The sequence below is a fragment of the Somniosus microcephalus genome, chromosome 13 (genome assembly GCF_052327205.1).
Source record: "Somniosus microcephalus isolate GS21.2 chromosome 13, FLI_Smic_1.0, whole genome shotgun sequence".
NCBI classification, from domain to species: Eukaryota; Metazoa; Chordata; class Chondrichthyes; order Squaliformes; family Somniosidae; genus Somniosus; species Somniosus microcephalus.
This window is the reverse complement of record NC_140999.1, coordinates 194,845,696-194,917,202: the sequence shown is the minus strand read 5'-3', so window position 1 is coordinate 194,917,202 and position 71,507 is coordinate 194,845,696. Positions and strand designations below refer to the sequence as shown.

The following is a 71,507-nucleotide window of genomic DNA, read 5'->3' as shown; positions in this document are numbered from 1 at the left end:
GTTGAGGTGTAACCCGTCCGGCTTGTACAGGTCCCTGTATACCTGAAGGGGAAACATTTGCAGGGCTATGGGGAAAGAGCAGGGGGATTGGGATTAATTGGAGAGCTGGCACAGGGCGCGATGGGTCGAATGGCCTCCTCTGTGCTGTAAAATTCTAAGTAGGTTGGAAAACATAAAAATGATCTTCTGTATAAAACTCTATTTTACGTATTTCCCCCTCCTCCCACCTTCTAGCAGACTCCACCTCATGCTATACAATGGCTCCACTTGATATCCCTGCCTGCCATAACTTGATCCGTTGGTCATTCTTTGTGTCTGATCCCAAACATAGAAGAGCAGCAAACTATCTCACCACGGGAGGAGCATCGAAGCCAAGCTTCACACAATGGTGGCAGTTTCCACCAGGAGTCGCGAGATAGTGATCAGGAGCAGGACTCCTGGCTGCTTTTTCCACCATCTCTAAGCCAGGGGATGTTGGAGACCTTTAGAATTCCTCGACTGCCACACTGGCTGAGATCAGACAGTTTAAGAACCAAATACTCTAGCGTTTATGTAGCACCTTTTACAAGGTTCCAAAGTGCTTCATAACCAATGAGTTACTTTTGAAGTGTAGTCAATGTTGTAATGAAGCCAATTTGCGCACAGCAAGGTCCCACAAACAGCGCTGCGAAAACTGACCAGATAATCTGTTTTTTAGTGATGTTGGTTAAAGGATAAATATTAGTCCAGGATACCGGGGAGAACTCCCCTGTTCTTCCATTAATGCCGTGGAATCTTTTATATCTACCTGCGAGAGCAGACGGGGCCTCGGTTTAATGTTTCATCCAAAAGACGGTACCTTCGACAGTGCAGCGCTCCCTCAGGGCTGATCCTCCGACAGTGCAGAACTCCCTCAGTACTGTCCCTCCGACAGTGCAGCGCTCCCTTAGGACTGCCCTTCTGACCGTGTGGCGCTCCCTCAGGGCTGACCCTCCGACAGTGCAGCACTCCCTCAGTACTGCCCATCCAACAGTGCGGCACTCCCTCAGTACTGTCCCTCCGACAGTGCAGCACTTCCTCAGTACTGCCCCTCAAACAGTGCGGCGCTCCCTCAGTACAGTCCCTCCGACAGTGCAGCGCTCCCTCAGTACTGCCCCTCCGACAGTGCAGCGCTCCCTCAATACTGCCCCTCCGACAATGCGGCGCTCCCTCAGTACTGCCCCTCCGACAGTGTGGCGCTCCCTCAGTACTGCCCCTCCGACAGTGCGGCGCTCCCTCAGTACTGCCCCTCCGACAGTGTGGCGCTCCCTCAGTACTGCCCCTCCGACAGTGCAGCTCTCCTTCAGTACTGGCCCTTCGACAGTGCGGCGCTCCTTCAGTACTGCACTGGAGTGTCAGCCTGGATATTGTGCTCAAGTCCCTGGAGTGGGACTGTGAACCCACAACCTTCTGACTCAGAGGCGAGAGTGCTGCCCACTGAGCCACGGCTGACACGTACAGAAGGGCAATCAAAAGTGTGGGCAGGTATAGGGCATGAAGGTCGGGAGCCTGAGTACTGAGGGAGCGCTGCACTGTCGGAGGGTCAGTACTGAGGGAGCGCTGCACTGTCGGAGGGTCAGTACTGAGGGAGCGCTGCACTGTCGGAGGGGCAGTACTGAGGGAGCGCCGCACTGTCGGAGGGGCAGTACTGAGGGAGCACTGCACTGTCGGAGGGGCAGTACTGAGGGAGCGCCACACTGTCGGAGGGGCAGTACTGAGGGAGCGCTGCACTGTCAGAGGGGCAGTACTGAGGGAGCGCTGCACTGTCGGAGGGGCAGTACTGAGGGAGCGCCGCACTGTCGGAGGGGCAGTACTGAGGGAGCACTGCACTGTCGGAGGGGCAGTACTGAGGGAGCGCTGCACTGTCGGAGGGGCAGTACTGAGGGAGCGCTGCACTGTCGGAGGGGCAGTACTGAGGGAGCGCTGCACTGTCGGAGGGGCAGTACTGAGGGAGTGCTGCACTGTCGGAGGTGCCGTCTTTCAGATGAAACGTTAAACCGAGGCCCTGTCTGTTCTCTTAAGTGGACATAAAAGATCCCGTGGACACTTTTTCGAAGAAGAGCAGGGGAGTTCTCCCCGGTGTCCTGTGTTTGGCGGCGTGTGGCTGTTCTAAGTTCCGTTAGCGGGACTGTGCATTCGACGGTAGTTTGTGATATCGGTCGTGTGATGTCAGCGTGTTTCATAGTCGGGAATTTATCGTTCCAACCGATATTAACAAAGTTATGAAAACAGAAACAGTTAAAATCTATTCAGAAATGAAAAATAAACCTCTCTGCAGAAATGTTCACACTAGAAAGAGCATTTTCAACTGTTTGTTTGTGGTATGTCGATGATCTGAGAATTAGACGTGCTGTTTTGTTTAAGAAAAACACAGATAACATTTCTAGTGTTACCACAAAAAGAGACATGATTCTGGTTCAAGAAGTTTCAAAGTTCGCGTGGAATAAATATGAAAAGGTTTATTGTACACATTTCTTCAGAAAATACAATTGCTGCCTCATTTACTAAATAAACTATATTTAAGATAATTGGCGAACGATCCAGAGGGGAGATGAGCAAACATTATTTTACGCAGTGAGTTGTTGTGATCTGGAACGCGCTGCCTGAAAGGGCGGTGGAAGCAGATTCAATAGTAACTTTCAAAAGGGAATTGGATAAATACTTGAAGGGGAAAAATTTATAGTAACATAGGAACAGGAAGAGGCCATTGAGCCCCTCGAGACTGTTCCGCCATTCAATGAGATCATGGCTGATCTGTGACCTAACTCCATATACCTGCCTTTGGCCCATATCCCTTAATACCTTTGGTTAACAAAAATCTATCAATCTCCGATTTAAAATTAACAATTGATCGAGCGTCAATTGCTGTTTGCGGAAGAGAGTTCCAAACTTCTACCACCCTTTGTGTGTAGAAGTGTTTCCTAATTTCACTCCTGAAAGGTCTGGCTCTAATTTTTAGACTCTGCCCCCTAGTCCTAGAATCCCCAACCAGCGGAAATAGTTTCTTTCTACAGAAACATAGAACAATAGGAGCAGGAGTCGGCCATTCGGCCCGTCGAGCCTGTTCCGCCATTCAATGTGATCATGGCTGATCCTCTATCTCAATACCACATTCCCACTCTCTCCCCAGACCCCTTGATGCCTTTTGTGTCTAGAAATCTATCTCCTTCTTAAATATATTCAGTGACTTGGCCTCCACATCCATCTGTGGTAGAGAATTCCACAGGTTCACCACCCTATCAGTTCCCCTTAATATCCTGAAAACTTCGATCAAATCACCCCTTAACCTTCTAAATTCTAGGGAATACAACCCTAGTTTGTGTAATCTCTCCTCGTAACTTAACCCCTGAAGTCTGGGTATCATTCTGGTAAACCTACGCTGCACTCCCTCCAAGGCCAATATATCCTTCCTAAGGTGTGGTGCCCAGAACTGCTCCCAGTGCTCCAGGTGTGGTCTAACCAGGGTTTTGTACAGTTGCAGCGTAACTTCTACCCCCTTGTATTCTAGTCCTCTCGATATAAAGGCCAGCATCCCATTAGCCTTTTAAATTATTTTCTGTACCTGTTCGTGACATTTTAATGATCGATGTACCTGGACCCCCCAAGTCTCTTTGGACCTCCACTGTTTTTAACTTTTCACCATTTAGAAAGTCCCCTGTTCGATCCTTTTTAGGTCCAAAGTGGATGACCTCACATTTGCCTACGTTGAAATCCATTTGCCAGTTTTGCCCATTCACTTAATCTGTCGCTATCCCTGTGTAATTTTATGCTTCCATCTACACTGCCTACAATTCCGCCTATCTTTGTGTCATCGGCAAATTTGGATATATGGCTTTCTATGTCATCATCTAAGTCATTAATAAATATTGTGAATTGTTGAGGCCCAACACAGATCCCTGTGGGACACCACTAGTCACATCCTGTCAATTAGGTACCTGTCCATTATCCCTACTCTCTGTCTCCTGACGCTCGGCCACTTTCCTAGCCAGGTCAATAATTTGCCCTCAATTCCGTGGGCTTCTACCTTAGTTAACAGTCTCTTATGAGGGACTTTATCAAATGCCTTCTGGAAGTCCATATAAATAACATCCATAGACATTCCCCTGTCCACTACTTTAGTCACCGCCTCAAAAAATTCAATCAGGTTTGTCAGGCATGACCTGCCTTTCGCAAACCCATGCTGGCTCTTTCTGATCAACTGAAAATTTTCGAGGTGTTCAGTCACCCTATCCTTAATTATGGACTCTAGCAATTTCCCAACAACAGATGTTAGACTAACTGGTATAAAATTCCCAGGTTTCCCTCTCTCACCATTCTTAAATAGCGGAGCGACATGCACAATTTTCCAATCTAAAGGGACGGTTCCTGAATTTAGAGAACTTTGGAAGATTATAGTTAGGGCATCTGCAATGTGCTCACCCACGTCCTTTAAAACCCTGGGATGGAAACCATCTGGTCCTGGGGATTTGTCATTCTTTAGTGCCATTATTTCCTTCATTACTGTTATTTTACTTACATTAATTTTATTGAGTCCCTGATTCAATATGAGTTTCCTTGGGATTTCCGGCACGCTATCCTCTTCCTCTACTGTAAATACTGACGCAAAGTAATTATTCAACATGTCCGCCATTTCCCCATTGTCATTAACGATATCACCACTTTCAGTTTTTAAGGGGCCAATATTGCTTCTGACTACCTTCTTTTTCCTAATGCAATTGTAAACATTCTTCGTATTGATTTTGATATCCCTTGTAAGTTTCTTTTCATACTCCCTTTTTTGTAGCTCTTATTATCTGTTTTGTGACCCTTTGCTGTTCTCTGTATCTTTCCCATTCGGCAGGATCTGTGATATTTGCAGGGCTCTGGGGAAAGAGCCGGGGAGTGGGACTAATTGGAGGGCTCTTTCAAAGAGCCGGCACAGGCACGATGGGCCGAATGGCCTCCTTCTGTGCTGTTTCATTCTGTGATTCTAAATCTCTCTTCAGAACCTCGTCCCCAAGCTGATAGTTGCCCGTTGCACATTTCGCTGGTCACCAGCCCCTGTGGTCAGGGCAGAAAACTCGCGCTGTTTCCTCAAACCAGTGAGAAACCTCCATCACACAATGAAGGTCAGTCCAGGCTCAATGGCTTAGCAACTCCTTCCACTGAAAGAATCATCTTTTTACTAATCATTCATGGGCTTCGCTGGCAAGTCCAGCATTTATTACCCATCCCTAGTTGCCCTCGAGAAGCTGGTGGTGAGCCACCTTCTTGAACCGCTGCAGTCCGTGTGGTGAAGGTGCTCCCACAGTGCTGTTAGGGAGGGAGTTCCAGGATTTTGACCCAACGACGATGAAGGATCGGCCGATATATTTCCAAGTCAGGATGGTGTGTGACTTGGAGGGGAACTTGGAGGTGGTGGTGTTCCCATGCACCTGCTGCCCTTGTCCTTCTAGGGGGAAGAGGTCGTGGGTTTGGGAGGTGCTGCCGAAGAAGCCTTGGCGAGTTGCTGCAGTGCATCTTGTAGATGGTACACACTGCAGCCACAGTACGCCGGTGGTGGAGGAACTGAATGTTTAAGGTGGTGGATGGGGTGCGAATCAAACATTTGAAAGAGTCAGCTAGCAAAACTCTGTAAACGTCAATAACATTATTGATTCATTTGTGGAGGAAAGCACAATTATAAATTGAATTTCTTAAGATGAATGACACTGAAATTCAGAAAGTGCTTTCTTTATTCTATATTCTTTCCTGCAAGTTTTATGATGACTGATCGCTATCCTGCATAGATTTCAACCCCCTCCCGAGCTGGGGGCCCCAGTCCAGTTGTACCCCCTTTCCCTGCCATTGATGAGACCTGTGCAGCGAGATGCAGTCGGAGCCAAACCCATTTCAACAGGACCCCAAATAAACCCCAAGGATCCCACAATGAGGTGCAGGAGCTCCACCTCCTGGCAGCAGCAGCACATTACATGTCAGTTCTGTATTCAAGGAGAGAAGCAAAGAAAAGATTTTGCATTTACATAGCGCCTTTCACGGCCTCAGGACGTGCCAATGTGTAGTCACTGTTGTAATGTAGGAAACGCGGCAGCTAATTAGTGCACAGCAAGCTCCCACAAACAGCAATGTGATAATGACCAGATCATCTGTTTTTTTTAGAGATGTTCGTTGAAGGATAAACATTGGCCGACACTCCCCTGCTCTTCTTCGAAATAGTGGCCGCAGGATCTTTCACCGCCACCTGAGGGGGCAGAGGGTCCTTGGTTAAACGTCTCATCTGAAAGACGGCCCCTCCGACAGTGCAGTCCTCCCTCAGTACTGCCCCTCCGACAGTGTGGTGCTCCCTCAGTACTGCCCCTCCGACAGTGCAGCGCTCCCTCAGTACTGCCCCTCCGACAGTGCGGCACTCTCTCAGTACTGACCCTCCGACAGTGCGGTGCTCCCTCAGTACTGCCCCTCTGACAGTGCAGCACTCTCTCAGTACTGCCCCTCCGACAGTGCGGCACTCCCTCAGTACTGCCCCTCTGACAGTGCGGCGCTCCCTCAGTACTGCCCTTCCGACAGTGCGGCGCTCCCTCAGTACTGCCCTTCCGACAGTGTGGCGCTCCCTCAGTACTGCCCCTCCGACAGTGCGGCCTTCCCTCAGTACTGCCCCTCCGACAGTGTGGCGCTCCCTCAGTACTGCCCCTCCGACAGTGCGGCTCTCCCTCAGTACTGCCCCTCCGACAGTGCGGCGCTCCCTCAGTACTGCCCCTCCGACAGTGCGGCTCTCCCTCAGTACTGCCCCTCCGACAGTGCGGCGCTCCCTCAGTACTGCCCCTCCGACAGTGCGGCTCTCCCTCAGTACTGCCCCTCCGACAGTGCGGTGCTCCCTCAGTACTGCCCCTCCGACAGTGCGGTGCTCCCTCAGTACTGCCCCTCCGACAGTGCAGCGCTCCCTCAGTACTGCCCCTCCGACAGTGCGGCACTCTCTCAGTACTGACCCTCCGACAGTGCGGTGCTCCCTCAGTACTGCCCCTCCGACAGTGCAGCACTCTCTCAGTACTGCCCCTCCGACAGTGCGGCACTCCCTCAGTACTGCCCCTCCGACAGTGCGGCGCTCCCTCAGTACTGCCCTTCCGACAGTGCGGCGCTCCCTCAGTACTGCCCTTCCGACAGTGTGGCGCTCCCTCAGTACTGCCCCTCCGACAGTGCGGCCTTCCCTCAGTACTGCCCCTCCGACAGTGCGGCGCTCCCTCAGTACTGCCCCTCCGACAGTGCGGTTCTCCCTCAGTACTGCCCCTCCGACAGTGCGGTGCTCCCTAAGTACTGCCCCTCCGACAGTGCGGCGCTCCCTCAGTACTGCCCCTCTGACAGTGCGGCGCGCCCTCAGCACTGCCCCTCCGACAGTGCGGCGCTCCCTCAGCACTGCCCCTCCGACGCTGTCAGCCTGGATTTTGTGCTCGAGTCTCTGCAGTGGGGTTTGCAAACTTGCTGCCATCAGATATAAGAAGTCACACAACACCAGGTTATAGTCCAACAGCTTTATTTGAAATCACAAGCTTTCGGAGCGCTGCTCCTTCTTCAGGTGAAGTGGAGAAATCAGGTAACCTTTCCAACTGCCATTTATCACACCTCGGCAGAGAGATAATCACAACAGTCAAAGGTGTGAATGGTGTCCAAACAGGTCAGTCAGGGAAACATTACATCAAAGAACAATGAGGTGGGGTCACAAGGGGTCAAATATTGCAGATGCTGGGGTCTGTATCAAAAACAAAAAAAGACAAAAAACATTTTTTTTGGCTGGAAATCACAGCAGGTCCGGCCGCATCTGTGTAGAGAGAACAAGCCAATGTCGACTCGAGTCTGGATGACCCTGCATCAGGTGGGGTTACATGCAGCGTGACATGAACCCAAGATCTCGGTTGAGGCCGTCCTCATGGGTGCGGAACTTGGCTATCAGTTTCTGCTCGACGATTTTGCGTTGTCGTGTGTCTCGAAGGCCACCTTGGAGAATGCTTACCCAAAGATCGGAGGCTGAATGTCCTTGACTGCTGAAGTGTTCCCCGACTGGGAGGGAACACTCCTGCCTGGTGATTGTTGCGCGGTGTCCGTTCATCCGTTGTCGCAGTGTCTGCATGGTCTCGCCGATGTACCATGCTCCGGGGCATCCTTTCCTGCAATGTATGAGGTAGACAACGTTGGCCGAGTCACATGAGTATGTACCATGTACCTGGTGGGTGGTGTCCTCACGTGTGATGATGGTATCTGTGTTGATGATCTGGCATGTCTTGCAGAGGTTGCTGTGGCAGGGTTGTGTGGTGTCGTGGTCGCTGTTCTCCTGAAAGCTGGGTAATTTGCTGCGAACGATGGTCCGTTTGAGGTTAGGCGGCTGTTTGAAAGCGAGTAGTGGAGGCGTGGGGATGGCCTTAGCGAGGTGTTCGTCGTCATCGATGACATGTTGAAGGCTGCGAAGAACATGGCGTAGTTTCTCCGCTCCGGGGAAGTACTGGACGACGAAGGGTACTCTGTTGGTTGTGTCCCGTGTTTGTCTTCTGAGGAGGTCTATGCGATTTTTCGCTGTGGCCCGTCGGAACTGTCGATCGACGAGTCGAGCGTCATATCCCGTTCTTACAAGGGCGTCTTTCAGTGTCTGTAGGTGTCCATCGCGTTCCTCCTCGTCTGAGCAGATCCTGTGTATTCGCAGGGCTTGTCCATAGGGGATGGCTTCTTTAACGTGGTTAGGGTGGAAGCTGGAGAAGTGAAGCATCGTGAAGTTGTCCGTGGGCTTGCGGTAGAGTGAAGTGCTGAGGTGTCCGTCTTTGATGGAGATTCGTGTGTCCAGGAATGAGGCTGATTCTGAGGAGTAGTCCATGGTGAGTTTGATGGTGGGATGGAACTTGTTGATGTTATCGTGTAGTCTTTTCAGTGATTCTTCGCCGTGGGTCCATAGGAAGAAAATGTCGTCGATGTGTCTGGTGTATAGCGTTGGTTGGAGATCCTGTGCAGCGAAGAAGTCTTGCTCGAACTTGTGCATGAAGATGTTTGCGTATTGGGGTGCGAATTTGGTCCCCATGGCTGTTCCGTGTGTTTGGGTAAAGAACTGGTTGTCGAAGGTGAAGACATTGTGGTCAAGGATGAAGCGGATGAGTTGTAGGATGGCGTCTGGAGATTGGCTGTTGTTGGTGTTGAGTACTGAGGCTGTCGCAGCGATGCCGTCATCGTGGGGGATACTGGTGTAGAGTGCCGAGACGTCCATCGTGGCGAGGAGTGTTCCTGGTTCAACTGGTCCGTGGGTGCTGAGCTTCTGTAAGAAGTCTGTAGTGTCGCGACAGAAGCTGGGGGTTCCCTGTACGATGGGTTTCAGGATGCCCTCGACATATCCAGAGAGGTTCTCACACAGGGTTCCGTTGCCTGATGCGATAGGACATCCAGGTGTGTTAGCTTTGTGTATCTTTGGGAGGCAGTAGAAGTCTCCCACGTGGGGAGTACGTGGGATGAGAGCATGTAGGATGCTTTGAAGGTCTGGATCGAAGGTTTTGATCAGTCTGTTGAGTTGGCGGGTGTGTTCTTTGGTCGGATCTGCGGGTAACTGTCTGTAGTGTTCCTGGTTGTCCAGTTGTCGGTATACTTCTTTGCAATAGTCCGTTCTGTTCTGTATGACGATGGCACCTCCTTTGTCTGCTGGTTTGATGACGATGTTGCGGTTGGTCTTGAGAGCGTGGATGGCGTTGCGTTGTGCTCGGGTGACATTCTGGACTGTCTTGTGAGTGCGGCTGATGAATCTGGCGTTGATGCATCTCCTGACAGCTTGAGCATACATGTCAAGCTTAGGGCAGCGACCCTCCGGAGGGGTCCAATTTGACTCTTTCTTCTTCGGTCGCTGCACTGCGGATCCCTCTGTCTGCTGTTGCGGATCATTGATTGTCTCATTGGGTTCGCTGCTGACATCTTGGGATTTGTGGAAGAATTCCCGGAGCCTCATTCTCCTGATGAATTCCTCTGTGTCTGCCGCGAGACCGATAGGGTCCATTTTGGTGGTGGGGCAGAAATTGAGACCTCGGCTGAGAACTTCAATTTCGTCTGGTTGAAGGGTGTGGTCGGACAGGTTGACGATGGATTTCCCTGTGGTTTCAACCGTGGTACCGGGGGAGGCTTGGTTGCTGCTGCTGGTGATGCCAAGTTTCTCAAGCTTCCTGTTCTTGGTGTGCATGTAGGTAGCATAGTTCCGTTGCCTTGTTTGTTTGGCGGTGTCTCGTAGCTGGTCTGCTGCGTCCTGAGCACAGGCTGAGAACATGGACTCCATCTCGGTTTCGAGGTTGCGGCGTCTGCTGTAGAGCTGGTGTACGAGATGGTTGAGGAGTGTGCGAGAGGTACGACGGCAGAGTCTCTCAGCGTAGTCTGTGTTGTAGGTCGACTTGAGTGGGTTAGTGATCTGTAGTCCTTTCAGGATCTTGTCTGCTTTCTTGCATCTCTGTAGAAACTTGATGTCTGTGTCGATATGCGCGATCTTCTTGGAGATCCTCTCCACTTTGAGCCGGCAGTTTGTGGTATCGATAGTAGCCATGGTGTGGAGATGCCGGAGTTGGACTGGGGTGGACAAATGTAAGAAGTCACACAACACCAGGTTATAGTCCAACAGCTTTATTTGAAATCACAAGCTTTCGGAGCGCTGCTCCTTCTTCAGGTGAAGTGGAGAAATGCATAAAGACACAGCTTATATAGTCAGAGAATCATGTCAGATGTTTACAGGTAACCTTTCCAACTGCCATTTATCACAACTCGGCAGAGAGATAATCACAGCAGTCAAAGGTGTGAATGGTGTCCAAACAGGTCAGTCAGGGAAACATTACATCAAAGCACAATGAGGTGGGGTCACAAGGGGTCAAATATTGCAGATGCTGAGGTCTGTATCAAAAACAAAAAAAGACAAAAAACATTTTTTTTGGCTGGAAATCACAGCAGGTCCGGCCGCATCTGTGTAGAGAGAACAAGCCAATGTCGACTCGAGTCTGGATGACCCTACATCAGGTGGGGTTACATGTAGCGTGACATGAACCCAAGATCTCGGTTGAGGCCGTCCTCATGGTGCGGAACTTGGCTATCAGTTTCTGCTCGACGATTTTGCGTTGTCGTGTGTCTCGAAGGCCACCTTGGAGAAGTGTTGTGTGACTTCTTACATTTGTCCACCCCAGTCCAACTCCGGCATCTCCACACCATGGCCATCAGATATAACCTTGGATCAGAGTGATGCACAGGCCCCGTCAGTGAGGTCTTTATTTATGTATTTGAATTTGCCGCTAGCTATATTTAAATGATTTGATTCCAATACTTGTCTCTTTTTTGATCAGCCAGGTGTCTGAAACCGAGATAACCCCTCAGCTCGTTTCAGAGTCTCCAAACTAAACTACTGAGAAACCTTTTTATTCATTTATTGGATGTGGGCGTCACTGGCAAAGTCAGCAGTTATTGCCCATCCCTAGTTGCCCTCGAAAAGGTGATGGTGAGCCGCCTTCTTGAACCGCTGCAGTCCGTGTGGTGAAGGTGCTCCCACAGTGCTGGTAGGGAGGGAGTTCCAGGATTTTGATCCAGCGACGATGAAGGATCGGCCGATATATTTCCAAGTCAGGATGGTGTGTGACTTGGAGGGTAACTTGGAGCTGGTGGTGTTCCCATGCGCCTGCTGCCCTTGTCCTTCTAGGTGGAAGAAGTCGCGGGTTTGGGAGGTGCTGCCGAAGAAGCCTTGGCGAGTTGCTGCAGTGCATCTTGTAGATGATTCACACTGCAGCCACGGTATGCCGGTGGTGGAGGGAGTGAATGTTTAAGGTGGTGGATGGGGTGCCAATCAAGTGGGTTGCTTTGTCCTAGATGGTGTCGAGCTTCTTGAGTGTTGTTGGAGCTGCACTCATCCAGGCAAGTGGCGAGTATTCCATCACACTCCTGACATATACCTTGTGAGCATCTGTGTCTTTGTTACCTCCAGACTCGACTAGTCCAATACACTCCTAGCCGGCCTCCCATCTCCACCCTCCATAAACTGAAGGTCATCGAAAACTTTGCTGCCCGTGTCCTAACTCACACCGAGTCCTGTTCACCCATCACCCCCTGTGCTCACTGCCCCGTGTCCTAACTCGCACCCAGTCCCGTTCACCCATCACCCCGTGCTCACTGCCCCGTGTGCTAACTCGCACCCAGTCCCGTTCACCCATCACCCCCTGTGCTCACTGCCCCGTGTCCTAACTCACACCCAGTCCCGTTCACCCATCACCCCCTGTGCTCACTGCCCCGTGTCCTAACTCACGCCCAGTCCCGTTCACCCATCACCTCCTGTGCTCACTGCCCCGTGTCCTAACTCACGCCCAGTCCCGTTCACCCATCACCCCGTGCTCACTGCCCCGTGTCCTAACTCACACCCAGTCCCGTTCACCCATCACCCCCTGTGCTCACTGCCCCGTGTCCTAACTCACACCCAGTCCCGTTCACCCATCACCCCCTGTGCTCACTGCCCCGTGTCCTAACTCACACCCAGTCCCGTTCACCCATCACCACGTGCTCACTGCCCCGTGTCCTAACTCACACCCAGTCCCCTTCACCCATCACCCCCTGTGCTCACTGCCCCGTGTCCTAACTCACACCCAGTCCCCTTCACCCATCACCCCCTGTACTCACTGCCCCGTGTCCTAACTCACACCCAGTACCGTTCACCCATCACCCCTCTGCTCAGTGCCCCGTGTCCTAACTCACACCCAGTCCCGTTCACCCATCACCCCGTGCTCACTGCCCCGTGTCCTAACTCGCACCGAGCCCCGTTCACCCATCACCCCGTGCTCACTGCCCCGTGTCCTAACTCACACCCAGTCCCATTCACCCATCACCCCTCTGCTCAGTGCCCCGTGTCCTCACACCCAGTCCCATTCACCCATCACCCCGTGCTCACTGCCCCGTGTCCTAACTCGCACCGAGCCCCGTTCACCCATCACCCCCTGTGCTCACTGCCCCGTGTCCTAACTCACACCCAGTCCTGTTCACCCATCACCCCGTGCTCACTGCCCTGTGTCCTAACTCACACCCAGTCCCGTTCACCCATCACCCCCTGTGCTCACTGCCCCGTGTCCTAACTCGCACCGAGTCCCGTTCACCCATCGCCCCCTGTGCTCACTGCCCCGTGTCCTAACTCACACCCAGTTCCGTTCACCCATCACCCCCTGTGCTCACTGCCCCGTGTCCTAACTCACACCCAGTCCCGTTCACCCCTCACCCCCTGTGCTCACTGCCCCGTGTCCTAACTCACACCCAGTCCCGTTCACCCATCACCCCCTGTGCTCACTGCCCCGTGTCCTAACTCGCACCCAGTCCCGTTCACCCATCACCCCCTGTGCTCGCTGCCCCGTGTCCTAACTCACACCCAGTCCCGTTCACCCATCACCCCCTGTGCTCACTGCCCCGTGTCCTAACTCACACCCAGTCCCGTTCACCCATCACCCCCTGTGCTCACTGCCCCGTGTCCTAACTCGCACCCAGTCCCGTTCACCCATCACCCCCTGTGCTCGCTGACCCCGTGTCCTAACTCACACCCAGTCCCGTTCACCCATCACCCCCTCTGCTCGCTGACCTACATGGGCTCCCGGTCCACCAATGCCTCAATTTTAATCCTTGTTTTCAAATCCCTCCATGGCCTCACCCCTCCCTGTCTCTGTAACCTCCTCCAGCCCCACAACCCTCCGAGATCTCTGCGCTCCTCCAATTCTGGCCTCTTGCCCATTGGCGGCCGCGCCTTCAGCTGCCTGGGCCCTAAGCTCTGGAATTCCCTCCCTAAACCTCTCCGCCTCTCTCGCCTCCTTTGAGACTGTAAGAACAGTGGCTGTTATCCTGACAAACAGATGTCAAGGAACCAGACGATCTTTAATCTCCTTCATCTTAACCCCTCACTAAGGGAGTGTCTGGGGTTTACTGCTCGTCCTTGGTCTAGCCTAGCTTTCCCAACCATCTTACATCACCCAGTTTAGATTGAATTCGAGTGCCAATTGAGACACCCACACACTACTGTGAATGAATTAACCCTTCCTTGCCAAACCATCAAGGAAAAATGCAGACAACCAGATGATGGAATATTTATTAACTAGTCAAGAACTAACTATTTATTAACTACAAAATCACAATTATAATTGCTTAAATTCAGTGAGTATACAAGGAATTGACAGGTATAAATAGTTAGAGATAGGCTTACCTAGCAACTTGAATAACAAATAATTGAGAAACAGAGTTCCATCACAAATTGAATAACAAATTGTAGCTCAGTATATCACTGGAATTCAGAATTAACGGGATTGCTGATTAGCAATTTATAATGATCGGTGTCGGTGATTTCCCAAGGATGAAACTCCTTGGATAGCTGACAGCATTGGATCGCCCGCCTATTGAATGAATTAGAGTCTACGTGCTGGCGGTCAGCAGTGTTTCCAGAGCTTATACAACCTTGTCCTTACGAGCGGTGTGGTTTCGTTATGTTCTGGAATATTGAGTTGGGTCTCTTCGCAGTGAGGTAACCGGCTCCACTCAGACCCTCCAGTCTGGCTGAATCCACCTTACGTATGAGCAACGGTATTCGAGTCTCGGTGCCTTAACTCTCGCCTTTCTTCATCTCAGACACTTGTACAGTTAAGTGACACACTTACCCCTGCCTGCCACTGGCTGGTGTAGGCAGACTTTTATAACCTCTTACTTAAAGTGTTAGCTGGGGCTTAGTGCGCAGCACCCTCGCCTCTGAGTCAGAAGGTCGTGGGTTCAAGTCCCACTCCAGACACTTGAGCACAAAAATCTAGGCTGACACTCCAGTGCAGTACTGAGGGAGTGCTGCACTGTCGGAGGGGCAGTACTGAGGGAGTGCTGCACTGTCGGAGGGGCAGTACTGAGGGAGCCCTGCACTGTCGGAGGGGCAGTACTGAGGGAGTGCTGCACTGTCGGAGGGGCAGTACTGAGGGAGAGCTGCACTGTCGGAGGGGCGGCACTGAGGGAGCGCTGCACTATCGGAGGGGCAGTCTTTCGGATGCGATGTTAAACCCAGGCCCTGTCTGCCCTCTCAGGTGGATGTAAAAGATCCCATGGCACTATTTTGAAGAAGAGCAGGGGAGTTCTCCCCGGTGTCCTGGCCAATATTTATCCCTCAATCAACATCACATTGCTGTATGTGGGATCTTGCAGTGCGCAAATTGGATGCCATGTTTCCCACATTATAGCAGTGACCACATTTCAAAAGCACTTCATTGGCTGTGAAGCGCATTGGGACGTCAGGTGGTTGTGAAAGGTGCTATAGAAATGCAAGTCTTTCTTTCTCTGTCCTCTGATTAAGGGGTGATCTAATTGAGGTGTTTAATATGATTATGGGGTAGAGGGGGAGTTTAGAACAAGGGGGCAGAACCTTAAAATTAGAGCCAGGCCGTTCAGGGGTGATGTCAGGAAGCACTTCTTCACACAAAGGGTGGTGGAAATCTGGAACTCTCCCCCCCAAAAAGCTGTTCAGGCTGGGGGTCAATTGAAAATTTCAAAACGAATATATTTTTATTGGGTAAGGGTATTAAGGGTAACGGAACCAAGGCGGGGCGATGGAGTTCAGATACAGATCAGCTGTGAGCTGATTGAATGGATTGGGCTGGAGGGGCTGAATGGCCGCCTCCTGTTCCTGTGTCCTTGGAAAGGTTCCTTTCTACGTCTGCTCGGTAAAGATTACTACAGAAGACAACAAGAATCTTCATCTCACTACAAAGAGAAACTACATTTAACAATGATAAAGAGAATCAGCTGAGAGTCATTGCCACTAAACTGATCGATATTGGTGATGTGGCAGATGTGGTCAATATTTCTAACAGGCACAAGACGAGAGAAAGAGAAAAAGATAGAGAGAAGAAAAGCGGAAGAGAAAGATGGAGAGAGTGAGAAAGAGCGAGACTGAGAGGAAAAGAAAGTCTTTCTGACAGCTCCTTGCACGATCTCAGGATGTCCCTCGTGCTTTTCAATGATGAAGCAGTGGGTGGAGCGCAGGTAGTCGCGAGGTAGATAATGAGGCCCAGACACCAGGTTCTACTTTTTACTCCCAATTTCCATCCTCGCTTTTAACAACAACAACTTGCATTTATATAGTGCCTTAACTTGGCAGACCGTCCCAAGACAGGGTCCCCCCAGGCCCAGGTACGGTTTGGTGTATTTCTGTCTCACCGACGTGCTATTCCTGATCTCGGTCACACTGCTAGTTGTCTGCTCCCCGGTCAGGGCGCTCCTGTTTACATAAACATCCTCAGCATTTTCATTCGTTTTATTTTCCCAGCTTCCCCTATTGTGCGGCCACTTGACTGAAACTCCATTTTCAGATCACAATTCAAGCAATTTACAGAGAATTTCTTTACAAGACCCTCCTAAAAACCCACCTTTTACGTAAGACGTAGGAGCAGGAGTCGGCCATTCGGCCCCTCGAGCCAGCCCCGCCATTCAATAAGACCGTGGCTGATCTTCTACCTCAACTCCACTTTCCCCGCTCGCTCCCCATGACCCTTCACTCCCCTGTAGCTCAAAAATCTGTCTCTCTCCGCCTTGAATATATTCACTGACTCCACCGCCACAGCTCTCTGGGGTAGAGAATTCCAAAGATTCACGACCCTCAGAGAGAAGAAATTCCTCCTCATCTCCGATTTAAATGGGCGACCCCTTATCCTGAAACGATGCCCCAGAGTTCTAGATTCCCCCACGAGGGGAAACATCCTCTCTGCATCTACCTTGTCAAGCCCCCTTAGTATCTTATATGTTTCAATAAGATCACCTCTCATTCTTCTAAACTCCAATGAGTATAGGCCCAACCTGCTCAACCTTCCTTCATAAAACAACCCCTTCATCTCCGGAATCAACCTCGTGAACCTTCTCTGAACCTCCTCCTATAGCTCGGTGCCTGATCTTCCCTCCCACACCTCTGTGAAGCACCTTGGGACATTTTTCCTGTGTTAAAGGCGTTATATAAATGAACGTGGCCTTTGTTTTGTTGAATTGTCCTGGAGATACTTTCACGAGTTGCAACAGACTCACCTGAGCCAGCAGAGGGCAGCACCGGGCCACGAGACATGAACACCAGGACACAGAGCGACAGGAGGCCACTCAGATTCTTCAGTCTGCCGTTTAATCAGACCACGGCTAATCGGCGCTTCAACTCCATTGACCCGCCTTTGCTCCGTATCCCTCGATACCCTCGCCCAACAAACATCTACCGAGCTCAGTCTTGAAAGCTCCAATTGACCCCCAGCTTCAACAGGCTTTTGGGGGAGAGTTCCAGATTTCCACTGCCCTTTGTGTGAAGAAATGCTTCCCGATTTCCGATATTCCCTGTAAACTGTGCGGCCGCTGCAGGGATCCCTTGCAGCCAGCTTTTCAATTCAAAAACCGCACATGCGCGGTATTCTGAATAAAGAAAGACTTGCATTTCTATAGCGGCTTTCACGACCACCGGACGTCTCAAAGCTCTTTACAGCCAATGAAGTACTTTTTGAAGTGTGGTCACTGTTGTAATGTGGGAAACGTGGCAGCCAACTTGTGCACAGCAAGCTCCCACAAACAGCAATGTGATAATGAGCAGATATTTTAGTGATGTTGATTGAGGGATAAATATTGGCCCCAGGACACCGGGGATAACTCCCCTGCTCTTCTTCGAAATAGTGCCGTGGGATCTTTTACGTCCACCTGAGAGAGCAGACGGGGCCTCGGTTTAACGTCTCATAACAAGGAACATTGCCGATTTCACCCCTGAACGGCCTGGCTCTAATTTTAAGGTGGTTCCCCCTTGTTTTGAACTCTTCCCCCCCCCCCCCACCCCACCAGAGGAAATGAGAAACTATCAACTCCTTTTATCATTTTACACACCTCAATTAGATCACCTCTATATCTTCTAAACTCAAGGTGATACAAGCTCAGTCTATGCTGGTAACCGGGGGTTAGAGATAGCCCGAGTTAAATCAATGACTGATATAAATGGGATGGGAGCGGTCGACAGACCAATCAGCTCAAACCCAATGAATCGCCGGGTTAGTTGGCATTTGACCCTTGATTCTGAGCGAGACGAGGGAGTGGATTTGTGAAGCGCTGAATCATTCTGAGGGACTCTGGGGTCGTCCCATTTAGGGGCCAGAGGCAGCAGCGGCGAGAGTGGACCCAGCAGTCGTGGGGGGGGGCCTCAGGGTGTGATCGGGAGGGGAGAGGGGAGCCGGTACCATCCTCGAGAGGTCTGGGCGGGGGCGGAAGCACTCCTGCTCCTCCCGGTCAACAAGGAGTTTAAAAACAGGCAAAGTTCTAAACGTTAACCGGACCTTTCCTGGTACTCACACTGTGGTTCTTAAAGACTTGCACACGAGACTCAGGTATCTCCGAGTCTTCAATATCTCACACCTCAGACTGAGAGCTGACGTACCCGCCCCGCCCAGCACCACACGGTGATTGGCCACCCCGCCCAGCACCACACGGTGATTGCCCGCCCCGCCCAGCACCACACGGTGATTGCCCGCCCCGCCCAGCACCACACAGTGATTGCCCGCCCCGCCCAGCACCACACGGTGATTTCACACCCCGCCCAGCACCACACGGTGATTGCCCGCCCCGCCCAGCACCACACGGTGATTGCCGCCCCGCCCAGCACCACACGGTGAATTCCCACCCCGCCCAGCACCACACGGTGAATTCCCACCCCGCCCAGCACCACACGGTGATTGCCCGCCCTGCCCAGCACCACACGGTGATTTCCCGCCCCGCCCAGCACCACACGGTGATTTCACACCCCGCCGAGCACCACACGGTGATTGCCCACCCCGCCCGGTGATTGCCCACCCCGCCTAGCCCCACACGGTGATTTCCCGCCCCGCCCAGCACCACACGGTGATTTCACGCCCCGCCCAGCACCACACGGTGATTGCCCACCCCACCCAGCACCACACGGTGAATTCCCACCCTGCCCAGCACCACACGGTGATTGCCCGCCCCGCACCACGGTGATTGCCCGCCCCGCCCAGCACCACGCGGTGATTTCCCGCCCCGCCCAGCACCACGCGGTGATTTCACGCCCCGTCCAGCACCACACGGTGATTTCCCGCCCCGCCCAACACCACACGGTGATTGCCCGCCCAGCACCACACGGTGATTTCACACCCCACCCAGCACCACACGGTGATTGCCCGCCCCGCCCAGCCCCACACGGTGATTGCCCACCCCGCCCAGCACCACACGGTGAATTCCCACCCCGCCCAGCACCACACGGTGAATTCCCACCCCGCCCAGCACCACACGGTGATTGCCCGCCCTGCCCAGCACCACACGGTGATTTCCCGCCCCGCCCAGCACCACACGGTGATTTCACACCGCGCCGAGCACCACACGGTGATTGCCCACCCCGCCCGGTGATTGCCCACCCCGCCCAGCCCCGCCCGGTGATTGCCCACCCCGCCCAGCCCCACACGGTGATTTCCCGCCCCGCCCAGCACCACACGGTGATTTCACGCCCCGCCCAGCACCACACGGTGATTGCCCACCCCACCCAGCACCACACGGTGAATTCCCACCCTGCCCAGCACCACACGGTGATTGCCCGCCCCGCACCACACGGTGATTGCCCGCCCCGCCCAGCACCACGCGGTGATTTCCCGCCCCGCCCAGCACCACGCGGTGATTTCACGCCCCGTCCAGCACCACGCGGTGATTTCACACCCCGCCCAGCACCACGCGGTGAATTCCCACCCCGCCCCACACGGTGATTTCACGCCCCGCCCAGCACCACACGGTGATTTCCCGCCCCGCCCAACACCACACGGTGATTGCCCGCCCAGCACCACACAGTGATTTCCCGCCCCACCCAGCACGGTGATTTCCCGGCCCGCCCAGCACCACACGGTGATTTCACGCCCCGCCCAGCACCACACGGTGATTTCCCGCCCCGCCCAGCACCACGCGGTGATTTCACGCCCCGTCCAGCACCACGCGGTGATTTCACACCCCGCCCAGCACCACGCGGTGAATTCCCACCCCGCCCCACACGGTGATTTCACACCCCGCCCAGCACCACGCGGTGAATTCCCACCCCGCCCAGCACCACGCGGTGAATTCCCACCCCGCCCCACACGGTGATTTCACGCCCCGCCCAGCACCACACGGTGATTTCCCGCCCCGCCCAACACCACACGGTGATTGCCCGCCCAGCACCACACGGTGATTTCCCGCCCCACCCAGCACGGTGATTTCCCGCCCCGCCCAGCACCACACGGTGATTTCACGCCCCGCCCAGCACCACACGGTGATTTCCCGCCCCGCCCAGCACCACACGGTGATTTCCCGCCCCGCCCAGCACCACACGGTGATTTCCCGCCCCGCCCAGCACCACACGGTGATTTCCCGCCCCGCCCAGCACCACACGGTGATTTCCCGCCCCGCCCAGCACCACACGGTGATTTCCCGCCCCGCCCAGCACCACACGGTGATTTCCCGCCCCGCCCAGCACCACACGGTGATTTCACACCCCACCCAGCACCACACGGTGATTTCCCCGCCCAGCACCACACGGTGATTTCCCCGCCCAGCACCACACGGTGATTTCCCCGCCCAGCACCACACGTTGATTACCCGCCCCGCCCAGCACCACACGGTGATTGCCCGCCCCGCCCAGCACCACACGGTGATTTCACACCCCGCCCAGCACCACACGGTGATTTCACACCCCGCCCAGCACCACACGGTGATTGCCCGCCCCGCCCAGCACCACACGGTGATTTCACACCCCGCCCAGCACCACACGGTGATTTCACACCCCGCCCAGCACCACACGGTGATTTCACACCCCGCCCAGCACCACGGTGATTTCACACCCCGCCCAGCACCACACGGTGATTGCCCGCCCTGCCCCGCCCCACACGGTGATTTCACACCCCGCCCAGCACCACGGTGATTTCACGCCCCGCCCAGCACCACACGGTGATTGCCCACCCCACCCAGCACCACACGGTGAATTCCCACCCTGCCCAGCACCACACGGTGATTGCCCGCCCCGCACCACGGTGATTGCCCGCCCCGCCCAGCACCACGCGGTGATTTCCCACCCCGCCCAGCACCACGCGGTGATTTCACGCCCCGTCCAGCACCACGCGGTGATTTCACACCCCGCCCAGCACCACACGGTGAATTCCCACCCCGCCCCACACGGTGATTTCACGCCCCGCCCAGCACCACACGGTGATTTCACGCCCCGCCCAACACCACACGGTGATTGCCCGCCCAGCACCACATGGTGATTTCACACCCCACCCAGCACCACACGGTGATTGCCCGCCCCGCCCAGCCCCACACGGTGATTGCCCACCCCGCCCAGCACCACACGGTGAATTCCCACCCCGCCCAGCACCACACGGTGAATTCCCACCCCGCCCAGCACCACACGGTGATTGCCCGCCCTGCCCAGCACCACACGGTGATTTCCCGCCCCGCCCAGCACCACACGGTGATTTCACACCGCGCCGAGCACCACACGGTGATTGCCCACCCCGCCCGGTGATTGCCCACCCCACCCGGTGATTGCCCACCCCGCCCAGCCCCACACGGTGATTTCCCGCCCCGCCCAGCACCACACGGTGATTTCACGCCCCGCCCAGCACCACACGGTGATTGCCCACCCCGCCCAGCACCACACGGTGAATTCCCACCCTGCCCAGCACCACACGGTGATTGCCCGCCCCGCACCACACGGTGATTGCCCGCCCCGCCCAGCACCACGCGGTGATTTCCCGCCCCGCCCAGCACCACGCGGTGATTTCACGCCCCGTCCAGCACCACGCGGTGATTTCACGCCCCGCCCAGCACCACGCGGTGAATTCCCACCCCGCCCCACACGGTGATTTCACGCCCCGCCCAGCACCACACGGTGATTTCCCGCCCCGCCCAACACCACACGGTGATTGCCCGCCCAGCACCACACAGTGATTTCCCGCCCCACCCAGCACAGTGATTTCCCGGCCCGCCCAGCACCACACGGTGATTTCACGCCCCGCCCAGCACCACACGGTGATTTCCCGCCCCGCCCAGCACCACGCGGTGATTTCACGCCCCGTCCAGCACCACGCGGTGATTTCACACCCCGCCCAGCACCACGCGGTGAATTCCCACCCCGCCCCACACGGTGATTTCACACCCCGCCCAGCACCACGCGGTGAATTCCCACCCCGCCCCACACGGTGATTTCACACCCCGCCCAGCACCACACGGTGATTTCCCGCCCCGCCCAACACCACACGGTGATTGCCCGCCCAGCACCACACGGTGATTTCCCGCCCCACCCAGCACGGTGATTTCCCGCCCCGCCCAGCACCACACGGTGATTTCACGCCCCGCCCAGCACCACACGGTGATTTCACGCCCCGCCCAGCACCACACGGTGATTTCACGCCCCGCCCAGCACCACACGGTGATTTCCCGCCCCGCCCAGCACCACACGGTGATTTCCCGCCCCGCCCAGCACCACACGGTGATTTCCCGCCCCGCCCAGCACCACACGGTGATTTCCCGCCCCGCCCAGCACCACACGGTGATTTCCCGCCCCGCCCAGCACCACACGGTGATTTCCCGCCCCGCCCAGCACCACACGGTGATTTCCCGCCCCGCCCAGCACCACACGGTGATTTCCCGCCCCGCCCAGCACCACACGGTGATTTCCCGCCCCGCCCAGCACCACACGGTGATTTCCCGCCCCGCCCAGCACCACACGGTGATTTCACACCCCACCCAGCACCACACGGTGATTTCCCCGCCCAGCACCACACGGTGATTTCCCCGCCCAGCACCACACGGTGATTGCCCGCCACGCCCAGCACCACACGGTGATTGCCCGCCCCGCCCAGCACCACACGGTGATTGCCCGCCCCGCCCAGCACCACACGGTGATTGCCCGCCCCGCCCAGCACCACACAGTGATTGCCCGCCCCGCCCCACACGGTGATTGCCCGCCCCGCCCAGCACCACACGGTGATTGCCCGCCCCGCCCAGCACCACACGGTGATTGCCCGCCCCGCCCAGCACCACACGGTGATTTCACACCCCGCCCAGCACCACACGGTGATTTCACACCCCGCCCAGCACCACACGGTGATTGCCCGCCCCGCCCAGCACCACACGGTGATTTCACACCCCGCCCAGCACCACACGGTGATTTCACACCCCGCCCAGCACCACACGGTGATTTCACACCCCGCCCAGCACCACGGTGATTTCACACCCCGCCCAGCACCACACGGTGATTGCCCGCCCTGCCCCGCCCCACACGGTGATTTCACACCCCGCCCAGCACCACGGTGATTTCCCAGCCCAGCCAGGCCTCGGAGATTAGGAGGAGTCAGACCCAGTGGGGACTCTGCCCCCCCTTCAGTGAGGAAGGGCAAATCAGAGGGGCCGGTCAGCCTGCCCCACACGGTCTCACCATCCCAGCTCTCACTCACTGTTGATAGTGGTGGATTCTGGCACAGGCTGTCAGTAGGGAAATTAATATTGGTGCGTCCGGGAGAGAGTGAAATCCATAGTGGGAGATTTATATAAAACAACAAAAGCAGGGAAGACTTGCATTTCTATAGCGTCTGTCACAACCACCGGACGTCCCAAAGCGCTTTACAGCCAATGAAGTACTTTTTGAAGTGTGGTCACTGTTACAATGTAGGAAAAGCGGCAGCTAATTTACACACAACAAGATCCCACAAACAGCAATGTGATAAATGACCAGATAATCTGATTTAGTGATTTTGGTTGAGTGGTAAACATTGCCCAGGACAACAGGGAGAACTCCGCTGTTCTTCTTCAAAATAGTGCCGTGGGATCTTTTACATCTATCCAAGAGAGCAGAGATGAGGCTTTGGTTTAATGTCTCATCCAAAAGACGGCACCTCCGACAGTGCAGCACTCCCTCAGTACTGCCCCTCCGACAGTGCGGCGCTCCCTCAGTACTGCCCCTCCGACAGTGCGGCGCTCCCTCAGTACTGCCCCTCCGACAGTGCGGCGCTCCCTCAGTACTGCCCCTCCGACAGTGCGGCGCTCCCTCAGCCTGGGATCTGATGCCCGATCGTTATCCAGCCTCTGAGGTCCAGACTGGGTCAGCTGCGATGCCTGCCACAGTGGAGTAGTCTGCTGAGACTCTGATGTAGAATGGCCGACTGGGTGAGGCAGACAAGGCTGCTGCACAGCTATCCCGGTCGAACAGCCCGTTGTCACACACTAGAAACAAGCGAGGTGGAGGCAGAGCAAAATCACGGACACACGGCCTTTCAAGGATTATAAATGTCTTGATTTTAATTCCACATCCGAGGTATATACAATGAAAGCTGGCAAAGCTCGTTCTTAAATTAATATGGATATAATATACATTGCTTCTCTGCGAAAACTCCCATCAGGTATAAACTCGTAGAAGGAAAGGAAACAAGAGGAAGTCAAATTAGAGCCAAATGAAACAGAAGGTCCGAGAATAACTCGGCTCTGAAATACCGAACAGTTCAAACTCCGAGGGCTCTCGTTGGGCCAGGATTGGTCCCAGCACCGAGAGGGCGAAGAGTTTTCAACAGTTTCCGCTCCCACCCACCCCATGTTATAGAATCTCTCAGCACAGGAGGCCATTCGGCCCATCGCATCTGTGCCGGCTCTTTGAAAGAACTCTCCAATTATCCCACTCCCCCGCTCTTTCCCCAGAGCCCCGCAACTTTTTACTTTTCAACTTATCCAATTCCCTTTTGAAAGTTACTATTGAATCTGCTTCCACCGCCCTTTCAGGCAGCGCATTTCAAATCACAACAACTCGCTGCGTAAAAACATTCTCCTCATCTCCCCTCTGGTTCTTTTGCCAATTATCTTAAATCAGGGTCTCCCAGTTATCAACCCTCCTGCCACTGGAAACAGTTTCTCCTTATTAAAACCCCTCCATGATTCTGATTCTGCATCTCAGCGTCTCCCCTGCCAAGCCCGGCCGGGGGGGTGGGGGAGAAGCAAGAGAGGGGGGAGCGTTTGGAGAGAGGGAGAGAGGGATCGATCGTGGGGGAAAGAAATAAACAAGTTGGACTGAATTCAAAAGCTCCTCTCAGTCTGCTGTGCTGTGATGTGCACAGACATCGATTAACACTCACCAGAAGACAGTGGTCTTGGTGGAGAGCGCGAGAGAGACCGAGCGCGAGAGAGACCGAGCGCGAGAGAGACCGAGCGCGAGAGAGACCGAGCGCGAGAGAGACCGAGAGCGAGAGAGACAGAGACACTCCCCCGTCACTGAATAAAACAACTTTCTGGAAGTAATTTGGAGTTAATTGTCAGCCATTTTAAACTGACCAATAAAGAATTTTGCTACCGTGAGAAAACTGGAACACGACAGTCTGACCCCCCTCCCCCCGTCTAGTCTGAACCCCTCCCCGTCTACAGTCTGACCCCCTCCCCCGTCTACAGTCTGACCCCCTCCCCCCGTCTAATCTGACCCCCTCCCCCCGTCTACAGTCTGACCCCCTCCCCCCGTCTACAGTCTGACCCCCTCCCTCCGTCTACAGTCTGACCCCCTCCCCCCGTCTAGATTGATCTTTAATTCCTGGAGACTCCAGGATAATCCTGGCGGGTTGGTAATCCTAGAGCAGGCTTCCCAATGGCCTGCTAGGCCGCAGTAGCTCCATGTCCAGACCACCTGAGGCGAGAGAAAAATTATAAAATATTTCACAGCGTCAAAAGATTATTACCGAGGCATCGAGTCTAATATTGCAAGTCCATGTTTGATGGAGGAAAAATGTTTATAAAAAGAAAGGTTCTTTCAACATCCAGGAGTCTGCAGTTTGGCACCGTAACAAAGACATTGTACACAATCTTCCAGAGAAACTAGAAAAAGGATCAAAGGGCTGGAGAGCAGTGAGGGCAGCCTGGCCTCATCGTTAACTCTTCTGGCTGGAACTTAACTTTTGAAATTATCGGAGCCAAACAATGAGCTGGTGCTTTAGAAACCAGCCACGGCCAAGAACCAACCCGTTAGCACCAGCTTACAGTGTTATGTGTGGCAACAGGACTGGGGCCTAGACGGACTGGGGAAAACCATAGCAACAGGACTGGGGCCTAGACGGACTGGGGAAAACCATAGCAACAGGACTGGGGCCTAGACAGACTGGGGAAAACCATAGCAACAGGACTGGGGCCTAGACGGACTGGGGAAAACCATAGCAACAGGACTGGGGCCTAGACAGACTGGGGAAAACCATAGCAACAGGACTGGGGCCTAGACGGACTGGAGAAAAACATAGCAACAGGACTGGGGCCTAGACAGACTGGAGAAAACCATAGCAACAGGACTGGGGCCTAGATGGACTGGAGAAAAACATAGCAACAGGACTGGGGCCTAGACAGACTGGAGAAAACCATAGCAACAGGACTGGGGCCTAGACGGACTGGGGGAAACCATAGCAACAGGACTGGGGCCTAGACGGACTGGAGAAAACCATAGCAACAGGACTGGGGCCTAGACGGACTGGGGAAAACCATAGCAACAGGACTGGGGCCTAGACGGACTGGAGAAAAACATAGCAACAGGACTGGGGCCTAGACGGACTGGGGAAAACCATAGCAACAGGACTGGGGTCTAGACGGACTGGGGAAAACCATAGCAACAGGACTGGGGCCTAGACGGACTGGAGAAAAACATAGCAACAGGACTGGGGCCTAGACGGACTGGGGAAAACCATAGCAACAGGACTGGGGTCTAGACGGACTGGGGAAAACCAAAGCAACAGGGCTGGGGCCTAGACGGACTGGAGAAAACCATAGCAACAGGACTGGGGCCTAGACAGACTGGGGAAAACCAGTGCAGGCAGTGACACTGAGTCACAGGAAAGTTCCAGGTTCCACCTCCGCCTACGGCAAGTTAGCCGATCCGAGCAGAGATGTGTTGAAGGTTCCAAAAGGGGTTTCGGTGTCCGTGTACGAGGGGGGGCGGCCAGAAATACTGGCGAGAGTGCGCAGGTGTGCGAGGGGACAGAGCAGTGCTCCAGTACGAAGCGCCCATGACCGAATGTCCTGCTCACACTCGCTGCCTGGCGTCACACGGTGAACAGCGATCTGGGCCAGGGGTCAGACAGTGCTCAGGAATCACCTCGAAAAACAGGATTGTGCGGGCGGAGAAAGATTTTATACAAAAGCAAAAATAAAAACCTTCACCCTGCCTGTAGAAAGGTCCTGGGAACATTTAGTCAACCCTCTGAGCTAACTTACTGAGGTGTAATATATAAAGGTCATTCAGAAAGACTGTTATACACTCCGCAATCCCAATTTAAAATACTGAGCATTAGAAATTTACAGAGAAATATTTTATTTGCACTGTTAGAAAATGTGATTTTCTGTGTGAGTTTTTTGTTTTAGAAGAGACGACATTGATAAATTGACTGATTTGTTTGACACAGTTCTGTGGGGATCGTGACCCGCTCTTGTTGATCTGTGTTGTGGTTTTGATGGGAGTTGAGGGGTTTGTTAGATGTAATAATTCGGAGGGCAGTTAAGAGTCAACTACGTTGGTGAGAGACTGGAGTCACGTATAGGCCAGACCGGGTAAGGACGTGCAGATTTCCTTCCCTAAAGGACATTAGTGAACCAGTTGGGTTGTTACGACAATCCGACAGCCTCACGGTCACTTTTACTGGTACCAGCTTTTTATTTCCAGATATTTTTTAATTCTCAAACTGGCCACGGTGGGATGTGAACTCACTTTCCCTGGATTGTCAGTCCAGTAACAGAACCATTACGCTCGCCCTACCCAGAGTCTAAGTAACAACACAACAGGGTGGGGAGAAGCTGAAGAGAGAAAGTTTAGTGATAGGAACTGGATCCTTTGTTTATGTGAAAAGAATCGAAACACCCTCTTGGCAAAGGTTAAAATCAAAACTTAAAAAAAAAAACGGATTTGTTTTCATTCCAAGCTGTTGGTCAGTCGGCCCAATGCCCTGTCCGAGAGTCTCTCCCACTCCTCCGCGCTCGCCACCTTTAGGCTAGGAGCCCGAGTCGAGTCACCTTCGCCGAGAGGAATGAGTGGATGATGAAAACGATGGTTTTGGGGCAGGACTGCAGATTGAGTTGCTGCAACAGAGAAAGTTTCCAGTTACTGAGTTCTTTGCGCTGTTGCCCCACTGGGCAATAAAAACAGGACACCGAGATCGCTTGGTCTCAGCAACTTGAGATGTTTACCATCTCACTGAGCAGAGAGATTGAAGCTTTCCGTGCGAGCCTCCCAAAGACTGAGTAGGACCTCGGGCAGCTCACCAAAAAGCTTCATCTCCAGCGATCGGCAACAGTCATCGTCTCGCGATCAGTAACGGTTTCTTCAACAATCGTATTGCTTCAAGAGATGATCTTCCCTTTAATCTCCCGTGAGAGGATTCTGCTAAATAACTCCCCCCCCACCCCAAAGATTATCCTTGAGGCATCTATGCAACTTGGATATAGCTCTGCAAAGATTCTCCCTGAAAGAAAGACTTGCATTTCTATAGCGCCTTTCACAACCTCAACATTTACAGCCAATTAAGTACTTTTTGAAGTGTAGTCACTGTTGTAATGTAGGAAACGCGGCAGCCAATTTGCGCACAGCAAGCTCCCACAAACAGCAATGTGGCAACTGACCAGATAATCTGTTTTGGTGATGTTGGTTCAGGGATAAATATTGGCCCCAGGACACCGGGGAGAATTCTCCTTTAAAATGGTGGCCGTGGGATCTTCCACCCGAGAGGGTTTAACTTCTAATCTGAAAGACTGCCACTCAGACAGTGCGGCGCTCCCTCAGTACTACCCCCTCCGACAGTGCAGCGCTCCCTCAGTACTGCCCCTCCGACAGTGGGGCACTCCCTCAGTACTGCCCCTCCGACAGTGCGGCACTCCCTCAGTACTGCCCCCTCCGACAGTGCAGCGCTCCCTCAGTACTGCCTCCTCCGACAGTGCAGCGCTCCCTCAGTACTGCACTGAGAGTGTCAGCCTGGATTACATGCTCTGTAATGTTCAATACTGGCTTGCTAGGCCAGCAGAGGGACAAGGGCAGCAGGCGCTGGGAACACCACCACCTCCAAGTTCCCCTCCAAGTCACACACCATCCTGACTTGGAAATTTATCGCTGTTCCTTCATCGTCGCTGGGTCAAAATCCTGGAACTCCCTCCCTAACAGCACTGTGGGAGCACCTTCACCACACGGACTGCAGCGGTTCAAGAAGGCGGCTCACCACCACCTTCTCAAGGACAGTTAGAGATGGGCAATAAATGCTGGACTCGCCAGTGACGCCCACATCCCAATAATTAATAACTAAATTTTTTTTTAATGTTAAGAGTCAACCATGTTAGTCTGGGGACTGGAGTCACATATAGGCCAGACCGGGTAAGGACGGCAGATTTCCTTCCCTAAGGAGCATTAGTGAACCCGTTGGGTTTTTACAACAATCCGACAGCTTCATGGTCACTTTTACTTATCACAGGTTTTTATTCCCAGATCTTTTGTCAAACTGAATTCAGATTCTTAAACTGCCCTGGTGGGATTTGAACTCGCGTTCCCGGGATTATTAGTCCAGTAACAGCACCACTTACACTAAACCGTATCCCACCTTCCGTGTCATGGATTCTATGTCGAACAAAGCCCGACCAAAGTACTCACAATCTCCCCTTCAGGTCCCCCAAAGTCCAGGTACATCACTTTGACGCCATCGTCTGAAGACATGCGAAGTTTCTCGAAGGGTTGGTTGAGGAGGACCTTGGGTCTGCCCCCATCGGGGCTCTCCTGGTAGATGCTGAATCCCTTTTCCAGGTGGACAGCCAGTTTGCATTCCTGACCATTCCAGGTACACGCTGAAACACAAGAGTGGGCAGCGCAGGGAACGTTAGACCCTCTCTTCCATCAAGCTATTGAGATTTTCCGAGAGACATGCCGAGACATTATTTCTCTCAGTCTTCGGTCTGGAGGGGCAAGAGACAGCGGGGAGAGGGGAGGGGGGGGGTTTATTGTCCCTTCAAAGATTCTTAGCAAACACCTGGTACTTCTGCCCTATTCTCCAATCTGAGATGTGGTAATTTTATTAAATGACCTTTGTGTCAATTTGTTGCAAGTTGGAAGGGATCGCGACCCCGAAACATCCTGGTCTGTAAATCAGCCGGTAGGTCCCAGTCATCACTGAACGGCATCAAACGGACACACAACAACAGGTCTTTAAAGTAATGAAATGTACAGATAAAAGAGGAAGAAAGCGAGATCTTTAACGTAGCATTGACTGTAGGACTAGAGGACGCAAGATTCTCAAACTTCAAACCAGGTTCGACAAATGACTTCTCCCCACAGCCTGGTGGACATGTTCAGAGTGCTGGGGGAGCGAGAGGCCAGTGCAGGGAAATAGGGAGCCGGGTCAGCATTCCGGGTTAGAGAGACATTAACAGCGCTGATTGTTACTTTACTTTTCGGTATGATAGGAGCTCAAAACTAGGGGGGCGAGGGGGGAGTACAGGGGGAGAGTCCAATATAGAATAATCGCATGTGGACCGGGGCTGAGGGAGGAGTGGTTTTGTGAAGTTAATTATCTACCCACCGGGAGGGGGGGTAAGAGGAGGGTGAGGGCGAGGAGGGGCGGACAGGGAGGGGGCAGCAAGGAGACCTGGCCCGGGAATCTCAATGCAAGAGGAAAGATTTCTCACCTGTGACGACCTCCTGAATCAGCTCGGCCGCGCTGTGACACCCGTCGACCAGCAGCCGCGTCCACGTGGACAAGTCGAGGTGGATTTCCGCGGAAAAGAGGCGAGTCTCCACTCCGTGCCGAGTGCCAGCTCGGAGGACGAAGGACAGGTCCGTGTCTGCCAACAACGACCCTTTGGCGGGGCCGGAGTGAACCAGCCTGAAACATGGAACATGGACCTCATTAACCCCTCCATCCATCAATGGCCAGCCCGAGCCTCACCCACCCCGGAGCTGACTCCGGCCGCTATTGCCTGCCTTCCAAGGCAACAACACTGAACGCAAACACAATAGAAATGCATAGAATATAAGAGCAGGGAGGTTATGATGGAGCTGTACAAAACGCTAGTTAGGCCACAGCTGGAGTACTGTGTGCAGTTCTGGTCGCCACACTATAGGAAGGATGTGATTGCATTAGAGAGGGTGCAGAGGAGATTCACCAGGATGTTACCCGGGCTAGAGCGCTTCAGCTATGAAGAGACTGGACAGGCTGGGGTTGTTTTCCTTAGAGCAGAGAAGGCTGAGGGGGGGGACCTGATTGAGGTGTACAAAATTGAGGGGCATAGATAGGGTAGATAGAAAGGAACGTTTCCCCTTAGTAGAGGGGTCAATAACCAGGGGGCATAGATTCAAGGTAAGGGGCAGGAGGTTTAGAGAGGATTTGAGGAAAAACTTTTTCCCCCAGAGGGTGGTTGGAATCTGGAACTCACTGCCTGAAAGGGTGGTAGAGGCAGGAACCCTCACAACATTCAAGAAGCATTTAGATGAGCAGTTGAAACGTCATAGCATACAAGGCTACGGACCAAGTGCTGGAAAATGGGATTAGAATAGACAGGGCTTGATGGCCGGCGCGGACACGATGAGCCGAAGGGCCTCTTTCTGTGCTGTATAACTCTATGACAAACATGTGCGGCTGAGGGAGCATGCGCTACGGAGCCGGGATGGCTGGTGTTTTGAGCTCCATCGAGTGGGGAGGTACTGACCAGATTATCCAATGACAGGAGGGGAAATCAGACAGAAGAGAGCCACTCCTGGCCAGATCCTGGGACCTATCTAGTCACCAAGGAACCTTGGTGTCACATTTGACCCCGAGATAAGATTCCAACCCCATGTCCTCTCCATCACCAAGACCGCCTACTTCCACCCCCGTAACATCGCCCGTCTCCGCCCCGCCTCAGCTCATCCGCTGCTGAAACCCTCATCCAGGCCTTTGTTACCTCCAGACTCGACTATTCCAACACACTCCTGACCAGCCTCCCATCTTCCACTCTCCGTAAACTTCAGCTCATCCAAACCTCGGCTGCCCGTGTCCCAACTCGCAGAGTCCGTTCACCCATCGCCCCCTGTGCTCGCTGCCCCGTGTCCTAACTCACACCCAGTCCCGTTCACCCATCACCCCCTGTGCTCACTGACCCGTGTCCTAACTCACACCCAGTCCCGTTCACCCATCACCCCCTGTGCTCACTGACCCGTGTACTAACTCACACCCAGTCCCGTTCACCCCTCACCCCTGTGCTCACTGCCCCGTGTCCTAACTCACACCCAGTCCCGTTCACCCATCACCCCCTGTGCTCACTGCCCCGTGTCCTAACTCACACCCAGTCCCGTTCACCCATCACCCCGTGCTCACTGCCCCGTGTCCTAACTCACACCCAGTCCCGTTCACCCGTCACCCACTGTGCTCACTGCCCCGTGCCCTAACTCACACCCAGTCCCGTTCACCCATCACCCCCTGTGCTCACTGCCCCGTGTCCTAACTCACACCCAGTCCCGTTCAACCATCACCCCGTGCTCACTGCCCCGTGCCCTAACTCACACCCAGTCCCGTTCACCCACCCCGTGCTCGCTGCCCCGTGTCCTAACTCACACCCAGTCCCGTTCACCCACCCTGTGCTCACTGCCCCGTGTCCTAACTCACACCCAGTCCCGTTCACCCACCCCCTGTGCTCGCTGCCCCGTGTCCTAACTCACACCCAGTCCCGTTCACCCACCCCGTGCTCGCTGCCCCGTGTCCTAACTCACACCCAGTCCCGTACACCCATCACCCCCTGTGCTCACTGCCCCGTGTCCTAACTCACACCCAGTCCTGTTCACCCATCACCCCCTGTGCTCACTGCCCCGTGTCCTAACTCGCAACCAGTCCCGTTCACCCATCACCCCCTGTGCTCACTGCCCCGTGTCCTAACTCACACCCAGTCCCGTTCACCCATCACCCCGTGCTCACCGCCCCGTGTCCTAACTCACACCCAGTCCCGTTCACCCATCACCCCGTGCTCACCGCCCCGTGTCCTGACTCGCACCAAGTCCCGTTCACCCATCACCCCGTGCTCACTGCCCCGTGTCCTAACTCGCACCCAGTCCCGTTCACCCATCACCCCCTGTGCTCACTGCCCCGTGTCCTAACTCACACCCAGTCCCGTTCACCCATCACCCCGTGCTCACTGCCCCATGTCCTAACTCACACCCAGTCCCGTTCACCCATCACCCCGTGCTCACTGCCCCGTGTCCTAACTCACACCCAGTCCCGTTCGCCCATCGCCCCCTGTGCTCACTGCCCCGTGTCCTAACTCACACCCAGTCCCGTTCACCCATCACCCCCTGTGCTCACTGCCCCGTGTCCTAACTCACACCCAGTCCCGTTCACCCATCACCCCCCGTGCTCACTGCCCCGTGTCCTAACTCACACCCAGTCCCATTCACCCATCACCCCCTGTGCTCACTGCCCCGTGTCCTAACTCACACCCAGTCCCATTCACCCATCACCCCCTGTGCTCGCTGACCTACAATGGCTCCCGGTCCGGCAACGCCTCAAATTTAAAATTCTAATCCCGGTTTTCAAATCCCTCCATGGCCTCCTCGCCCCCCTCCCCATCTCTGTAACCTCCTCCAGCCCCACAACCCACCGAGATCTCTTCAATCCTCCAATTCTGGCCTCCTGCCCATCCCTGATTTTAATCGCTCCACCATTGGCGGCCGTGCCTTCAGCTGCCTGGGCCCTGAGCTCTGGAATTCCCCCCCTAAACCTCTCTACCTCTCTCTCCTCCTTTAAGATGCTCCTTAAAACCGACCTCTTTGACCAAGCTTTTGGTCACCTGCCCTAATATCTCAGTATGCGGCTCGGTGTCAAATGTTGTTTGATAATCGCTCCTGTGCAGCGCCTTGGGACGTTTTACTACGTTAAAGGCGCTATATAAATGCAAGTTGTTGTTGGGAGCAATGTTCCCTCTAATTTTTTCCCTGCAAGGGCCCTTTAAATTTGCTGCGCGGCCCCACGTTCGCGGGCGACTCGTCCAGCGGTGGCGCTCCTCAGCAGCCTGCGCGGGACCTCGTGATTGGTGCATGGCCGCGTGGCCCTGGACCTTAGGGGGAAACTCTGGTTGGCAGATTATCTGACCAATTAGCCGCTAGGATAAGGCAGAGCTCGACAGCGCCCCCAGTGGGTCTGCTCTGATGGTCTCTCTCTTCCCTTCACACTTACAGGAATCTTTAGCTCATCACCTCCCTGTTACCCCATGGCTGGGATCAGTCACTCCAAGCCTGACCGCACAGAAGGAGGCCATTCGGCCCATTGTGTCGGTGCTACAGCAATCCAAAACTAATCCCACTGCCCCGTTGTTTCCTCAGTCTGGCATCTTCCTCTGCTTCAAATATTTACCCACTTTTCCCTTAGAAGGTGCAGTGCTCTCTGCCTCAACCCCTCCCTCCCTGTGGCAAAACACTCCCTGCTCCAACAACCCTCTGAGTAAAGACATTTTGAGCTACAGGAAACTCTCGATTTACCAACCGGAAATCTCTGTTAACCGGCAAAATTCAGGAGTAGGTTCAGGTAAGTTTTACTTCATATTAGTGGCCGTTCCTGGATCTGTGGCTGCGTAACCGGGGTTCCTGCACTTGTTGCTAAGCAACAGGGACGCTTGGTCTGTGGCCGGGCTTCTTGCACCTGTTGCTAAGCAACAGGGAAGCCTGGATTTGTTGCTGTGTACGGCGCTCTCGTACCTTTTAACTATACCTCTCTGTAATCCGGACTTTTTGATAAACCGGCACCACGCCGGTCCCGGATAAAAGAGAGTTTCCTGTATTTTGCTATAAAAACCCAACTGGTTCACTAATGTCCTTTAGGGAAGGAAACCTGCCGTCCTTACCCGGTCTGGGCCTACATGTGACTCCAGTCCCACACCAACAGGGTTGACTCTAATCTGCCCTCTGAAGTGGCCGAGCGAGACACTCAGTTGCATCACCTGGGCTGCCAGCACCACCTTCTCAAGGGGTAACTAGGGATGGGCAAAAAATGCCTTTTCACTCTCACCAAACCTCTGCCCTACCTCTGGTTTGGAGAATTAAAAAGCTTTGGAGATACAAACCGCGGCCAGCAGGAGGCAGTGCTAGTCCTGACCTGGTTGCGATGAGCGGGTGTCTGGAGTTGGGGCTGTTCAGACTGTCCCGAGTCTGCGGTAAACTGCTGTACAGCAGGAGGTCCTTCTCCGTGAGAATGGCCAGAACGGGTTTCTCCACATCATTGGACACCTGCAACCGAGAAACAGTAACGGTTAGAAACAGCGCGTGTTAATTACACGGCGGGAGCCCCGGGCCGGCCCCGGGGGGGGGGGGGGGAACGGGAGCCCCGGGCTGGCCCCCAGGGCGAGACGGGAGCCCCGGGCCGGCCCCCGGGGGGAGACAGGAGCCCCGGGCCGGCCCCCAGGGGGGGGGGGGAGACGGGTGCCCCGGGCCGGCCCCCGGGGGGGGGGGGGGGAGACGGGAGCCCCGGGCCGGCCCCCGGGGGGGAGACGGGAGCCCCGGGCCGGCCCCTGGGGGGGGGGGAGACGGGAGCCCCGGGCCGGCCCCCGGGGGGGAGATGGGAGTCCCGGGCCGGCCCCCGGGGGGGAGACGGGAGCCCCGGGCCGGCCCCCGGGGGGGGGGGAGACGGGAGATCCAGCTCGTGTGCGGTGGGTGTGGGTGAACACCGCAGCCTCATCATATGGGCTGTGGGAGTCCATAAACCCCTCCCCCTGTATAGGACTGACCCCCCCCACCATCGGCTGGACTAAAGGTGGTCCCGACCGTGGAAGGTGCGGTCACGTCGCGGCCTGTCCGACTGTTAATCAGCCCGTGAGCTGGCCACTGCTTCGCGCTGTTCCCCGAGGGGAGAGAGCGAAGATACGGAAACAACTGATGCTGGAGGTGTGGGTTACATGGCACCCATTCCAGCTTGTGTGACAAACACACTCATTCCATGATCCGGAGATTCCAATCCAGGTTTTGCATCAGATGGTGATTGGAATGGGAGGGAGGGCAGAGTGGTCAGTGAGCGAGCAGCACAAGGCCGAGGGGCTCACACAACCTTCGCCAGCTGTGCTTAAACAGAAAGATATTCAGAAGAAGCTGGCAAATTCTCCTCGTGTAACGAGGTCTGATTCGGGCCTCAGATTCCTTTATTAGGATATACAAAAATAGAAACACCACATGCATTAAATAGCCCAGAAACCTGCCCAAAAATATATCCAAACATACAAGTATTCCTCGCCCATCATTGTTAATCTCACAGAAACTCGTCAAAACACTTTGCTTACAGTGAAATGTGAGACTGCCAAGTACGGCAGCCGGGCACGGTGGCCGCGCGCTCAGGGGCCGGACGGGCTGGGGGCTGCGCGCTCCGGGGTGCCGGGCGCTCCGGGGGGGCCGGGCGCTCCGGGCCGTACGGGCTTGTATTTATATAGCACCTTTAACGTAATAAAACATCCCAAGACGCTTCACAGGAGCGATTATCCAACAACATTAGACACCGAATCACATAAGGAGATATTAAGGCAGGTGAGCAAAAGCTCGGTCAAAGAGGTCGGTTTTAAGGAGGGTCTTACAACAGGAGAGAGAATTCCTGAGCTCGGGGCCTCGGCGGCTGAAGGCACGGCCGTCAATGGTGGAATGATGGGAATCGAGGATACGCAAGAGGCCAGATGTGGCTCGGTGTGAAATGTTGTTTGATAATCGCTCCTGTGAAACGCCTTGGGACGTTTTACCGCGATACAGGTGCTGTATAAATACAAGTTGTTGCTGTTGACTGTAACTGACGCGCGATGACTTTTTTTTTTAAACTTAAAAAGATTTGACAAACTCTTTATCCTGAAGACACAAGAGAGACTGGAGATGGAAGAGAAGTCACCTGCTCCGTCAGCCAACCCACGTGTTTAACTTCTTTACACCCAGCTATCCCAGCACTGCCCGCCAGGGCTCGCATCTCGGCCTTGACTTTGGGCAGGAGAGCGTTGGCATTACCGTGAAGGGCACTGAACCAGGACTGAGCGGTGGCACCATCCTTCACCCGCAGAGAGACTGAGGACTGCCCGTCCGCAGAGGAGAGGTCAATGTACCTGAACGAGGAAAGGGGAGAGACACGGACGGAGAGAGAGAAGATTATTCACACAGTAGAGCCCAGAAACTGTGAATCTCCAAATGAAGAATTCACCTCTCACTCAGACAGTTAATCAGTGTACGGTAATATAAATTTAATGACACACTCCCGGGGACCCCCTGTAAATACCGACACACTCCCGGGGACCCCCTGTAAATACCGACACACTCCCGGGGGCCCCCTGTAAATACCGACCCACTCCCGGGGGCCCCCTGTAAATACCGACACACTCCCGGGGGCCCCCTGTAAATACCGACACACTCCCGGGGGCCCCCTGTAAATACCGACACACTCCCGGGGGCCCCCTGTAAATACCGACACACTCCCGGGGGCCCCCTGTAATTACCGACACACTCCCGGGGCCCCCTGTAAATACCGACACACTCCCGGGGACCCCCTGTAAATACCGACACACTCCCGGGGACCCCCTGTAATTACCGACACACTCCCGGGGACCCCCTGTAAATACCGACACATAGAGGATAGGAGCAGGAGTAGGCCATTCGGCCCCTCGAGTCTGCTCCGCCATTCGATGAGATCATGGCTGATCATCCAAACTCAGTACCCCGTACCTGCCTTCTCCCCATATCCCTTGATACCTTTAGCTCTAAGAAATATATCCAACTCCTTCTTGAATATATTTAAAGACTTGGCCTCAACCGCCTTCTGTGGTAGAGAATTCCACAGGTTCACCACTCTCTGGGTGAAGAAATTCCTCCTCATCTCTGTCCTAAATGGCTTACCCCTTATCCTTAGACTATGACCCCTGGTTCTGGACTCTCCAACCATCGGGAACATTCTACCTGCATCTAGTTTCTCCAGACCTGTCAGAATTTTATAAGTTTCGATGAGATCCCCTCTCATTCTTCTAAACTCCAGCGAGTATAAGCCCAATCGACCCAATCTCTCCTCATACATCATTCCTGCCATCCCAGAAATCAGCCTTGTGAATCTTCGCTGAACTCCTTCCATGGCAAGAACATCCTTCCTCAGATAAGGCGACCAAAACTGCACACAATACTCAAGGTGTGGTCTCACCAAGGCCCTGTATAACTGCAGGACATCCTTGTTCCTGTACTCAAACCCTCTCGCTATGAAGGCCAACATACCATTTGCCTTCTTCACCGCCTGCTGCACCTGCATGCTTACCTTCAGCGACTGGTGCACAAGGACGCCCAGGTCTCGTTGCACTTCCCCTTCTCCCAATCTATTGCCATTCAGATAATAGTCTGCCTTTCTGTTTTTGACACCAAAGTGGATAACCTCGCATTTATCCACGTTATATTGCATCTGCCACGCTTCTGCTCAATCACCCAACCTGTCCAAATCATCCTGGAGTTTCTCGGTATCCTCCTCGCAGCACACACGCCCACCCAGCTTTGTGTCGTCTGCAAACTTGGAGATATTACATCTAGTTCCCTTATCTAGATCATTAATGTATATTGTGAATAGCTGGGGTCCAAGGACCGATCCCTGCGGTACCCCACTCCCAGGGACCCCCTGTAAATACTGACACACACCGGGGACCCCCTGTAAATACTGACACACTCCCGGGGACCCCCTGTAAATACTGACACACACCAGGGATCCCCTGTAAATACTGACGCACTCCCGGGGACCCCCTGTAAATACGGACACACTCCCGGGGACCCCCTGTAAATAATGACGCACTCCCGGGGACCCCCTGTAAATACTGACGCACTCCCGGGGACCCCCTGTAAATACTGATGCACTCCCGGGGACCCCCTGTAAATATTGACGCACTCCCGGGGTCCCCCTGTAAATACTGACACACTCCCGGGGACCCCCTGTAAATACTGACGCACTCCCGGGGACCCCCTGTAAATACTGACGCACTCCCGGGGTCCCCCTGTAAATACTGACCCACTCCCGGGGACCCCCATGTAAATACTGACACACTCCCGGGGACCCCCTGCAAATACTGACACACACCAGGGACCCCCTGTAAATACTGACACACTCCCGAGGACCCCCTGTAAATACTAACACACTCCCGGGGACCCCCTGTAAATACCGACACACCTTTTCCAAGAGCTGGCATAGGTAAAATGGGCCGAATGGCCTCCTTCTGAGTGGCACGACACCATGAGAGATCAGTTTACTGGCCGTGTCACGGTGGGTTGGCCTGTAGAATAGACTCCTCAGCCTCTCTGCCCCCAGTACCTACTTGACTAATTCAGCCCCCTCTCCCACCTCCGCTTATCTCTGAGCACCCCGACACTCCCAGTCTATATCAGCAGTTCCTGAACCCCTGCCTCCGTGCGGAAGCCCAGATTCCCAAGTGTTATTCCCACCATCCCCCAGCACCGCTCCGTACCGGTTTTCCAGGTCAGGGGGCCTGGTTTTCCTTCGGACGTAACACATTTTCAAGGGGATGGTCTTCTCCTGCTCCAAGTCTCCCTGCTGCGACCCTGGGGGTGAGCTCAGGGTCGCCGGTGAGTTTCCGCCACTCACTGAATCCCATCCCAGGACCGAACCCGCTGCCGTGTTCTTGAAGTATGTCGACACTTCCTTCAGGTATTTCACTAACGTTGGAAAAAGAAAATTTGCAAATCAGTAAATTTGCAAAACGTACGTCTAAAAGCTACTGGAGAGATGCAAAAAATAATAAAAATAGCTAATTGAATGTTGGCCTTTATCTCGAGGGTTGGATTACAAAGAGGAGGAAGCGATGCTTCAGTTGTACAGAGCTCTGGTCAGATCCCACCTGGAGTGACTGTGTTCAGTTCTGGGCCCCGCCCCTCAGGAAGGATATATTGGCCTCGGAGGGGGAGTAGCACAGATTCACCAGAATACCGGGGCTGAAAGGGTTAAATTACGAGGACAGGTTGCACAGACTGGGCTTGTGTTCCCTCGAGCGTAGAAGATTAAGGGATCTAATTGAGGTGTAATTAGTTGATCGGGTTGATCGAGAGAAACTATTTCCTCTGGTGGGGGGAGTCCAGAACAAGGGGGCAGAACCTTCAAATTAGAGCCAGGCCGTTCAGGGGTGATGTCAGGAAGCACTTCTTCACACAAAGGGTGGTGGAAATCTGGAACTCTCCCCCAAAGAGCTGTTGAGGCCGGGGGTCAATTGAAAATGTCAAAACTGAGATTGGTAGATATTTGTTGAGGAACAGTATTAATGGTTACGGAACCAGGGCGGGTAAATGGAGTTAAGATACAGATCAGCTGTGATCTGATTGAATGGCGGAACAGGCTGGAGGGGCTGAACGGCCTCCTCCTGTTCCTACGTTCTGGACTCATCCCCTGAAGGCCCAGCTCATGTATCTCTTCCCCGGCACCAGTCCAGACTGAATGTGTCGGGAGGCTATTTAACACCTGGAGTACGGTGCTCATTTCTGATCTCCATTTTACAAAAAGGATATAGAGGCACAGAAGAAGGTACAAACATTATTTACAGTAAAATGAAGATACCAGAATTGTGAGGTTATAACCATCAGGAAAGACTGAACAGGCTGGGGTTCTATTCTCTAGAAAAGAGAAGGCGCAGAGATCAAGATCATGAAAGGGTTTGATAGGGAAAACCCCATGTACTGTGTAACATGGAGGGCAGGTACAGCACGGGGTTAGATACAGAGTAAAGCTCCCTCTACACTTTCCCATCAAACACTCCCAGGGCAGGTACAGCACGGGGTTAGATACAGGGTAAAGCTCCTTTTATACAAAGTGTTCTCAACCTTTTTGCTTCCGAGGTCCCAATTAATATTGATCAGCACCACTTTTGGCCGAGGCTAAAGACTGACCGACTCATTTCAAGCTGGACTCTTGCAGTCCATCATTGAGCCAAGTCCGAGAGGTTAAAGGGCATTGGTTAACCCACTGCATCAAGCGCACTCTATGACAACGGTTCCCCTTTAATTCACAGCAGCACGAACAAAACACGAAGGAGTGATTTGTTTCAGCTGACAGTTTGTTTATAAGTTTGAAAATATGAACAGTTTATAAAATGGATTTTTTCTGAAGGCTCTTTAGTAAAACAAGTCACTCACTGTTCTCACTACTCCAAATAAAGCTGCTCCCTCCGTGCAAACAGCCCCAACTATTGGCAAGTGTCTCATTCAAAAGCAGGCTGTCCAGACTCGAGGAGTGAAAGAATGAAGCACTGGAGAGGAGGCTGGCTCCCTCGTTCATCTCGCTCAGCCCATCTCCCCACTCAGTGATTCAGGGACTGCTTTACTTTGTTTAGCTTCGGTCCCATCAACAATTTACACCTTGAGAGGAAGAGACGGGGAGAAAGAGCAAGAGCGAGAGGGAGCGAGGAAGGGGGAGCGAGCGAGGAAGGGGGAGCGAGCGAGGAAGGGGGAGCGAGGAAGGGGGAAGCGAGCGAGAAAGGGAGCGAGGAAGGGGGAAGCGAGCGAGAAAGGGAGCGAGGAAGGGGGAAGAGAGCGAGAAAGGGAGACAAAAAGAAAAAGAGAGCGAGGAAGGGGGAGCGAGAAAGTGAGAGAAAGACCTATAGTGTTTTCACAGCCTCAGGACGTCCCAAAGCGCTTTACAGCCAATGAAGTACTTTTGAAGTGTAGTCAGTGTTATAATGTAGGGAAAACTCTAGATATTCGACATGGTTCAGTGGCTCGCACTCTCGTCTCTGAAGGTCGTGGGTTCAAGCCTCACTCCAGGGACTTGAGCACAAAAACGGAGGCCCGTCTGCCCTGGAGTGAGTGAGGCTTGAACCCACGGCCTTCACAGGCGAGAGTGCTCCTCACCGAGCCACGGCCTTCACAGCTGAGAGTGCTCCTCACCGAGCCACGGCCTTCACAGGCGAGAGTGCTCCTCACCGAGCCATGGCCGACACCCAAGGCCAAATAGGCTGCCAACAGTTACTGTCGGGCTGGCACACAAAGATCGGCCACTGTGGCTGTGTGCCGGAATTTAGTTGGTGCCCAGCACCGGGCCAAGAGGGTGAAACCACAAGAGGTCACTGAACTACCAAAGCGTCCTGATACCACGGACCAGTGGAACCAGTCCAATCTGACAGCACCCGGCCTGCCCACCGACACGGCCCAGCTTGTAAAGGTTTCGCTGCTCACAGTTCAGGATTACACAGTTCAGCCGCTATAAAAAAAACAAAATCCTCGCAGGGGTCCAAAATGCGGATGAATTCTCGAATATCCTCACAAGCTCATTAATCATAGTCACTGGAACCCAGGATAGCGACAGAACAAGATCTGTCTCGCTTCAGAAATAAAAAGCAGCTTGGGTTTCAGGGGGAGAGAGAGAGAGAGAGAGGGGGTGAGGGGAGAGGGGAGATGGGGGAGGAGGGAGGGGGGAGAGGGGGAGAGGGGGAGAGGGGGAGAGGGGGGGAGGGAGAGGGGGGGAGGGAGAGGGGGGGAGGGAGAGGGGGGGAGGGAGAGGGGGGGAGGGAGAGGGGGGGAGGGAGAGGGGGGGAGGGAGAGGGGGGGAGGGAGAGGGGGGGAGGGAGAGGGGGGGAGGGAGAGGGGGGGAGGGAGAGGGGGGGAGGGAGAGGGGGGGAGGGAGAGGGGGGGAGGGAGAGGGGGGGAGGGAGAGGGGGGGAGGGAGAGGGGGGGAGGGAGAGGGGGGGAGGGAGAGGGGGGGAGGGAGAGGGGGGGAGGGAGAGGGGGGGAGGGAGAGGGGGGGAGGGAGAGGGGGGGAGGGAGAGGGGGGGAGGGAGAGGGGGGGAGGGAGAGGGGGGGAGGGAGAGGGGGGGAGGGAGAGGGGGGGAGGGAGAGGGGGGAGGGAGAGGGGGGGAGGGAGAAGGGGGGGAGGGAGAAGGGGGGGAGGGAGAAGGGGGGGAGGGAGAAGGGGGGGAGGGAGAAGGGGGGGAGGGAGAAGGGGGGGAGGGAGAAGGGGGGGAGGGAGAAGGGGGGGAGGGAGAAGGGGGGGAGGGAGAAGGGGGGGAGGGAGAAGGGGGGGAGGGAGAAGGGGGGGAGGGAGAAGGGGGGGAGGGAGAAGGGGGGGAGGGAGAAGGGGGGGAGGGAGAAGGGGGGGAGGGAGAAGGGGGGGAGGGAGAAGGGGGGGAGGGAGAAGGGGGGGAGGGAGAAGGGGGGGAGGGAGAAGGGGGGGAGGGAGAAGGGGGGGAGGGAGAAGGGGGGGAGGGAGAAGGGGGGGAGGGAGAAGGGGGGGAGGGAGAAGGGGGGGAGGGAGAAGGGGGGGAGGGAGAAGGGGGGGAGGGAGAAGGGGGGGAGGGAGAAGGGGGGGAGGGAGAAGGGGGAGAGGGAGAAGGGGGAGAGGGAGAAGGGGGAGAGGGAGAAGGGGGAGAGGAGGGAGGGGGGGGAGGGAGAAGGGGGGGGAGAGGAGGGAGAGGGAGAGGGGGAGAGGAGGGAGAGGGGGGGGGAGAGGGAGAGGGGGGAGGGACTGCGGGACAGACGGCATACTAAATGAGATGATTAAACACACAGACAACAAAATGAAACTGGCTATCCTAAAACTCTTCAACTTGGTTCTGAGTGTCGGTTATTTCCCTGATATCTGGAACAAAGGACTCATAACGCCCATATACAAAAGTGGGGACAAAATCGACCCAAACAACTATCGAGGCATCTGCGTAAACAGTAACCTGGGGAAGGTATTCTGTAGCATCATAAACAAAAGACTTATAAACTTCCTTGAGGAGCACAATGTCTTGAGTAAAAGCCAAATTGGATTCCTGCCAAACTATAGAACATCCGATCATATCTTCACCCTACAGACCCTAATTGACAAACACGTTCACCATAACAAAAGCAAAATCTACGCATGCTTTGTAGATTTCCAGAAGGCTTTCGACTCCATCTGGCATGACGGTTTATTCCTGAAACTTATCGAAAGTGGGGTAGGAGGGAAAACATATGATGTAATTAAATCAATGTATACAAACAACAAATGTGCAGTTAAAATTGGAGACAAACAAACAAAATACTTCCCACAGGGGCGGGGGGTGACGCAGGGCTCGCCAATCTCACCGACACTCTTTAATATTTACATAAATGGATTGGCAAAACTACTTGAACAATCTACAGCACCCGGCCTCACCCTATATGAATCCAAGGTTAAATTCCTCCTCTATGCAGACGACCTGGTTCTGCTGTCACCTACTAAAGAGGGGCTACAGCAAAACCTGGACCTGCTGGAGTCGTACTGCCAGACTTGGGCCCTGACAATAAATCCCCAAAAAACCAAAGTCCTTGTGTTCCAGCAAAGATCCAAACATCAGGGACCCAAAATAAATTTCACAGTAGGAACAACCAAAATTGAACAAACCACTAACTACACATACTTGGGCTTAAAATCAGTTCTACGGGAAACTTCAAACTGGCTGTGAATGAACTGAAAGAGAAAGCAAGAAGGGCTTTCTATGCCATCAAAAAATCAATCCAAATAGAAATCCCAATTAGCATTTGGCTCAAAATTTTCAAATCAGTAATTGAACCAATTGCACTCTATGGCAGTGAGGTATGGGGACCGCTAACTCAACAAGAATTTGCAAAATGGGACAAACACCCAATTGAGATCCTACATGCAGAATTCTGTAAAAGTATCCTCCGGACTCAAAGGAAAACAGTAAACAATGCATGCAGGGCGGAACTAGGCCAATATCCATTAATAATCACTATCCAAAAAAGAGCCACCAAATTTTGGAATCACCTACAAATGAGCAATCCCCAATGCTATCACTATGACGCCCTGAAATGCCAAGAGCTGACCATAAAGAAGAATACCCTCAGTCAACTAGTCCTGGGACTCAGTGAAGTAACTACTAACAATAACCAGCCCCAGGACAGTGACAGGGTAACACAAAGAATTCGACCCAACACAATCGTCGCTAAGCAAAAGGAAAAATATCTGACATATTGGGCAGAAACAACAAAAACCCAAAGCAAACTCAATTGCTACTTGGCCCTAAACAGACAATACAACATAGCTGATTACCTGACCATGGTAAAGGATAACAAACTGAGAAGAACCTTGACAAGGTACAGACTTAGCGAACATAGCCTAGCGATCGAAAAAGGCAGACACAGGCAGACCAGGCTGCCAAGAGAAGACAGGATATGCTCTCACTGCAGTCAGGGAGTAGTGGAGACAGAGATGCACTTCCTCACAGCCTGTGGAAAATATCAGGACATCAGGGAGAATTTCTGCCAAAAATTCTCACAAATATGCCCTGATTTCAGAAATCTGAATGACAACCAAAAACTCCCATTCCTACTGGGAGAGGAGAGAAGCTGTATAACACTGGCGGCACACTATGTTACAGCTTGCCATGAACAGAGGGACAACCAGTAAACTAAGAAATGAATATATATAAACAATGCGAATGTATATTTATACACTCAGGGATATACCTGTTTATACACTGTATGAATAGAACTGCGTTTATGTGCTCAACCATAAATGTATTTTGATGCTTTGGCAACATAAGATGTAACTTATCATGCCAATAAAGCGATGTGAATTGTGAATTGAGAGGGGGGGAGGGAGAGGGGGGGAGGGAGAGGGGGGGAGGGAGGGAGGGAGAGGGGGGGAGGGAGAGGGGGGGAGAGAGAGGGGGGGAGAGAGAGGGGGGGAGAGAGGGGGGGGAGAGAGGGGGGGGAGAGAGAGGGGGGAGAGAGGGGGGGGGAGAGAGGGGGGGAGGGAGGGGGAGAGGAGGGAAAGGGGGGGAGGAGGGAAAGGGGGGGAGGGAGAGAGGTGGGGAGAGGGGGGGAGAGAGGGCGGGGGGGGAGAGGGGGGGGAGAGAGGGGGGGGGAGAGAGGGGGGGGGGAGAGAGGGGGGGGGAGAGAGGGGGGGGGAGAGAGGGGGGGGGGAGAGAGGGGGGGGGAGAGAGGGGGGGGGAGAGAGGGGGGGGGAGAGAGGGGGGGGAAGGGGGGGGGGAAGGGGGGGGGGAAAGAGGGGGGGAAGAGAGGGTGGAGAGAGGGGGGGGAAGGGGGGGGGAAAGGGGGGGGGGAAAGGGGGGGGAAGAGGGGGGGGAAGAGGGGGGGGGAAGAGGGGGGGGGAAGAGGGGGGGGGGGGAAGAGGGGGGGGGGGAAGAGGGGGGGGGGGAAGAGGGGGGGGGGAAGAGGGGGGGGGGGAAGAGGGGGGGGGGAAGAGGGGGGGGGGGAAGAGGGGGGGGGTTAAGAGGGGGGGGGGGAAGAGGGGGGAAAGAGGGGGGGGAAAGAGGGGGGGGAAAGAGGGGGGGAAAGAGGGGGGGAAAGAGGGGGGGGAAAGAGGGGGGGGAAAGAGGGGGGGAAAGAGGGGGGGGAAAGAGGGGGGGAAAGAGGGGGGGAAAGAGGGGGGGAAAGAGGGGGGGAAAGAGGGGGGGAAAGAGGGGGGGGAAAGAGGGGGGGGAAAGAGGGGGGGGAAAGAGGGGGGGGAAAGAGGGGGGGGAAAGAGGGGGGGGAAAGAGGGGGGGGAAAGAGGGGGGGGAAAGAGGGGGGGAAGAGGGGGGGAAGAGGGGGGGGGGAAGAGGGGGGGGGGAAGAGGGGGGGGGGGAAGAGGGGGGGGGGGAAGAGGGGGGGGGGAAGAGGGGGGGGGAAGAGGGGGGGGGAAGAGGGGGGGGGGAAGAGGGGGGGGGGGAAGAGGGGGGGGGGAAGAGGGGGGGGGGAAGAGGGGGGGGGGAAGAGGGGGGGGGGAAGGGGGGGGGGGGGAAGAGGGGGGGGGGAAGAGGGGGGGGGGGAAGAGGGGGGGGAAGAGGGGGGGGGGAAGAGGGGGGGGGGAAGAGGGGGGGGGGAAGAGGGGGGGGGGAAGAGGGGGGGGGGAAGAGGGGGGGGGGGAAGAGGGGGGGGGGGAAGAGGGGGGGGGAAGAGGGGGGGGGGGGGAAGAGGGGGGGGAAGAGGGGGGGGGGAAGAGGGGGGGGGGGAAGAGGGGGGGGGGAAGAGGGGGGGGGGAAGAGGGGGGGGGGAAGAGGGGGGGGGGAAGAGGGGGGGGGGGAAGAGGGGGGGGGGAAGAGGGGGGGGGAAGAGGGGGGGGGGGGAAGAGGGGGGGGGGGAAGAGGGGGGGGGGGGAAGAGGGGGGGGGGGGAAGAGGGGGGGGGAAGAGGGGGGGGGAAGAGGGGGGGGGAAGAGGGGGGGGGGAAGAGGGGGGGGGGGAAGAGGGGGGGGGGGAAGAGGGGGGGGGGGGAAGAGGGGGGGGGGGGAAGAGGGGGGGGGGGAAGAGGGGGGGGGGAAGAGGGGGGGGGGAAGAGGGGGGGGGGAAGAGGGGGGGGGGAAGAGGGGGGGGGGAAGAGGGGGGGGGGGAAGAGGGGGGGGGGAAGAGGGGGGGGGGAAGAGGGGGGGGGGGAAGAGGGGGGGGGGAAGAGGGGGGGGGAAGAGGGGGGGGGGAAGAGGGGGGGGGGGGGGAAGAGGGGGGGGGGGAAGAGGGGGGGGGGAAGAGGGGGGGGGAAGAGGGGGGGGGGGAAGAGGGGGGGGGGGGGAAGAGGGGGGGGGGGAAGAGGGGGGGGGGGGAAGAGGGGGGGGGGGAAGAGGGGGGGGGGGGGAAGAGGGGGGGGGGGGGGGAAGAGGGGGGGGGAAGAGGGGGGGGGGAAAGAGGGGGGGGGAAGAGGGGGGGGGGAAGAGGGGGGGGGGAAGAGGGGGGGGGGAAGAGGGGGGGGGGGAAGAGGGGGGGGGGGGAAGAGGGGGGGGGGGAAGAGGGGGGGGGGGAAGAGGGGGGGGAAGAGGGGGGGGGAAAGAGGGGGGGGAAAGAGGGGGGGAAAGAGGGGGGGAAAGAGGGGGGGAAGGGGGGAGCACACGGGAGGGCGGGGGGTGGGAAAGTGGGGAAGAGGCTTTAATCCGTTTACCCTTTCCCCCAATTGTTGCATCGCTCCAGCTGTCCGGCGATCCCTGTTTTTAGGCACAGACTGGGGATTGTAGCCGGAACCTTGTCCGACTGCAGGGAATGGCGGAATCACTGAAATAACTGCCCACCCCCTCCTCTACCCATCAAAGAATATCGCTGGAGGATCAAAAAATAGTCTGCTGACCTCTCGCCAGTGACCTCCGCTGAAATTACAGGCCGTGCCGATGGACGTGTTTAACATTATGGAAGGATGGGATAGAAGCTGACTGAGGCCTTTCGGCGAGGATCTAGAACCAGGGGCCACAGATAGAAGATTAAATGTAAGAGATTTAGAACAGAGGGCAGGAGAAACGTCTTCACACAGAGTTGTGAGGCTGTGGGATTCACTCATAGGGTTAATGGCCGAGGCAGAAACTGTGTCAACACTTAGGATAAGATTGGAGAGGAGGATGAAGGGAATGGGAATCAAGGTGGGTAAATGTGATTGGAAATATTTACTCAAGTGGAAGGTAAACTTATAAAATTCTAACAGGACTGGACAGACTAGATGCAGGAAGGATGTTCCCGATGGCCGGGGAGTCCAGAACCAGGGGTCACAGTCTAAGGATAAGGGGTAAGCCATTTAGGACAGAGATGAGGAGGAATTTCTTCACCCAGAGAGTGGTGAACCTGTGGAATTCTCTACCACAGAAGGCAGTGGAGGCCAATTCATTAAATATATTCAAGAAGGAGTTCGATATATTTCCTGAGGCTAAAGGGATATGGGGAGAAAGCAGGGACAGGGTACTGAATTTGGATGATCAGCCATGATCTCATTGAATGGCGGAGCAGGCTCGAGGGGCCGAATGGCCTACCCCTGCTCCTATCTTCTATGGTCAGTGTTGTAACCTCGATGTATGAAGTGCACACGTGGACAGTGATGCCTTCTGCAGTCAAATATCCTGCCGCTACTCACGGTGTGAAGCACCAGAGGGCAGCCGGGGCCTGTAAACCGATGCTCCCGAGCTGGAGTAGAGCGGAGAAATCCAGAGATGAATATTTAATAAACAAAACAGGAAAGGCTCTTTGTGGTTCAGACTGAAAGAGGGTTTTTGACTGCGAGAAAAGTTGCTTGGAAAAATAAAACCCACTTTGCTTTGCAAATGCACAAAGCACAATCAGGTCACTGAGACGAGGTGACAGAGAGAGGCCACCATCGCCCAGGCAACCGCTTCCAGCACAGGCCGGAACCTGCAGGGGGGGGGGAAAAGAGCCAGAGCGAGAGAGGGCGCGCGACAGAGAAATCAGTGAGGACCCAAACACGCAGCCGAAAGTCAATCGTTCTCACAGGTAGGAGAATAAATGAAGGAAGGGTGTTCAAATCTATCACACCAGTTGGAAGTGCTGTTTCCATTTAATCTATCCCCCAACCTGTGGGCTTCCAATCAAAGTAAAAAAATATAATTTGTTCCAGGAATTACTTTTTTTTTAAAAAGACGGAATGTTAACATTACCATAACTCAGTCACGAATTCGATTTTGTTGGGGTTATGATGCTGAAATTTCCTATTAATTCCACAACAAACACATTAGTTTGTGTCCTGATTCTCAGCTCTGGGTGGTGTGCGAGTTAAGAGAGAGAGAGAGAGAGAGAGAGCGAAGTTCCGAATCACTGCACCTTCAGTGGGCAGGCATCCCTGGAGCACGGAGGATGAGGTCTGGTGGAGCCTGTCCTTGACTGTCCTTCAAAAAAAGGCAGGAGCCTTGCATTTATACACTGGATGCCGTGTTAAACTCAACGTAGGCCCAGCTGCTCTCTCAGGTGGATGTAAAAGGTCCCACGGCACTATTCTGAAGAGCAGGGGAGTTCTCCCTGGATAATATTTATCCCTCAACCAACATCACTAAAAACAGATTATCTGGTCATTTATCCCACTGTTGTTTGTGGGAGCTTGCTGTGCGTAAATTGGCCGTCACGTTTCCTACATTCCAACAGTGACTACACTCCAAAAAGTACTTCATTGGCTGTAAAGCGCTTTGGGATGTCCTGAGGTCGTGAAAGGCGCTATAGAAATGCAAGTCTCTCTTTCTACAATGCCTCATCATGCTTCTCAACAACGGCTCAAGGCACTTGGCGCAATGAATCACTTTGAAATGCGATTGCTATTGTGCATAGCAAGATCCCACAGGCAGCATTGAGGTGAATGAGTAGCGATTGTGTGTTTTTCATGGTGATGGCTGAGGAAGGAACCTTGACCTAAACAGAGGAGAATTGTCGACAAGTCCTTCAATAGTGTCATGGGATCTTCAATGGCTACCTAGATTAGACAGTAAGGACCTCAGCTTGAGAGATGGCATCTCTGACAATGCAGCACTGCCTCAGTACTTCGGTGGGGCTTGAACCCAACTCCTTCTAACTCTCAAAGTCCTGCATTTCTATAGCGCCTTTCACCACCTCAGGAGGCCCCAAACCGCTTTCACAGAATCACAGAAACCTCACAGTGCAGATAGAGGCCATTTCGGCCCATCGAGCCTGCACCGACACATATCCCACCCGATCCCCGTAACCCCTACACCAACACATATCCCACCCTATCCCCGTAACCCCACGTATTTAATCCCCCTAACACTAAGGGTCAATTTATCATAGCCAATCAACCTAACCTGCACATCTTTGGACTGTGGGAGGAAACCGGAGCACCCGGAGGAAACCCACGCAAACACGGGGAGAATGTGCAAACTCCACACAGACAGTCGCCCGAGGCCGGATTCGAACCCGAGTCCCTGGCGCTGTGAGGCAACAGTGCTAACCACTATGCCACCGTGCCAATGAAATACTTTTGAATGAATTACAGCCAATGAAATACTTTTGAAATGTCACTGTTGTAATGTAGGGAACGTGATAGCCAATTTGTGCACAGCAAGATCCCACAAACAGCAATGTGATAATGACCCGATAATCTGTTTTTAGTGATGTTGGTTGAGGGATAAATATTGGCCCCAGGACACCGGGGAGAACTCCCCTCCTCTTCTTTGAATAGTGCCGTGGGATCTTTTACGTCCACCTGAGAGAGCAGACAAAGTGATACCGACCGAGCCAAGCTGGACTTCGAAAGTGTCGACAATGGGTCTTACATGGGCTGTCTTCAGAGGACATAAACCTCACAAAGTCTTTGAGGCCCACATGCGGAGACGGGCTTTAGGTATTTACACCACGCTGGGAGTTCCAGTTCCAGAGATGGTTCAACATGACATCAACACCTCGAACAGATCACCACTCAATCTTCTAAACGCAAGGAACACGAGCCAAGTCTGTACAACCGGTCCTCAGAATTCAACTCTTTTAGCCCCGGTATCGTTCTGGTGAATCTGCGCTGTTCCCCCTCCAAGGTCAATATATCCTTCCTGAGGTCAGGGGCCCAGAACCACTACACTATCGTAGCCAATACTGTGACGGGTTACTGATCTCACATCACAACCCTTCCCACTCCCCGCTGACTGGATTATCTCAACATTCAAAATAAATCCAGCCTCTGGTTGGCTCAGATTCCAGAATATTCCCCTGCCAGAGACAGCAGTGATAGGACAGGGACCACCTTTAAATTCCTCTTGAATTTGGTGTTTGCGAGAGGGAGGTTTAGCCGGAATGTAGTCGGGAGGTTGGGTTTTGAAGAAACATTTGAAAAAAAGTTCATCTTTCTGAACCTCAATTTCTTTTTTAGTCGATATGAAGTCGGCAAATAATGAACCAATCGAAAGTCAGGCACCACGGAAATGAGCAATTACACCAAATGCCAAGAGACATCGTGGTGAGCGGACTATGGAAGACAGGTTGTTAGCGGAGTCAGTCTGCCGCATCAGAAGCACCAGTTTTAGCCAGAAACTTGCCTTTAACGTCGTAAATCGTCCCAAGGCGCTTCACAGGAGCGATTGTCAAACAAAAATGGACACCGAGCCACAGAGGGAGATATTAGAACAGATAACCAAAAGCTTGGTCAAAGAGGGAGGTTTTAAGGAGAGTCTTAAAGGAGAGAGGCGGAGAGGTTCAGGGAGGGAATTCCAGAGCTCGGGGCCCAGGCAGCTGAAGGCACGGCCGTCGATGGTGGAGCGATGGAAATCGGGGGATGCTCAAGAGGCCGGAATTGGAGGAGCGCAGAGATCTCAGAGGGTTGTGGGGCTGGAGGAGGTTACAGAGATAGGGAGGGGCGAAGCCACGGAGGGATTTGAAAACAGGGATTAGAATTTTGAATTTATGGCGTTGCCGAACCGGGAGCCGATGTAGATCAGCGAGCACAGGGGTGAAGGGTGAACGGGACTTCAGCCCCGATTACCTCCCCTGGTGTCCGTTCCATTCATTCCTCACCCTCTGCATAAACTTGTTAAATCTGACCAGCACTTCCCACCCTCTCTCTTCTACGTTGGATGCTCTGCCCTCTCGGAATCATAGAATAATACAGCACAGAGGGAAGCCATTCGGCCCATCGTGCCTGTGCCGGCTCGGTGAGAGCTACTAATTCATGCTGTAGAATCTGTGACTATGTTAAACGTGTAGATGTTTATCTTGGCTACATCCTTTAGGACCTTGAATCCTCTAAGATCAGCTTGGAGGCTTCACTTCACCAGCAGAAACACTCCCGGGTTCCTGCACCTCCTCTCTCAGACCTCAGGTGCCTGATCCAAGCTCTTGGGTTAGTTTCCCTTTGCTGCACACTCTCCAATGCCTGGATGTGTTTCAGATAATAGTGCCCAGAACTGTACCTAGGGCACCACGTTCAAGGACCCCAGAGATCCCCCTCCCCACACACTGTCGGAGGGTCAGTAGTGAGGGAGTGCTGCACTGTCGGAGGGGCAGTGCCGAGGGAGTGCTGCACTGTCGGAGGGGCAGTACTAAGGGACCGCTGCCCTGTCGGAGGGGCAGTACTGAGGGACCGCTGCCCTGTCGGAGGGGCAGTACTGAGGAAGCGCCGCCCTGTCGGAGGGGCGGAACCGAGGAAGCGCTGCACTGTCAGAGGGGCGGAACTCAGGGAGCGCCGCACTGTCGGAGGGGCAGTACTGAGGGAGTGCCGCACTGTCGGAGGGGCAGTCTTTCAAATAAGACGTTGGAACCGGCAATTCGGGCCTCAGTTTATGAACATTAACGATTCCTTGGCACTACTTCAAAGCAGGGAGTTCCCCCAGTATCCCGACCAACATTCCTCCCTCAACACCATCACAGAAGACTGTTTAGCCGAACATTCATGGCTTGCTGTGTGTACGGTCTCGCTGTCTGAACGTCCTTCATTGTACGTGAAGTGCTCCGAGGTCTCGGACAGTCGCGACGACGTGCTCCAACTCCTCAATGAACAGAGAAGGGTTCTCGCCAGCCTGTTCTATTTATACACAAGTGTCCTACTCAGTGGAATAAAGGAATGAGCAGCTGTTTGTCACAGTTTCTAGAATGCTCCATCCTGCCCAAGCCTGAACTCCCTGCAATTTGTGCAGCGGAATCTGGTTTTAATTTGAAATGATTTTTTTTTTTAAAAATTTAATTCCCTCTCAGCAGTGGACAAATACCCGTGTGGTTTAGTTTCTCTCCAGTAATCTCAAAATTATTCCACTTCAAACTTTCTATATTGGAGCCATTTATTATTTTGTTTCAATGTTATTTTTCTTCCCCGACTGCCTGCGGCCTTGCCCCCCCCCCCCCCCCCCCCCCGGGCCGGGCCTGCGGCCTTGCCCCCCCCCCGGGCCGGGCCACTGCTCCCTGTAATCCACCATCAGCTGACCAGCAACACCCAGGCAATAACGCTGGGATTTTTCTCTCCCCGCTAGACTTCAAAAAGCACTTCATTGGCTGTCGAGCACTTTGAGGCCTCCCGAGGTCACGCAAGGTGCTGTAGAAATGCAAGTCTTTCTTTTACTCTTTGATATACAGCACGGCTCCTCCCTGGACAGGGCTCACACTGGGAACTCTCTCCCCCAGATGGCTGCGGAGCTTTCGATACTGAGGTCGATAGATTTGTTGGGTAAGGGTATCCGGGGACAGGGAGCAAAGGCGGGTGAATGGAGCCGAGGGACAGATCAGCCCTGATCTCATTGATTGGTGGAACAGGCTCGAGGGGCTGAATGGCCTCCTCCTGTCCCTAGAATTGCGGTTGTGTTTACCCACACACCGTACACTGTATTGTGAAATGTGCCGAGGACATGGTAAACACATATTTCATTTGCTTTTATTTCCCTTTCTGGAATGCCTTCATAGAATTTCAAAGTTACAAAGTTGAGGTCGAGTTCAGGGGCTGACATGTTAGACTGGCAGAAAAACAGGAAATGCAGCTTATACACGGCAGACCTGCGCGAGTCCGAGGCAAAAAGCCCAGATTACACTTCGGGTCCGAACTCTCGGAACCAGCGCTCGGCAACGCTGCAAAACTATTTTAGTCAGGGCTGGACATAAATTCAAACAGCAAATAGCAAACTGACCAGCACCAGTCTAACTGGAACTAGTCAACCCAAACCGAACACCAGTCTAACTAGAATCAGGTACTGGTCAAATTAGAACCAGACACCAGCCCAACTAGAACTAGGCAAACTATACCAGACACCAGTCTAACTGGAACTAGATACCAGTCTTAACTAGAATCAGGTACTGGTCAAACTAGAATCAGACACCAGTCTAACTGGAACTAGATACCAGTCTTAACTAGAATCAGGTACTGGTCAAACTAGAATCAGACACCAGTCTAACTGGAACTAGTCAAACTAAACCAGACACCAGTCTAACTAGAACTAGATACCAGTCTAACTAGCATTGGACACCAGTCTAACTACAACTAGCTAAAGCAGAAACTGGTATCAGTCAAATTAAAACCTGATACTATTCGAACTAGAACCAAGTTCCTTCTTGTTCTGGATTATCCAGTGACTATTTTGGATCGGGCTTGGCTGTGATGCCCCCACAGTCGGATAGTCAGTCAGCGTTCCCTGTTTGGGCCCACAGGAGAACAGCCACTTGGACAAAGGACTAAAGGCCGCTCAGTGACCCTGGCTCTGTCCCAGCACAGGGCAGCACCTCAAGGAGATCATCGGCGGGGGAGTAAGAATCTTTGGGAAAAGAACAGATGGATGGAAAGAGTTAAACCAAATGGAGCCCTTGGTGTTCCACCGGTTGAAAGGTCAGGAGTGTGAATAATATCATGGAACAGTCCAAGCGCCAATCCAGGCAGGATGTCCTGGGCAGGGAGCTCGTGTACTTGTGGATCGGATTTATTTTAAACACACACAGAGCCAGAATTCTACAACCCAACCCAGTCATGGGCAACAGCAAGCTTAACACACTGCGACATCAGCGAGTCAATGCCGGAAGCAACCTCTGTCAGAGCCTCCTCGCAACAGCTTAGATGGTTTAGGGTCTAAAAATAAACAGAGGAAGCCTCCCTGGGGGGAGGTAACAGACCCCACTGTGGCTCTAGTGGGGGTACAAAGGGAAGGAAGCGATGCTTCAGTTGTACAGAGCCTCGGTCAGACACCACCTGGAGTCACTGGGTTCAGTTCTGGGCCCCGCTCCTCAGGACGGATATATTGGCCCCGGAGGGGGAGCAGCGCAGATTCACCAGAACAATACCGGGGCTAAAAGGGATAAATTACGAGGCCAGGTTGCACAGACTGGGCTTGTATTCCCTCCAGTTCAGAAGGTTGAGGGGTGATCTATCTGAAAGTCTTTGGTCTGGTGGGCAACAGGCCCCTCGGTGGTCCCGACAGATATCCATACTGGCCATTCACCTGCCTTACACACAGGGGCCGGGTGTCAGAGAGCGATCTCCGGGGTGAAGGACGGGCAGCTTAAAGAAAGCAGCTCAACACTTGCCCTCCCCCTCGCAGCATCACCTCACACGGTCCAGCATTATTGTGTGATCACATCTAGAGCTCCAGGCCAGTTTATCAAACCTCAGCCAAACCTCTCCTCACCAACACAGTCTCTACAACCAGAGGTTAAAGGCAGCTGACTGGCACTGGGAAACATCACTTCGCTTACATCCCCGTCTTCCGAAACTCGGCTGCCCGTGTCCTAACTCGCACTAAATCCCGTTCACCCATCACTCCCTGTACTCGCTGACCTACATTGGCTCCCAGTCCGGCAATGCCTCGATTTTAAAATTCTCATCTTCGTATTCAAATCCCTCCAGGGCCTCGCCCCTCCCTATCACTGTAACCTCCTCCAGCCCCACAACCCTCCGAGATCTCAGCACTCCTCCAATTCTGGCCTCTTGCGCATCCCTGATTTCTATCGCTCCACCATTGGTGGCCGTGCCTTCAGCTGCCTGGGGCCCGGAGCTCTGGAATTCCCTCCCTAAACCTCTTCGGCCTCCTTTAAGATGCTCCTTAAAACCGACCTCTTGGTCACCTGTCCCAATATCTCCTTATGTGGCTCGGTGTCAAATTTCATTTGATAATCGCTCCTGTGAAGCACCTTGGGATGTTTCACTACGCGAGAGGAGCTGTATAACTGCAAGTTGTTGTTGTTCATACTGCATCCTGGATTTGCGGCTGTTTTTAAGCCGGGGACTCACGAGCCAGCAGGATGAGGGGTCTCGCCGCCCAACTCTGCTTCACCAGTCATCCTGCTCCATCCGCCAATGGCAGCCGGCCTGGTTACGGGATGTTGGGATCAGCACTGGTGTGTGGGTCCAGTATTGGACTAGGATCTACTCCAGCTTCGAGAAAGTGTAGGGCGCTTTCATTTTTCCCAAATCATCAAAATCACTTTCGAGGAGCAGCCTTGTTGCTGTGTAAAGCTGTGGATAAAAAATATAAGTAAAAATGTAATCGGCCCCTATTACATTTTTATATATTTTTTATCCACCCCTTTGTTTTAGTTTTTCCCTTTCCCCCCCTCCTTTTTCTCTCTCCCACATGGCAGTTGTCTCCCATTCTGCCAGAACATTTCACACCTAATCTAGAGCCATCTTTTGTCTCCACTAGTCCTATCACCATCTCGTCTGGTTTTGAATACCTCTTAATGTCTCTTCACTTCTCTTGTTCTCTCAGCCCCCAAACTGGCCTTTTAATTTGTTTCATTTCCTGTGCTTTTTCAGTCCTGACAAAGGGTTTTGACCCGAAACGTCGACTCTAGTTTCTCTCCACGGATGTTGCCTGGCCTGCTGAGTTTTTCCAGCATTTTCTGTTGTTATTTCGGATTTCCAGCATCTGCAGTATTTTGCTATCGTAAATCTGTTTTAGTGATGTTGATTGAGGGATAAATATTGGCCCCAGGACACCGGGGAGAACTCCCCTGCTCTTCTTCAAAATAGTGCCATGGGATCTTTGATGTCCGCCTGAGAGAGCAGACGGGGCCTTGGTTTAACATCTCATTCAAAAGACAGCATCTCCGACAGTGCGGCGTTCCTTCAGTACTGCCCCTCCGACAGTGCAGCGCTCCCTCAGTACTGCCCCTCCGACAGTGCAGCGCTCCCTCGGCACTGCACTGGAGTGTCAGCCTAGGTTTCTATGCTCAAGTCTCTGGAGTGGGACTTGAACCCACAACCTTCTGACTCAGATGCGAGAGTGCTGCCCACTGAGCCATGGCAGTCACGAGTGGTTTGCAGATCTGTGGGGCCTGTATAGATCCATAAGTACCAGTGCCTGGAACAATCCCTAACCTGAAACAGCCTCATTCAATAAAACAACAGTCAGCCACTGAGATTTGAGTCTAGTCTCTTTGCAATGTTTGTGGCCAGGTCTGTTCTAAATGTCTGGTTTAGAGTCTCTCACCTGGGAGTTCTGTGAATTAACGATATCTCACAGTCAGGAGTGGAAACAATTTGATTGTGTCGCTCACTGAAAGTTCACACCAAACATCAGCTGGACATCGCTCAGGGCACTGGCCCTTTAAGACGCCAGCTGTTCCCTGTGCAAATACAGCAGGGTTGCCAAGTGCTGAGTGCTGGGTTAACGGAGGAGTTTTGGCAACAGCTGGCTTGGGTCTCACAGTATCACACTCTGCTGTTCAAACACTGACATGTAACCAAATACCTCGACATGCCAGCCTCCCCGCAGTCAGCCAAACCCACCAAGGACAGCTGACCTCTCACTGTTTACTGTCAAACCTCACTACACAACAGCCTGGGTTATTACGGGAGGCGCCCAAACGTGGCTGGGCCCACCACGGGACTCTTTGTTCTTTTGCCCTTGAAACGTTCCGTCTTTGTAAGGCAGCAGGCTGAGGCTAAACCACAGAGGTCAGGGTGAATATTCTGGAGTTTTAATGATTAGGGATCATGTGTGACCCAGGACATTGAGTGGTGAGACAGAGCTAGTCCCCAACAGTCTGTAGCCAGGAGCGGGGGGAACCGCCCTTCACTCGTGCCATGCTTTCTCATGTGATTCAGGGTGATGGCCGCTCCCAGCACTCGGCCAGGGTCACTCGGGTGTCACCGCTTAGGAAACAAACAAGAGTAACTTTTGAAGTGCGGTCACTGTTGTAATATAGGAAACGCAATGTGATAATGACCAGATAATCTGATTGAGGGATAAATATTGGCTCCCTCAGTACTGCCCCTCCGACAGTGCGGCTCTCCCTCAGTACTGCCCCTCCGACAGTGCGGCGCTCCCCCAGTACTGCCCCTCCGACAGTGCGGCGCTCCCCCAGTACTGCCCCTCCGACAGTGCGGCCCTCCCTCAGTACTGCCCCTCCGACAGTGCGGCGCTCCCCCAGTACTGCCCCTCCGACAGTGCGGCCCTCCCTCAGTACTGCCCCTCCGACAGTGCGGCCCTCCCTCAGTACTGCCCCTCCGACAGTGCGGCCCTCCCTCAGTACTGCCCCTCCGACAGTGCGGCTCTCCCTCAGTACTGCCCCTCCGACAGTGCGGCGCTCCCCCAGTACTGCCCCTCCGACAGTGCGGCCCTCCCTCAGTACTGCCCCTCCGACAGTGCGGTGCTCCCTCAGCACTGCACTGGGAGTGTCAGTCTAGATTTTTGTGCTCAAGTCTCTGGAGTGGAACCTGAACCCACAACCTTCTAACTCAGAGGCGAGGGTGCTGCCCACGGCTGCCACCTTATTTGGTACAGAACTCCCTTAACTGATGACCAATTCTCGTCATTTCCCTACTCACACCGCATCATGGCTGAGCAGCAGAGCTCAAATCCAAGGTGCGACAGCCTAACCAGGCTGGGCTGAGGTGGATGACGGAGGAATGCTGTGAAACTGTCCTACTGACAGCAACTGGAAATCAAGCCAAGGATTTGGCTCCAGAATTGGTATAAACACTGGCGTCTGCGAGGAATTTCACTTTTGCAACAGTCCGCTGAGGGGGAAAAGCACAAAAGCTCATTACCATCTAAGGCAGCGAACAGCCCAGCTCGCCATCCCAGTGCTGTCGGCCCAGCCAAAAAGCCTGACTGATGATCGTTACCGTGGAGACGGCAGGATTCCAGTCACCTGCTCCCTCTTGTAAACTGGCGGCCTCCAGAGCCCGGGCTGCAGGTGGGCTGGTGTTCCGAGTCCCAACCTTCGCAGCACTGCCCCAGCTAAATGAAAGGATCAGTAAACCATGGCCCGCACTCCCAGCGTGACTGTTTACGCAGGATGGTTTGCTCAGGGGGTGGGAAGAGGAGGGGAGAGAGGGTCGGGGGGAACGGGTGAGCAGCTCCTACTTGACAAGTGTTGCCCATGGGCCTGAATGGTCGGAGCAGTGATGTGTCCCCCAAATCATACTGGTTACAGCACAGGAGGAGGCCATTCGGCCCTTCGAGCCCATGCCAGCTCTCTGCAAGAGCACTTCAGCTAGTCCCACTCCCCCGCCCTCTCCCCGGAGACCTGCTAATTTTTTTCCTTCAGGTACTTATCCAACTCCCTTTTGAAAGCTGTGATTGAATCTGCCTCCACCACCCTTTCAGGCAGTGCATTCCAGATCCTAACCACTCACTGCAGAAAAAAGTTTTTCCTCATGTCGCCTTTGGTTCTTCTGCCAATCACCTTAAATCAGTGTCCTCTGGTTCTCGACCCTTCCGCCAGTGGGACTTGCATTTCTATAGCGCCTTTCACGGTCTCGGGACGTCCCAAAGCGCTGTACAGCCAATGACGTACTTTTGAAGTGTGGTCGCTCTTGTAATGTAGGAAACGCGGCAGCCAATTTGCACACAGCAAGATCCCACAAACAGCAACCTGATAATGACCAGATAATCTGTTTTTTTAAAAAATGATGTTAGTTGAGGAATAAATATTGGTCAAGACACCGGGGAGAACTCCGCTGTTCTTCGAAAAAGAACCATGGGAGCTTTTACGTCCACACGAGGGGGCAGACAGGGCCTTGGATTAATGTCTCATCCGAAAGATGGCACCTCCGACAGTGCGGCGCTCCCTCAGTACTGCCCCTCCGACAGTGCGGCGCTCCCTCAGTACTGCCCCTCCGACAGTGCGGCGCTCCCTCAGTACTGACCCTCCGACAGTGCGGCGCTCCCTCAGTACTGACCCTCCGACAGTGCGGCGCTCCCTCAGTACTGCCCCTCCGACAGTGCGGCGCTCCCTCAGTACTGCCCCTCCGACAGTGCGGCGCTCCCTCAGTACTGCCCCTCCGACAGTGCGGCGCTCCCTCAGTACTGCCCCTCCGACAGTGCGGCGATCCCTCAGTACTGCCCCTCCGACAGTGCCGCGCGCACTGCCCTGGATTGTCAGTGTGGTTTATGGGCTCAGGTCTCCAGAGTGGGACTCGAACCCATGGCCCTCAGACCGGAGGTGAGAGAGCTGCCCACTGAGCCACAGCTGACACAAGCAACTATCCCTTTAAAAGAATTTATGGCTCAGTTCCACTAACACCAGGAAAGTGACCCTGAAACTGTCGGCTTGTCGTAAAAGCCCAACGGGTTCACTGATGTCCTTCAGGGGAGGGAACCTGCCGTCCTTCCCCGGTCTGGGGCTACACGTGACTCCAGTCCCACACTGCGTCTTTGACTCAATGTCCTCAGGGTATCTCGGGATGGGCAATAAATACTTGCTTGTCAGCCCCACCCCCATTCCAAAATAATAAATAAAAGGAATTTCACATTCCAACCGCCCCCTGTTTAAAGATGTTTTTACTAACCTCTCATTCTAAATCTTTTGGTAATGACCTTTAAATTGGTGCCCCTTCATTACTGTCTCACCAACCACTGGAATCAGTCGATCACTACTTGCCTTAGCAGCAGCCTTTACAATCATGAAGACCGCTCGTTAAAAAAAGCCCGACCTTCGCGAATCTCACAGAAACCTACAGCAGAGAAGGAGGCCATTCAGCCCATCGTGCTCGTGCTGGTTTATTGAAAGAGTAATCAGGCTTTTTGTCGGGAACCCTGTCAGTTCCTCATCCTCTCGTACCGTCCAACTCCCTGTTAAAATTATTGCTGGAATCAGCTCCCATCACCTTCTCGGGTCGGGCGTGCCAGATCCCGACAACTCTCTGCCCCCTCTCCAAGGCCTCGACATCTTTCCTGAAGTGTGCTGCCCAGAACTATCAACAATACTCCAGCTGAGGCCTAACCAGTGACTTATACAGGGTGGAGAGAGAGAAACGATTTCCTCTGGTGGGGGGAGTCCAGAACAAGGGGGCAGAACCTTAAAATTAGAGCCAGGCCGTTCAGGGGTGATGTCAGGAAGCACTTCTTCACACAAAGGGTGGTGGAAATCTGGAACTCTCAACCCCGAAAAGGCTGTTGAGGCCGGGAGTTAATTGAAAATTTCAAGACTGAGATGAACAGATTTTTGTCGGGTAAGGGTATCAGGGGATATGGAGCAACACCAGGAAAATGGAGTTAGGATACAAATCAGCCATGATCTAATTGAATGGTGTTACAGGCTCGAGGGGGCTGAATGGCCTCCTCCTGTTCCGAATGTTACAGGCTCGAGGGGCTGAATGGCCTCCTCCTGTTCCTAATGTTACAGGCTCAAGGGGCTGAATGGCCTCCTCCTATTCCTAATGTTACAGGCTCAAGGGGCTGAATGGCCTCCTCCTGTTCCTAATGTTACAGGCTCGAGGGGCTGAATGGCCTTCTCCTGTTCCTAATGTTACAGGCTCGAGGGGCTGAATGGCCTCCTCCTGTTCCTATTGTTACATTGTACATGTCCAGAGTTTAGCTTGCAGGTTGTCAAGAGCCAAATCACAGGAGGCGGCCATTCGGCCCATCGTATCTGTGCCGGTTCTCCAAAGCAACATCTGTGAAAGGGTTTGTATTTAGGCCGGGAAATGGAACTCGGAGGAAGAGCGAGGGGCAGGGAAGAGGAGGAGAACTGACTGGAGCTGTTGCCAATATCTGAAGAAGGGTTGACCAGATGGAACCACAAATTACTGGGTAAAGTCATTTGAATGAACTTCCTTGAAGTCAAATCAAGACTTTCATCTTCCTCCAGAAGACCAGACCTCTGGTCACTGTCTCACCGCAAAGAAGCCATTAAACCAGGCGCATCATCATCGATCGGACCAAACAAGGAGTCGGATCACAGAATGAGGATCGAGTGACTCCGAAAAAAAGTCTCCCTTTTAACCAGCAGCAAAAATACGAAATGAGGAACGAGAAACGGCCACTCGGCCCCATTCTATCCACAGACCCGACGATGAGCTCTCGCCCATTTAACCTCTCCAAGTTCCTCATAAATTCCAAAGATAACCAAGGAAGCCGCCCCCCTCCCCCACCGGCCTCCAATTTTCATGGGGTGCACACGTGCGGTAGAAGGAGGTGAGGCCCTGTGGTCACTTCTCATTCTTATCTTCTAAACACGAGCAGTCAAGAAGATAAAAAGAACTCGCATTTCTCCAGCGCCTTTCACCACCTCAGGACGTCCCAAAGTGCTTTACAGCCAATGAAGTACTTTTTGAAGTGTAGTCACTGTTGTAATGTAGGAAACGCGGCAGCCAATTTGCACACAGCAAGATAATAATGACCAGATAAAGATTTTTTAGCAATGTTGATTGAGGGATAAATATTCCCCAGGTCACCGGGGAGAACTCCCCCTGCTCTTCCTTAAATAGTGCCATGGGACCTTTTACATCCACTCAAAAGGGCAGACGGGGCCTCGGTTTAAGTTCTCATCCGAAAGACTGCCCCTCCGACAGTGCGCTGCTCCCGCAGTACCGCCCCTCCGACAGTGCGGCGCTCCCTCAGTACTGCCCCTCCGGCAGTGCGGCGCTCCCTCAGTACTGCCCCTCCGGCAGTGCGGCGCTCCCTCAGTACTGCCCCTCCGGCAGTGCGGCGCTCCCTCAGTACTGCCCCTCCGGCAGTGCGGCGCTCCCTCAGTACTGCCCCTCCGGCAGTGCGGCGCTCCCTCAGTACTGCCCCTCCGGCAGTGCGGCGCTCCCTCAGTACTGCCCCTCCGGCAGTGCGGCGCTCCCTCAGTACTGCCCCTCCGGCAGTGCGGCGCTCCCTCAGTACTGCCCCTCCGGCAGTGCGGCGCTCCCTCAGTACTGCCCCTCCGGCAGTGCGGCGCTCCCTCAGTACTGCCCCTCCGACAGTGCGGCGCTCCCTCAGTACTGCCCCTCCGACAGTGCGGCGCTCCCTCAGTACTGCCCCTCCGACAGTGAGGCGCTCCCTCAGTACTGCCTCTCCGACAGTGCGGCGCTCCCTCAGTACTGCCCCTCCGACAGTGCGGCGTTCCCTCAGTACTGCACTGGAGTGTCAGCCAATGTTCCTGTTAAGCTGCACAGCCCAAAAAAAGACGTGGCACACTGGTGTCAGCCTAGTTGATGTGCTCACGTCTCTGGAGTGAGACTCAAACCCACACACTTCTGACTCAGGTAAGACTGCTACTAACTGAGCCAAGCTAACAATTAAAGGACGCGTGTCATAGCAAGGTAAATCGCCACATCATGGCCAACTGTGATTTTTTCGTAGCGTGGTGAAGCATTGCAGAAAACGAAAGGTTTGACAAAATAATGAATGTGGGGAGTCTCTGAATCCATCTTTCGGGTCAGACGTTAAACCGAGGCCCCGTCTGCTCTCAGGTGGATGTAAAAAATCCCACGGCCACTATTTCGAAGAGGAACAGGGGAGTTCCCCCCCCCCCCCCGGTGTCCTGGGGCCAATATTTATCCCTCAACCAACATCCATAAAACAGATTATCTGGTCATTATCACATTGCTGTTTGTGGGAGCTTGCTGTGCATAAATTGGCTACCACGTTTCCCACATTACAACAGTGACTCCACGTCAAGAAGTACTTCATTGGCTGTAAAGCGCTTTGGGACATTCCAATTTCACCCCTGAACGGCCTGGCTCTAATTCTAAGGTTCTGCCCCCTTGTTCTGGACTCCCCCCACCAGAGGAAATAGTTTCTCTCTCTCGACCCGATCAACTCCTTTAATCATCTTAAACACCTCGATTAAACAATCCCCTCAACCTTCTAAACTCGAGGGAATGCAAGCCTGGTCTCTGTGCAACCTGTCCTCGTAATTTAACCCTTTTAGCCCCGGGATCTTTCTGGTGAATCTGCGCTGCCCCCCCTCCAAGGTCAATACACCCTTCCTGAGGGGCGGGGCCCAGAACTGAACGCAGTGTCCAGATGGGATCTAACCAGAGCTCTGTACAACTGTAACATCACTTCCGCCCCTGTGTAATCCAGCCCACCAGATAAAGGCCAACATTCTATTAGCCTTTTTGATTACTTTTTGTACCTGTCTCCCTTTGGAACACTGTGCACAGAACGCCTCGATCCCTCACACATTATTCCTTGTTAACTCTACAACAAACCCCCATTATAACTTGTGATGCAACATCCATCAATCAGAGCTCTGAGTCACACAGGAACTGTACAGAACGCCCTCATTCTCACCCAACCCTCACTGTGACCCTCCCCCCAATAAATCAGTCTCAGATATAAAGCTCCGACCTCCTCAGTGATTGAAAAAAAAAACTGGCATTTCTATAGCGCCTTTCACGACCTCAGAACGTCCCAAAGCACTTCACAGCCAATGAGGTACGTTTGAAGTGCAGTCACTGCTGTAATGTGGGAACGCACTATTTGTGCAATGCAAGCTACCACAAACAGCAATGTGATAAATTACCAGATAATCTATTTTAGTGATGTTGGTTGAGGGATAAATACTGGCCTCAGGACACCGGGGAGAACTCCCCTGCTCTACTTCAAAATAGTGCCGTGGGATCTTGTACGTCCACCTGAGAGAATAGACGGGGCCTCGGTTTATCATCTCATCTGATAGAAGGCACCTCTGACAGTGCGGCGCTCCCTCAGTACTGCCCCTCCGACAGTGCGGCACTCCCTCAGTACTGCCCCCTCCGGCAGTGCGGCGCTCTCTCAGCACTGCCCCTCCGACAGTGCGGCGCTCGCTCAGTACTGCCCCCTCCGGCAGTGCGGCTCTCTCTCAGCACTGCCCCTCCGACAGCGCGGCGCTCCCTCAGTACTGCCCCTCCGACAGTGCGGCGCTCCCTCAGTACTGCCCCTCCGACAGTGCGGCGCTCCCTCAGTACTGCCCCTCCGACAGTGCGGCGCTCCCTCAGTACTGCCCCTCCGACAGTGCAGCACTCACTCAGTACTACACTGGAGTGCCAACTGGATTATGGGCTCAAGTCTCTGGAGTCTCTGTAAAATGGTTACAATGCTTCTTCTCCAGGTTTTGCACAAACAGGATTCAACGCACTCGACTGGCTTTCCTGCCTCAGTAATGCTGTGCGGGACCTAATTCTGGACTTTCAGTCCAGTTTTACCCACTCGAAAACTAGAATTCCCAAAATCTCCCATCTCACCAAACCAATAGGATTGCGGCACCTGTTCAGGCAGGGAGGGGGGAGGGGCTGTCCCAATTTATGCTTCAGTTTAATGGGGGAAAAATCAAGAACCTTTGTTTATCTGAATGAATTCTCAAGAATAGGTTAATAAGTGCCTGCAGATAGTACCAGGGATGAGGGACTTCAGCTAGGTGGAGAGACTGGGGTTGTTCTCCTTAGAGCAGAGAAGTTTAAGGGGAGATTTATTGAGGGGTTTTGATAGATTAAATAAGGAGAAACTGTTTCCAGTGGCGGGAGGGTCGGTAACCAGAGGACACAGAGTGAAGATAATTGGCAAAAGAGCCAGAGGAGAGATGAGGAGAGTGTTTTTTACGCAGCGAGTTATGATGATCTGGAATGCGCTGCCTGAAAGGGCGGTGGAAACAGATTCAATAATAACTTTCAAAAGGGAATTGGATAAATACTTGAAGAGGATAAATTTGCAGGGCTGTGGGGAAAGAGCGGGGGGGAGTGGGACTAATTGGAGAGCTCTTTCAAAGAGCCGGCACAGGCACGATGGGCCGAATGGTCTCCTCTGTGCTGTAAGATTCTAAGATTCTATGAGATAGAACCCAATCAGCAACATTCAACTCCTGGTCAGGCCGACTTCCGATGTGAAGCTCTGTTTCTGTTTTGCTCTCTATTCCCCACCCTTCCCAATTCACCAGCACCTCCCTTGTCGACAATCTCCTCCCCGTCCTAATGCACTGGCGGACATTTAAGGAAATATTTCAACAAAAAATCTTTCTTTCTCACCGGAATATATTTAAGAGAAGGGAGCACCATCCGTGGCTAACTAAGGAAGTAAAGGATGGTATCAAATTGAAAACGAAGTCATACAATGTTGCCAAGATTGGTGGAAGGCCAGAGGATTGGGAAATTTTTAAAAACCAGCAAAGGATGACTAAAAAAAGAAAGATGAATTATGAGAGTAAGCTGGCAAGAAACATTAAAACAGATAGTAAGAGCTTCTACAGGTGTATAAAAAGGAAGAGGGTAGCTAAAGTAAACGTTGGTCCCTTAGAGGATGAGACTGGGGAATTAATAATGGGGAACGGGGAAATGGCAGAGACTCTGAACAAATATTTTGTATCTGTCTTCATGGTAGAAAACACTAAAAACATCCCAATAATGGATCATCAAGGGGCCACAGGGAGGGGGGAACTAAAGACAATCACTATCAGTAAGGAAATAGTACTCGGTAAAATAATGGGACTAAAAGACGACAAGTCCCTTGGACCAGATGGCCTGCATCCCAGGGTCTTAAAAGAAGTGGATGCATTGGTTGCAATATACCAAAATTCCCTGGACTCTGGAGAGGTCCCAGCGGATTGGAAAACTGCTAATGTAACACCCCTATTTAAGAAAGGAGGGAGACAGAAAGCAGGAAACTATAGACCAGTTAGCTGAACGTCTGTCGTTGGGAAAATGCTGGAGTCCTTCATTAAGGAAGCAGTAGCAGGGCATTTAGAAAATCCTAATATAGTCAAGCAGAGTCAGCATGGTTTTATGAAAGGGAAATCATGTTTAAATAAACTTGGAGTTCTTTGAGGAGGTAACGAGCAGGGTGGACAAGGGTGAGCCAGTGGACGTGGTGTATTTGGATTTCCAGAAGGCATTCGATAAGGTGCCACATATAAGGTAAGAGCTCATGGAATTGGGGGGTAATATATTAGCATGGATAGGGAATTGGCTAACTAACAGAAAGCAAAGAGTCGGGATAAATGGGTAATTTGCTGGTTGGCAAACGGTAACTAGTGGGGTGCCACAGGGATTGGTGCTGGGGCCTCAACTATTTACAATTTATATGAATGACTTGGATGAAGGGACCGAGTGTACTGTAGCCGGATGATACAAAGATGGGTGGGAAAGCAAGTTGTGCAGAGGACTCAAAGAATCTGCAAAGGGATATAGACAGGCTAGGTGAGTGGGCAAACATTTGGCAGATGGAGTATAATGTGGGAAAGTGCAAGGTTATCCACTTTGGCAGGAAAAATAAAAAAACAAACTATTATTCAAATGGAGAGAGATTACAAAATGCTACAGTTCAGAGGGACCTGGGGGTCCTTGTGCATGAAACACAAAAAGTTAACACGCAGGTACAGCAAGTAATCAAAAAGGCAAATGGAATGTTGGCCTTTATTGCAAAGGGAGTTGGGAGTATAAAAGCAGGGAAGTCCTGCTACAACTGTACAGGGTATTGGTGAGACCACACCTGGAGCACTGCGTACAGTTTAGGTCTCCTTATTTAAGGAAGGATATACTTGCAATGGAGGCAGTTCAAAGACAATTCACGAGGTTTATTTCAGAGATGAAGGGGTTGACTTATGAAGAAAGGTTGAGCAGGTTGGGCCTATACTCATTGGAGTTTAGAAGAATGAGAGGTGATCTTATTGAAACATATAAGATACTGAGGGGGCTCGACATGGTAGATGCAGAGAGGATGTTTCCCCTCGTGGGGCAATCTAGAACTAGGGGGCATAGTTTCAGAATAAAGGGTCGCCCTTTTAGAACTGAGATGAGGAGGAATTTCTTCTCTCAGAGGGTCGTAAATCTGTGGAATTCTCTACCCCAGAGAGCCGTGGAGGCTGGGTCATTAATTACATTTAAGGTGGAGATAGACAGATTTTTGCAAGATAAGGGAGTGAAGGGTTATGGGGAGCGGGCAGGGAAGTGGCTTTGAGCCCAAGATCAGCCATGATCTTATTAAATGGCAGAGCAGGCTCGAGGGGCCAAGTGGCCTATTCCTGCTCCGATTTCTTATGTTATGTCCTGTCGGTACAACAGGTGGATCCCAGCAGGTAGCAAGCTTGACCAGCAGGTGAATAGCTGACCAAATCTGGGTGCTCACGGAAGCGAGTGGTGTCAGAGCTGGGAACTGCCTCACTGCCTATTGCAAACACCAAGCACTCCAAGTCAGGCACAACATGAGTTAAACAAAAGCTAAATCTGTCCCAAGATACTGCCTCTCCACCCAGCCTTACCAGTGAATCCCTAATCCTCACACAAGTGTTCCTCAACATGACTTATTTAGCACACTGGCCTATTAGAGACATAGGAATTGCTGGATTAAAAAAATAACCAAGTTCCATCTCGTTCGCCTTCTCCCATCCTGGTAATCGCATGATACGACGATAATGGAGTTGTTGGCTGTAACCTCCTCCAGTCCTACAACTCTCCGAGATCTCTGCGCTCCTCCAATTCCGGCCTCTTGTGCTTCCCCGATTTCCATCGCTCCACCATTGGCGGCCGTGCCTTCAGCTGCCTGGGCCCTGAGCTCTGGGCTCTGGAATTCCCTCCCTAAACCTCTCCGCCTCTCGACCTCTCTCTCCTTTAAGTTGCACCTTAAAACCTACCTGTGACACCAAGCTGTTGGTCACCTGTTCTAGTGTCGCCTTATGTAGCTCGGTGTCAAATTTAGTTTGATCACGCGTTTGTGAAGCGCCCTGGAATGTTTAACTGGGTTAAAGGCACTATATAAATGCAAGGTGGTGTTATTGACTAATCACAGCGATCAATCTTTATCAATGAGTCTACAACAGACCCAGACACCAGGCGAGGAAAACCCCCAGTGGGGGAGAGCTTTGGGAACCAGAGGTCCAGAATCACCTGTTCCTCCCGAGCTCGCTACACTCCCCACACGTCACGTCTCAAATTACTCACATACTGGATCCCAAAGTGTTATTATTAGAGATTGCTCAAGCTTTCTCCACACTCGGCCCTTGCGGTCAGCGGAGAAGAACTTTCCTCCCACTAGCCTGCGATGGATTTGATCGCCGTTCTCCCAACCCAATTCCCCAAACTCAATTACTTTTTTTTAAAACCCTACAGGAATCCATTGATCAACAGCAACTTGTATATCAACTGGTACTTTCAGAACAACTTAATCTGCAACTGATAGTGACAGGCTGTCGGTGACGGCTTTTATTTAAGGGGACACACAGCTTGATAAAGCCGACTTGACCTGCACCATCTGGTGCCAGGGTCACGGCACTTTCACGTCTCAATGATGGTCGACCGGCACTGTCCAAACACACGCAGACTGGGCTGGGGCTGGGCGAGGGGGCGGCTGGGCGAGTGACAGTGAGCCGACTGCCTATGCTGTGGAAACGAGGGTTCCCGACTTTCACAAACTCCACTCGCCTGCTCCAATTTTACTTTCAGCCGTTTGAAGTGATGTGTAAATCAATATTCCATTTTATAAACTGAAACGAAGACTTGCAGCAACTTTTGGACCAGACACCAGTGCCCGGGAGCCTCGGTTACATAAAGCGGCCGGAGAAAGGAGTAGGAAGTAAAAATAAATGGACAGGGAAAGTGCTCAGAATGATGGAGGTCACTCTGCTCACACTCTCTTTCCCACATTACAACAGTGACTCCACTTCAAAAAGTACTTCATTGGCTGTAAACCGCTTTGAACGTCCGGTGGTCGTGAAAGGCGCTATAGAAATGAAAGTCTTTCTTTCTCGCTGCGACAGCTAGGGGACTCCAGACATGTCATCCCGGGGGTCCCCCATTCCCCCTTTACCGCAACGACCCCTCCTTTACCCCGGGCTCCCCCTTTACCCCGGGGGCTCCCCATTTCCCCCCATTCCCCCGGGGATCCCCCTTTACCCCAGGAATCCCCCCATTCCCCCGAGGCTCCCCCCCCCATTCCCCCGGGATCCCCCCTTTATCTCCCCCCCCCGGGGCTCCCCCCTTTATCCCCCCCACCCGGGGGTCCCCCCTTTACCCCAGGAATTCCCCCATTCCCCGGGGCTCCCCCCTTTATTCCCCCCACCCGGGGGTCCTCCCTTTACCCCAGGAATCCCCCCCTTCCCCGGGGGTCCCCCATTCCCTGGGGCTCCCCCCTTTATCCCCCCGCCCGGGGGTCCCCCCTTTACCCCAGGAATCCCCCCCCATTCCCCCGGGGATTACCCCCCCCATTCCCCCGGGGATTACCCCCCCCATTCCCCCGGGGATTACCCCCATTCCCCCGGGGCGCCTACCTTCCAGCAGCACCTCTTTGCCCGTCTTTTTGAGCGCCTGCACCGCCTGGTCGTGCGAGGCTTCCCGCAGGTCGCTGCCGTTCACCGACAGGATGGCGTCTCCCACGAACAGCTCCCCGCTCTGGTCGGCGGCCAGGCCGCGGAAGATCTTGGAGATGAGGATGGGCATGTGGTTCTCGCGGCCGCCCTTGATGCTGATGCCCAGGCCGCCCGCCTCCTGCTTGACGATGCGGACGGTGCGCTTGCGGCCGGAGCCGGGCTCCGAGTCCGGGTGAGGCGGCAGCGGCGGCTCGGGCTCCCCGTTACTCACCCCCGGCCCCCCGGGAGCTCCGGCCGGGCTGAGCCGCAGCGAGTCCTCGGACAAGGAGGCGAGGAGCCGCCGCCAGCGCTCGGGCTCCGGCTCCGGGCTCCGCACCTCCACCAGCCCGCTCCGCACCACCATCCCGCCGCCCGGCTCGGTCAGACTGTCCGGGGCCGGGAGCCTCCGCTCCCCCTCCCGGCCCGGCCCGCCCCCACTTAAAGGGGCCGCGGCCGCAGCAACTCCACCGAAACTTGGCGAAACTTTTCACTTTTTCCAAATACTTTCACAACTTTTCACAACTTTCCACAACTTTTTCCAAATACTTTCACAACTTTTCCTAACTTTTTCCAAATACTTTCAAAGCTTTTCACAACTTTTTCAAAACTTTCCCTAAACTTTTGACAACTTTTTCCAAATATTTTACAAACTTTTCCTAAACCTTTTCCAAAATGTTCCGCCTCAGTGGGCGGACAGAATCCTCCCCGGGTCCGCGGAAACTTTAGATCAACTTTCCCACAAAGGATCTCCACCCTCTGGAGTTCTGAGCCACACCGGCAGGTCCGAGTTGCGAGGCCAGGAGTTACACCTGTTCACCTTGGCTCAGGCCCCGGAGTCTGCCTTAATCCAAACTCACTTCATTCAAATTATTTGATCATTCATATTATTTTTGCACTAAATTT

The 71,507-nt window shown here is 53.8% G+C and overlaps 1 protein-coding gene across 1 annotated transcript; it reads right to left on the bottom strand.

Moving 5' to 3' along the window:
• Nucleotides 1-24,285: 24,285 nt before the first annotated feature.
• Nucleotides 24,286-71,243, bottom strand: snta1 (syntrophin, alpha 1). Its single transcript, XM_086005919.1, has 7 exons — nucleotides 70,527-71,243; nucleotides 39,466-39,673; nucleotides 36,879-37,086; nucleotides 35,115-35,245; nucleotides 30,685-30,881; nucleotides 29,657-29,847; nucleotides 24,286-28,101 (listed from the first exon to the last, which is right to left on the bottom strand). The coding sequence occupies exons 1-7, from the start codon at nucleotides 70,966-70,968 to the stop codon at nucleotides 28,009-28,011; spliced, it is 1,470 nt and encodes a 489-aa protein (XP_085862045.1). The 5' UTR covers nucleotides 70,969-71,243; the 3' UTR covers nucleotides 24,286-28,008.
• Between the last annotated feature and the right edge of the window lie 264 nt (nucleotides 71,244-71,507).

Coding starts and splice junctions, on each gene's coding strand:
- snta1 (XM_086005919.1), bottom strand. CDS start 70,968: ATGGTGGTGCGGAGCGGGCTGGTGGAGGTGCGGAGCCCGGAGCCGGAG. Junction 39,674..70,526: donor CAAAGAGGTGCTGCTGGAAG/GTAGGCGCCCCG, acceptor TTCCAACGTTAG/TGAAATACCTGAAGGAAGTG. Junction 35,246..36,878: donor TGGGTTGGCTGACGGAGCAG/GTGACTTCTCTT, acceptor TCTCGGTTGCAG/GTGTCCAATGATGTGGAGAA.